Genomic DNA, 72,089 nt, shown 5'->3' on the forward strand with positions numbered 1-72,089 from the left:
TTTCATAGCTTATTAGGTTTGGTTAGTTATTAAGAATATCTGGGATTGTAGGTGATTAGCTAGGTGGGATTTGGGAGTTACTTTATAATTTGGATTGGATTTTCAATTTTTTCTAGATTAAGATTTTTATTACTTGAATTAAAGCGCTTGAGATTAAGGAAAAAGTCTATAGCAGATAACATGTTTATTCTTTGAGGAAAAAGCAAATTAATTGTGCTTGTTTTATGTGGATTGCATCTATTTTCTTACTTTACTTGCCAGCAAGTGACTGGGCTAACCAAGGAGTTCTTCATGCACCGAAATTTGGTACAGGATAACAGATCTCAGTGAGCAAAGCCAGCAAGAGTTAGCACAGTTCTGCCTACAGCCCTCCAGACCAACCCCAAAAAAGATAACTGAGTCATAGTAGATGAATGAGAAATACTGTTTGTGTGATCTGATGTGATACATTCTAAACCCTACAAAATGGTTGAAGGATGTTTTTGCCACAATCTTGGGGTGAAAAGGCAGCATAGTCACTAAGTCAAAACTGGAAAAGAAGAAAAATTGTCAGCTGCAATTACATCTGCTAGTCGCTGAAATGTAATATAATTCAATGTCTGTATTCGCATTCAACATTGTTAATTCATGGGCAAGTAATTTAGTTGAATTCTCAATGAGAAATTGAATTTGAGGTGACTCAGCAGGAAAATCAGTGTGTTCTGTAATTGAATGGAAAATAGTTGAGTTATCGCTGGCAGCGAGCTTGATGTAACAAGCCTTTGTATAACATGTGCCATGAATAGACTGAATGGTTTGACAAGGATTACATTTATTTCAGATAATGAAGCACAATAAAGTGTGGAGTAATTAAGTTCTAAAGAAAACTACATGACCCAAATCCAAAGCGAAAAGTCCCAATTTAGGGAGAAGTTAGGAAGTGTCCCTACAAGGAACATTTATGGTAGAGTGTTTCAATTTTGACCCAATCAATTCTGCCTTGTTATGGGAGGTGGCTAGACAGTGTTTCTAGGTCCTTATTAATTTCTTTTTTTCTTTTATTTTTTTCTTTTATTTTTTTCTTTCTTTCTGTGGATTGCAACAGTCACATCAACATCCAGTATGAACTGAGTGGAGGAAGCAACGTGATAAATGTCCTCTGGAAAACAACTCACCTGGAAAAGGGCTGGTAAAGGGGCTGTTCTGCCATGGGGAGCTGCATCACAGCACCTCTGTTCTTACCTCCTGCAGGGTGTGATGCAATAATTTACAATAGGCTGCTCATTTCTGGCTCAAGCTTTCTGCTGAGGGAAAGGTGAGGTTCAGCTTTGTCTCAGCCAAGTTCAGGACAAGTGAACAATCCTTCCAAAGGAACAGGCTCTTAGGGCACTTATTCAGGTTTTACAGTCAGTCTCAAAGCTTAAACATGAAGACTTTTGAAAAGGATTTAATTCAAGACTTGTTCATATCCGTTCACCTTGGAAAAGTTTTTTTTTTACCCCAAATGCAACTTCTGTAATCTGACTGGTCAGGTGACTCACTAAACATAATGATTAAATTTGTGCCATATTCCCAAAGATTGTTTTCCTCTAATATCCACGTTTTTAGACCCATATCCATTATCTGCATTAGTGTTTGTAATGCCAAGCTCTCCTCTGTGAAATGTGAAATTGTGGAAAATATACTTAACTCCAATCACAGCAAGCAGATCATGTGTGACAGCTCATCACAGCTCTCGCAAAGGTGTGCTAAGGAACAGATGAGTATAAATAGCATTACAAGAACTCTTTTGAATGTACAGGTGTCTGCGTTTTTAGTTTGTCAAATGCTTAAAAAAGACTGCTAAAACCTGATTTAAACATAAAAGCAGATGCATTCTTTTGAACAGGGATTAGAAAGCAAATAATTAATCATGCATACCTGAGGATTTATGTAAGCAGCTGCTTAAATAAGAATCATAAACCTACAAATGCAGTCTCCCCACCTACTTTGCAATCCCTTGAATTAAAAAACAACAACAAAAAAGTGTGGATTTGTTTGGTAGATAGTACTTGACATCAAAAGGAAAATGTTAACATATTCTCCTGGTACTGTATAGAAATGAAAATATTCCTAACAAACATCCTGTGCTGTTTTTAACTAGGTGGTAAATACTTTACAAATGCTGGAGCTTGTCAGCTGTAGTGCTGATTAGGAAAATTAGGACTGGGGTAACCGGAGGCTGTGTAGGCCTTCTACACAATGGAAGTTTGTTTTCCATTCCAGTAAAAACATGGAAATTTGCATGAGGGTCACGAAGAAAAAGCTGTCTGGTGTGAACAGGCTTCTAAGTATTACGGGAAGCGTATGAAACTGACTGGTTTTGACTTGAAGTCAGGTGAAACCAAGTTGATTTCACAGTTATGTTTTCGAACACGCACATCAAACCAAAATCAAAAGGTCTGGATGTGAGGGAAGTGAAAGAGAAAAACAATTTTTTGCATGAACAGCTACAGGATGAGATCACCAGGAGTCACAGCTTTAGTGTTTGGTGCCAGTCTCCACCACACACCGTAAGAAAGGTCTGGACTCTGTTCTGCTGAGTGACTCGCTAGAAGTTCATCGCTTGCAGTGAATCCTGTGGGATAACAGAGTTTTTATGAATAGGATATGTAATTCTGGCAACACTTCTGGGATTTGAGGGACCGATACTTTACATATCAGTTTATTGAATTTGGACTGAGGTCCCAGAGCTGTGATAATAATAAGTTTAAGATTATGGCAATAAAACTACCTGCAGTAATATATTTAGGCACAAGGGCCCAAACTCCTGCAAAGAAAAAGTGACTCATTTTTATTCAAAATTCAGCTCTCATTGGATTTTTGTCCCTGTTACTTCTCTTGACATACTTCACAAAGCCACAAATCTTTTACTGTCCTTGCACTCCACTTCTCTGGCAGTTAAGCACTCAAGATGTGGAATTAAACTTTATTGTAAAGATGGAGGAAAAAAGGGAAGCAGGAGAGAGACGGGGTGACTTGCCAGCCACTCTGAGAGCTCCTAGATGTGCATGGTCTCTGGAGCTCTCTCTCAATTCCACTGGGAATTACCCTCTTCCTTTTCTGAGCAGCATTTTAATCTTGTTGCTGCCTTGTCACCGTGTTCATGTATTGCAGCCTTGCTTTTATTGCACTGAGCTTGTTTTCATGGGTTCCTTCTTCAACATATCTACTGATGAAATTGAACACTTGGGGGTTTGAATCTGACAGCTGGAAGATGAGAGAGGGTGTCTCTGATCCCGCTTCCACAGAATTCCCACAGTGCCCCCTGCACTGAAAGACTTTAAATGTATCTCTCCTTTGAACATCTGATGCTGCTAACAGTAATGCTTCTGTAGTGTCTACAACTCACTTCATCTTGTTCCGAGAACTGACACTGTCCCTAGAATACTTTTAAAAGGAGACTTCTTGGGTAAATTCTTTCACTGGCGCATTTTTTTTCCCCTCTTTTTCCAAACTGCATCTGATGAATATATTCCTTGAACAGCACATTTCAACAACTGTTACCTTATAAACTTTTAACACTGTCCCTTGATGTAGTGGCCCCTTTCAGGCACACAGGACTGTGGAGGACAGACACTCTACACTAACTAAAGATAAAAAACACTACAGCAGAGTATGACAGGGCTCTTTTAAAGGCAGGGCTGTGAATTTCTGCTTAAAAAAATCAATGGTGTTCAAGTAGCACAGGGTCCGTGTCCTGTGGATCCACATGGATTTTTAGTTGACTTATAATCTCCTTGGTTTCCCCCAGAGCTGTGAATTTTCATGCCTCCTCCTCAGATGCTAAGCAAGTCAAGGGTTCATCCTTCCATCAAAGTTGAAAGATTTAGAGGGAAGAGATTTGCATTGAAACATTTACAGCGATCGCTCGTGGCTCACCGCAGTCTATCGAGCCCCTTTTTAAACTTCACAGTTGTAAACCCATTTTTAAGCTTGTCGTTTGGAAACAACTCTACATGAGAAGGTGAAAGAAGCATTCTCCACAGCGGTCTGGAGTGTAGCAGCCAGTGAGAAGAGCAGAATGGGAGAGCTGCTGTGAAAGGCTTCAATAAGTGGCTGTTTTGCAGCAACCATTGAGCCTTGCATCTCGAAAGCTGCCATGTGAACAGCAACTCCCACTATTGCTCTGAACCTCACTGAGGAACAGCAATCTGTCTGGCAGCATTTAAACCTTCACACACACTGGAAAACCCGTGTGAGTGCCCTGACTTAGGGTGCTTTCCCCACCTTTGGAATTTTAGCGTTTAGCTACGGAAGAACAACAAAAGAAAATGGGGCGTGTGTTGACCCTCTCTGTGCTGGAGGGTATTCATAAACCAACTGCATCCTGAAAGGGTGAAACCAAATATGTGAGAATCAAATTCGGCACTGAAACAGAAATTATGGGATTTTTTAATAGGAGTGAACAGGTGGTGCTTTTAATCCGACCAAAATTAACCCATGTTCAATAATTTATGCACTCAAATCAACTCTAACAAATGCTGCTTAATTATGCATTCTTGGAAACATGCTTTATGTTTGGTTTCAAATTGGAATTTACATCCAGCTATGGTTATCTTCCCACAGCAGTTTCAGTATGTAATGAAGTAGGGAATTCAGGATATAAAGAATATTCAAAGTAACTTTGCTCTGAATCCAGCTGCAGTTGTCTACATAGTGTAATTGTCACATTTTCCAACAATGAAAATTAAAAAAATAAAACCCTATCTTTTAAAAAAAGCTGTTCAAAGAATGTTCTCACAAAAAGGAAATAAAAATAGAGCAGCTCATTAGATCTGTAGCTTGACTCAGGAAAACATAAATACAGAAGTCAGTCTGTGTTTGAAGTAGAAAAAAGGAGGACAAATACACAGGTTGTCAGTAATCTTTAATGTCTTTCCTTTGTCTCACTCTGAAGTAAAATCAACTGAAATTTTTGAAAGATAGGTTTATCTAATTCATGCCAACGGACTGTCTCTTTCTTCCCTCCGATTAGAACTTGGAATAATCTTTCTCTATTGATGTGGTGCACACTTTTTGTGTGTGCATATCTTGTTATTTTCTTCAGAAGAAAGATGCAAAATGATCAAATATAACTTTACTATGCAGTTTGGGGGAAAGTCTGAAAATTATTTTCTTCTGCTCTTAGTGTTGACATAAAGAACTATTGAATGTATTTTTCTTATAACAAGAACTGGAATAATACTGCAGGAGTGAATTAGCATTAGTTCTAATCTTGCCTGGGAAAAAAAATCAATCATGCTTTCAGCTTTTCATATGTTAGGCATCAATGAGGTTGTTCACATGAATAAAAACAATTTTTAATTTTTACAAGACTGAGCAGATTCCAGCACAGAGTGCTGGACAAGGTAGTAGTGCTTGTACAATTTTTAGTGTTCAGCTGATCAATTTTCAGGGAAATTGAAATTTTCCCTTTCGGCCTATCTTGTAATTTGTTCACTGCTGCCACATGGGATGCCACTGACTCTGAATTTACATTGCTAAAAGTAGTTGTATTTATTTTTACTTGTATTGAATTGAGGAAAGGCTGCAGTGGAGAAAAATCAAAGTTTTTGCTGAAAATCCTGGTCTCTACTCAGTTGGGAGTGTCCAGCTGGAGTGTCCAGGGTTCAAGCAGGTTTGGTATCACCCTTGTGAAGTTTTTATCTCAAATTGCAGGGAGCTTGTTGGTAAAAGTAGAAACTTCAGCCTGAGGAGCAAGGAAAGCTCCCCCTGAGGCTGACTTGAGGGAGAAACCTGAACTGAGTGAAAGGTCTTGGACAGCACAGAAACCTGAGGCACATTTGGGAAACTGAGGCAAATACTGAACTCAGACATAAAAGTTCCAACTTTCTCTTCATCTTCAGCACAGGGAAAAATTTTATTCCAGTTCAAATACTGAAACACAGTGAAACATTGCTGTTGTGAAGAAGCAGTCACCGAAGGCCTTTCACAAAAGGTCATGTGCTGTTAGCATGAGGAACAGCGCCCAGCCAGAAGCCTTTGCTTGTCGTATCTTGTTACATTTTTCTTAGCGTGTTTCTGTACAGAAAGGTGGGCAAAAGCTCTCTTCTGTCTAGGGATGTTTGTAGGCAATGAAAAAATAAAGTCCTGGGTGACATCTAGGGGATGCGGTGGGTAGATAGCCAAGGCTGATGTGGAAAATTAGGGAAAAGACTCCACAAACCTGTAGTAACCTGTGTTTACTTCTATTTGCAGCTTTTGTGTTTGTATGTACTTACATACATGGATAATGATGTGTATGAGAAATACTCAGGGGACAGTTTGGTTTGCAGTCCCAGGAAAGCTGAGGCCGAGCAGAGCATAGAAAGCAGCAACACCATGTGCACACCCCAAGCTGCAACAAAAACAACAAAAAAGAGCTAAACACTAGTTTTGCTTTCACAAGTAGTGAACTAGAATTCTGTCTCTCTATTTGTCTGCAGTGTTTGAAATAATACCACAGTAAATAACTTTATTATATAATAATTACTAAATAGACTTAGCAGTTATAGTGAACCCCCAAAGTTTGATGCTTACATTGTTTTCTGTGTGGATCAAGGGAGGAAATTCTGCCCCTCCAGTCCACTCCCATGAGATTCCCACCTGCAGTACTGCTTCCAGCTCTGGGAGGAAGGGAGGATAAGACCCTAAGGACATGGAACTGCTGGAGTGAGTCCAGAGGGGCACAGAGATGATCAAAGGGCTGGAGTCAGGCAGGGAGAGCTGGGAGAAGAGAAAGCTCTGGGGATTCCTCAAAGCACCTTCCAGTGTCTAAAGGGGCTCCAGGAGAGCTGGGGAATGACCTGGGACAAGAGCCTGGAGTGACAAGATAAGAGGGAGGGCTTTAAATGGAAGGAGGTCAGATTTGGGAAAGATGTTAGGAAGAAGTTCTCCCTGGTGAGGGTGGTGAGGCACAGGTTGCCCAGATCAGCTGTGGCTGCCCCGTCCCTGGAAGTGTTCAGCCTGGTCTGGTGGGAATTGTCCCTGCCTGTGGCAGGGGTGGAATGAGGTGAGCTTTAGGGTCTCTTCCAACACAAACCATTTTATGGTATTCGTAGGAACTGTAAAAATTGGATTGCTAGGGCAAAACGAAAGTTTCTGGGAGTTGAGACCGATCACAGCTCCCTCCTGTTCTTCCTGCGACCAGCAAACAGTAAATCCAAGCCAAACCCCCTTGTCCCTGTAGTACCCTCCAGTTCACAGTGCAGAAGTTCAATTTTCAGAGCTCTCATGCATTGTTCAGTACATGCTGTTAATTATCAGCCAGTGTGAATCACCAAAGTCATAACCTGACTCCTAAATGAGTTTCCCATAAATCTGGTCTATTCATTAGAGGTCAAGTTGATAACTGCTGAGAAGGAATATCAATGCTGCATATCAGTTTATAAGGGTATAATTGTAACTAAAATATCCTCAATCTCCCTCTCCTTGTGCTCTAGATAATTTAAATGTGGAACTCAAAGCCCCCAAGTAACTGTTATTTCTTAACAAGATGCTGTGGAAGAGGAGAAGAAGTGAAAAAACCTTGCAAAGTTAGTATGGACATTTCTGAATATCTTGTCTAGCTATGGGATAGAAATGGGATGGTCTGAGCATTTGTTTTGAAAATCTTAGAGTTTTGACTAAACCCTTTCCTAAATTATCCATTAGAGAGGATAATTATCCATAGGAAATATTATCCATTAGGAGATACAGGAAATATCACTTTTTATAAGATACAGTTATAGACAAGCTTCATTCTTGGAAGGTGGCAATAGGAAGAATTAATATCAATATTCAGATAGTTTATGAAGATCTATATTTTAACTTAATATTTAAAAAACCCTCAAATTTTCCTCTAATTTTTAATGGTTGGTTGATTAGGGAAAAAATAAAGGCAGTTGAAACTTACTTAGAGCATTTTAAATTAGAACATTTCTACTGTGTACACTGTAAGGTCACATCAATTTGAGAAAAGCTGCTGAAAAATATCAAATTATGAGCTAGAAATGTAATATAAACATACTCTGAAACTAAATCCTGTACCTCATATATACCATATTTTGAGGAAGTTACATTTGTGAGCTTTCAATGAGGAATGGAATGCGGTAGAACTTTTGGGAACCGTTTTAATTTATTATCACTTGCAATATGTGTTTAACAAAAACATGCAAGTTGTCTTTGGAAAATCATTGATTCAGTCAGATTTTATTGTCTGGGCATCAAACGTAATAAACCAATAAGCAAAAACGTATTTTTTGTTAATAGGCAGGTCCTTTTTGGGTACCTAATTGTTATGTGATGTATGGCCCCTGAATGAACTTCTACTGAATTTAAATAGCGTGACAAAAACTAAGTTGGTCAGAAGAAATATTTCCTTTTTATGGACTACAGTGCTTTAATTCCTGATAGATTTGCATTGGTACAATTTTGTACCAATGTGAGGGGTTTTTCGAAATATCTGGAGACAACTGCTGGCTAAATTCCATGTATCTGAGCAGAGCTGCATGGTATTTCTGCTGCTGCTGTGGAATGGAAAAACAGAAATATGTACAATTTTCATGACATATGAATGGTGAAACTTTGAAAGAGATATTGACAGAGGAGTTTATTTTTTTGAGTAGGATTGCAGAATGGAGAGGTGAGGCAATGAAACAAAAGCAAGGAAGTTTGAGATGAAGGAAAACCTGACAACCGAGGTCTACAAATTATTAATAAGATTATAGTTGGTTTAATGGAACCAATTAAATATAATTGACCTAATTTTATCAGCAAAAATTGTTCTGTTCAATTAGCATAAAATCAGGACAGCATCTCCATGAAAAGCTCAATATTAATGCTTTTCTAATATAAAGCGTCTTGCCGAGGGTACAAGTCTCCCTCTGTACAAGATTGTCTCTATTTGGATTGGTTTAGGATTTTTTTATTAAAGGACTTATTTGGTTTGAGCCACAGGAATGAATTGTTAAGGTCTCATTTTACTGACAGGTGTGACAGTAACTGTATAAATTGTTTATTGTACCATGTTCGTGCGTCCTGCTCTAAAACTCATCAAATTAACTGGAAACTCATCAGTTGACTTCAAACAGGCTTTTAAATAATGCCCACAGATAAATGTGCATACTTTGTACTGTAGGTCTTCTCAATTTTAAATTTTAATCTTTTACTGCTGTCATGGACTGAATGTGCAGTTCTGAGATTTCAGAGCTTCTTCAGCAGACGCTTCTCTTGAAGATTTTAAATTAGTTTAATCCTCCAACACGAAAGGATCAGAGGCTCTCCCTCAAATTTGAACTGTGCCATTTGGGAGAAGAGGAATAACTTGTAATTTTTGATTCCATTCCTGAGTTTGGTGGGAGACGAATGAGGCATTTTGAGATGCTGCCTCTTCCTCATTAAAAAGGAAAAAAAGAGGTTGTGAGAGATGCATAAACGTCATATGTTGGCTTTAATCAGTTAACTGTGAATGCTGTTAAGGATTCAGTCAAATAATAAAATTTCTTAATCAACATAAAGTCTGTTATTTTTTAAGGATAACTGCTGTTCACCGATACCTGGCTTGTATTTTTTCTCAGTTCCAATTACAAGTTCTTACTCTTGTTGTTTTCTTTAGTAATTCTTTGTCTATACAGAAAATTACAGCAATTTTAACAAAGTCCTAGTTCAAAGAAAGTTATTTGTGTGACCAGATCTTACTCTAAGGTTTATGGTTCTTTGTGCCTGGATTTGAGAGAGGCACTTAACCTGCCTCCCACCTTCAGAATGCTTAAAACACATCTGCAATAACTTTGTGTGCTTCTCTTTACACAGATGAAACCCGCCTATATCTGGAATCCTTTCTTCCCTAGGTTGGTTTTATGACAACATTTCGCTCTTCTGCCACAATTCACTTCAAATTTGTCCTCAGTTTCTGTTGAAGATTACAGTGACCCAGCTCCAATCTTAGAAAATCCTTTCCAGCTAAATTCTCACACCCTGAGGAAAATGTCTCTGTACTTTGCTTTAGGCATTTTTAGCCATCAATGGCAGGCCTGTTACAAAAGATGCTCCAAGGCCATCTTTAACCTCTTTGTCCTTTCACTCTCTGGGTGCTGCACAGCAGGTAAGGGGTTTTTAAGTACATGCCAGTATGTGTGGAAAAATAATTCCTGACAAGTCTCTGTCTTTATGTGTTCCATTTCTGTTCACAAAAGGGGCTTGCAGCATTTTTCATACATTTTAGAGTCAATGATTATCGGTTGGAAGTGCATTTTTTGAAACTGATTTGGGAATATTAGACTAGATTGGTTATCTATGTTGCATGTTTTATTTTTATTCCAATTAGAAGTAGGATAATAGCATGAAGATTTCTCAAAAAAGCAACTCCGTATTTATAGTTAGAATATTTTCTAGCACGTCCAAAAATATTCCTTCCATATCTGTGCCCTAAAGTTTTTCTAACAAATGAATACTGGAGCCAGGAACACAAATGAAGAGAATCTTTAAAATTTTACGAGCATTTTACATTATCTCTTCTGATCTACCTCTATAGCAACTTCTGTAACACAAAGCAAACAGCATTTCTCAGAGGAAAAGAAAATGAAGGAATGTGGTGTAGATTTGTTATAGGAGTTAGGGTAGAAATACATGTTTACTACTAAAGGCTCCCAGCTCTTGTCTTGCAATAATTGGTGATGTTCCTGCGGGTTTACCTTCAGGAGTCATTTAATGCCTATAAATCACAGCTTCCTTTCCAGGTAAATATCTGGCTGTCAAGGCTGCAGAAACAAGCATGAACCCAAGCACACCCTGAAGTTAAAAACCCAACTAAACAAACCCTTAAAAACAGGTGAAGCAGAAAGATAAAAGATCAAAAGAAAGTGAATTTCCATAGTTTCAAAAACACGGCTTTTTTCAGGTTCTACTTGTTTTCGGAGCACTGGGTTTATTAATGCTGTTTTTATTTGTATGCTGATGACCACAGCAGTTTTTAACTCTTTGAAAAGACGTCCTCTGAATTCCTATGGGATGCTATGGATCCCACTGCTGGCAAGGGATCTTGATTTGGAATTGTTATAGATTGGACATTGAAAGGGATTAAAGGGCTTGGACCTCTCGATGTTCACATAAACTAAACTTGACTAACTGCAGTTGTTCTGCTGCACAACTTCTTTGTTTAAAGTTTCTTTTAAGATGTATTTTGTTCAGCAATAAACATCTCTTGTTGTCCTTCAGAGAAACTGTTTTCTCCTTTGTCAGCATCTTGTTCCTTAGGTGCTTGAAAAATATCCTTAAACCTCAGTCGTTTAATTCTGTCTTTCTGCCTTGCTGTGTTTAAAATCCTGTGACTTACCTGTTCCTCAAGGACTGTGGTATTTTTGTACCTTTCAAGTCTTCTGTTCTTCCCTTCACATTTTCATCATCACTTCCCCAAAGTGCTTGCTCTGGACAAAGGTACAGGCTGAGAACACACACAGCCCCGAAGGGCGTTGTGTAGAAATACATCCCTGGACTAACACAGCACAAAACAGCGGGATAAACATGGAAAAAGCACTGTTTTCACATAACACTGAGCAGGGGAAAAGGTTAAAGCAAAGGCTAAAATAAACAGTTCTGCCCAATGCCCTTCTTGTCACCTAAACAGAAAGATGGGAGGCTGAGCTCTGGTGCCCTATGAGGAACTGGATCATTCCAGTGGGACTTTGGTGTTGTCATCTAAAGGTCATGGGCGGGACAAGAGGAAATATTCTCTGTTGGAACATCTGATGTAGTTAGAAAAATCAGGTGTGGGAGCAGAGACCCTTGTTCAGGTCATCGTAGAGGATTTTTGTATTTTTAAGGCTCGCTTTGTCAATAGTCAGTGTCTAACTTGGGAGATCCCTGAGGGAGGTGTGGCACTGCTCTTGAAAGGCTTTTCCTTGATATCAGGATTCCAGGCTGCTGTGTTGGCTTTGACTGTCACTGCTCCCTGGGTTTTCCAAACCCAGACCATGAACCTGTGCCCAGGCTGTAAATTTGTCTCTCAGGCTCTACACTGCTGCTGGATTATTTCCACTTTTCCTGATCAGCTAAATCCCTGAGATGAACCTGAACATGGCAGAGCCAATATGAAACTTCTCAAACTGGCAACCTGCAAGTGTTCTCACCTGAGAACCACCCCAAAAACATCGTGTCTTGGGGACACCAGACCACAATCTGGGGCTGAGAGTGTGGCCAAATCCTGATGAGGCCAGACTGTCCAGAATGTGCCAGCTCTGGCCAGTGTGGACATTTCCAGAGTGCATCTGGACAGCATCTCCCTAGAGAAACCAAAACGTTGAAAGGTTTGCTGAGAGCATAAAGCACATTGCTTAGCTGCACACTAACAACAAAAACAACAACAACAACAACAACAACAACAGCAACAAAATCAGGGCACAGAGAAGTCTCAGAAGCACCATGTGCTGAATAAATATCCACAATATATATTTTATAATGTATATAAATCGAAAGATCAATCTAGATTTACATTCAGTTGCTTTATTTTGTTGTGAAAATAAGAGAAGTCTTTAGAGCTGCTCTGCATGCAAATTAATTCTATTTTAAGAGTCCTGGGTAGCTGGATCAGCACAGTATATATAGAGGGAAAAAACCTGGGTTTTACATGTGTACATACAGAAATGAGGGTTTGACACCCTATGATTCACTTCAATAAAGTCAGTTATTTTCAGACTTCTGTTCAGAGCAATAAAATGTAGGGAAACATTAAGAAAGGAAGCAAGGAGTGCATTAATGTCAGAACAGTTGTGAAATTATTGTGACCCTAAATAATAACCCTTTAGGCAGTGCTGTTCATACAGTAGTGACCAGGGGCATTGCCGAGAGCTAAATTTGAATTGCACATTGTGTTACAAAACCTGTGTTCAGCAGTTCAGGTGAAGTTAAGTTTCCTTTTTTCCAGAAGTACATAAAAGCAGAAACCCAAATCAGAACATACCCACTCACTCCCATGGAGCACAAATAAACTGTGGGTAACAAACCCAAATTTTTTGTGCATATAAAACAAATATTTGTGTATGTTCTGGGGGAAAAAAAATCTACATCAGTTTCCAGTAGTATCAGCAGTATCTGTAATGCAGTGGCAATTGTTTAACAGTTAGGGAATTCCCAAAATGTAGATAACAAATGTAATTTTAGTAATGGGAATTGAATTGCAGATTTTGCTTATTTGTTTGCATTTTTTTTAAACCAGTAATTTCAATAGGTGGATAAATTTGTTAGTTAAAATGCCCTGTGAAATTCATGTTCATCAATTAAGCAATACTAATTTATTGCAGAATTATAGCTAAATAAAATACCAAATATCTTCTGATAGACATCTTTTTAGGCAGTGGGGCAACAGGGAAGTGAATCTTAGTGTGTGACAAAGTGTAAAGAGAATTCTGGACTTTATTCTTCCCACATGAATAAAATTTTCCTTGCAATTCTTGGCTTAGCCAGACTTTTAGGCACGTGCCCAGGCTCTGTCAGCTGCAGGTGGGTGTGGGAAGAGCTGGTTTACACTGGGAGCATTTGAAGGGTCTGAAGAGCAGCTCTCCAGCTGAAGAGATTGTAGCTGGAACAGAGGTATCGGTACAGCAAAGCCTCTTTAAAAACAACTCAATAAAAAGCTCTTTTCTGCTGCTTAGGAAGGAAAATAAGAAGTAGAGTGTGATTTTGTGATGCTGGCTTAAAGAACCTCGCCTGCTGCTGTGACCTGCATTTTGCTGGATCTCATTAAATGGCCAAACTTCCTCCTTATTTGTTCGCATAGTAATTTGAATACTGAGGTTTGAAATATTTTGGTTGAGAAATGTTTCCATACTGCCTCATGGAACTTGAAAATCGTTTTTAAAAGAACCCATTGAATTTGTGAAAGGGCAGCAAAGCTGATAAAGACATTAAAAACCCCACTCTTGCTCAGCGTTCCTTCTGTCAGACTTAGGAAAATTCTTTCATTCAAGGACCAAATTCAGGAGCAGGGATGAAAAGCTGCAGCTTTGCTCATTTCTCCTCCCTTTGTGGAAAGAAACACACAAGTCTGTTTTTCGTACTCTTAGCAAGGAGAGACAGAAGTTGTGCTTTAGCCCACACTCTACACTTAATTTGTAGTTTCATTAGACAGATCAGTGAGCAGCCTCTTCTACCTCCTTGTAAATTCTCCTTCAGTAGCTTCCCAATAGCTACTTGTTTCTTTTACTTTTGTGCTCCTTAACTATAGAAGGATGATGAAATTTTGAGGGAACAGTATTTGCAATATTGCAAAAATGCCCTTTGTACTTTTCAAGCTACTTGTCTGAAGCGTGACTTGTAAAAAAACAAATGTGGGAATGCCTTCAGATCCTGAAAGTTGAGATGTTTTAAAGGAAAACTCTCTCTGGATGTGTCTGTTTAATAACCAAACTAAGGAAAATATGCCAGTCCCTTAATATCTCCATTTTTGAGGTTGACAATTGTGGGCAGGCTTTTAAGACGTGGGTGTGTTCTCCCCTGCTTCTGAGAAGGATTGTTTCATCAGGGAGGTTATTAATTAAGGTTTTCCACTGAAACCATGGTGAATGACTTTGAGCAGTGAAAAGAAAAAGACGCTTCTGAGGTATAGGGATGCTGTGAGAAAGAAATAAAAGCCACCAAAGCAATTTCCCTGCTGATAGAGTTCTGTTAGTGTTTTGCATTATTTAGGACATACAAGAGCTAAATTGCTGTGAGAGATAAAGGGAGTGTTGAAGGCCAAAAGATGGTTGAAATATTTGACAGGCTTTTCATTATTACCTTTAAGGTTGCAGTGTCTGAAAAGCAAGCAGACATTATGTCATCCTGCAGCAGGAATATGTTCCTCATTGGACTGTGGTAACAGTCAAATCACATTTATAATAACCTATCTACATGTGTGTGTATACACCTTAAAGGTTTGATAATTGGGGATGTAACTACAAAGTTGTCAATGGCTTTTGAAATGTCTTACATTTTAAAGAGACTGGAAAAAATATAATATAGATATTTCTCCAGCTGAAATAGTAAGCAAAAACTGCAGAGAGACTTAGTGCAGCAATTCAAGACAGAAACCCAAAAAACCTACCTTTATTTTTGCCTGTTTGTAACACTGTTGCATGCACAAACCACACATCCTAAGAATTATTATCAGTTTCCTGCCTTCACGAATAAACAGCATTTCAGGAAAGAATATGAGCCAAGCTTTAGAGATGCAGTCATCTATGCAAGAAATATTGGATAAGAAACCTTAAGTCTTTCTCTAGACAATTTCGTTGTATGTTTTAAATACTCTCTAGGAGAAAGGCTCAATGTACAAAAGCTTTGAGCAGCTGAAGGCTTATCTGAAACATTTCTAAAGAGTTGGTAAGAGCACAGAAGGGGAGCATGAAAATCTCCTCCTACATGCCAGGGAAAATCCTTCACAATGGAGTTTGACCAAACACTGTCAAATTATGGACTTCATATTTCTATGTTAGGTGTTTTCTGTGCATCAGATTTGTTTCCTCTATCCTGCTTTTAAAACGTTCAGCTTGGAAAACTTAGTTCTGCCAGTTTTATCTCAGTCTCTTGCTTTTACAATTTCCCCTGTTTTTACTTAGGGAAGGGGGAAGTATGGAATTGTTATAGCAAAATGGACCGAATTCCCAAATTTTAGAAGTGAGTTTTTCCTTCTCAGATTTTGCTCTGAATACAAAGAATTCCAGTTTTGTTTCACTGTCGCTAAAATTGTTGATATTGGTCTCCTCAAGCTCAGCTGCATGGCAGGGTAATGCGATGAAGTTTATGTTACATCAGGGCTGTGGCTTTTAATAGCTTGAAAATAAATTTCAGCTTTCACCCAAAAGCAATCCAACTCCCCAGGGTGTTCTGAGGGAGCTGTTGGTTGGTCTGCTGGGCTCTCCCATCCCATTTTGCTGGGAATATCCTGCCACCCCACAAAGCTGCCTTCTCCAGCAGCTCCTGGCCAGGAGCAGTTTCACCTCAGCCCTAATGAGCAGCAGATGAAAACCTGCAAATCCCATTGACTGTCTCAAGCCACCCAATTCTCACCCCAACTCTGCACGTGTTAACATGTTGATAATGACATTTTCTCTGGGTTCAAGTGCTTCATTATCAAGATTAACCTTCATTTTATTCTTCATTCTAATATATATCTTCAATGTTAAGTCTTCTTCAGGGATCTCTTATCATTTCCTGAACCCTCAATTTAGTAAATCCTGCTTATTCATGACCTTTTATTCTATTCATTTCTTCTAAGGGTATCTGTTCCTACCTAGAATTGTCAAGGAAACCACCATCTTTGGCTTGAACAACATCCCCAGAGCTTGAAAGAGCAGTGTTATTAGATGGAGGAGTGAAATTATATTTTCATTTGCTTCCTAAATTACATTAAATTATGTATGATCTCTCTTTGGCTTAGTGCATCCTTCAGATTTGAAAGTTTAAGTAGAAAAAGACTGTTTTCCATTACTAATTCCCCGATAATTAAGTATATCCTGAGTTTGTTTCAAAAACTGTTGAAGGTTTGAAGTAGAGCCCTGGATCACCAGATCTTGTAACAAAGCATGAGAATACCTCCCATCCTGTATCAATTATTGTTTTAGTTATTATTTTATCATAAAATGCTACTTCAGTCCTGCTTCACTATTCATTTTGTAGGCAGGACAATGATAGAACTTGACAAGAAAATAATATTTATTTGGGAGTTCCTCCTTCCTTTCCTCTATAAAGAAAATTTTCCCCTTCTTGACCCCCAGGTGAAAAACACCATCTCTCCTTCGAATTAAAAAAAATAAAAATATCGAGTTAATGCTTTTGGAAATCCAGAGAATAGATATCAAACACAATAAATACCATAAATGTAATTTAAAACAGTGGGTGAGTAGAAATATGGTGTATAAATAATTATAATGTTATCAAGTGTCTTCCAGGCATATCTCATCTTGCTCATTATCAGAGTTATTTAAAATGTGCTACACAGGGAGCCTCCAGCCGGGTGTCAGCCCTTCCTCTCCCTGCACTCCCACTTGGCTTTTAGGGAGCAGGGCTGTCACAAAGGGAGGATGATGGAATGAGCAGGGCAAGGGGACCAAGGGACACAAAGGGAAAGCACAGGAGATTAAAGGATCAGGATAATTGCAGCAACTTGGTGGGGAGCTGTCCACAGCAGGAGTATTTGTGATTTCTTAGGAAGGGGAAAACTTCCCTCTCCAGGATGAAGTGTAAATCACAACCTTTTAATCTGACCCCAGAGGAGGGGTCGAAATGCACAGCAGATCCTTGTGTGTTCAGGAATTTATCTTCTAATCCAGCTTCTCTCCTAAAGCAGGCCTTGGCTGCCTCCTGTTGCTTCATCTGCCTCACTTCCAAACGACAAACTCCCAAATTCTCTTCCTGGAGCCTGCTCTGGCAAAGCTTTGGGAACACAAAATGAGTGAATTTTACATTACACCAAATATAGATATTGAAGTTTTAAAATTCTCTTGAACCCATTTATTTGTTTGCTTGTGGTTTTTGTTTTTTTGGTGGTGGTGTTATTGCATTGGGGTTTTTTTTTTTATTATTGTTCTCCTTGCTTAGTGAAAGAGATTAAGAATGAAGATTTTTCACTCATTTTTCCACTATTTTGGTTTCATTAAATCCAAATGCTCTTGGTCCTTAGCAAACATCAATTCTCCAAATGTTTTGTAGAGAGGAAAAGTGCATTTATGTCTTTGTAGCAACATTAAACAAGGCAAGAAAAGTGAAAAACATCCCATCAGGATGTATAATTATTGCCTATCACTGCTGCAATGTCTTCAGCTATGTATTTATCTTCTGTACTTCTTTTTCCAATCCTCCACTGGAGTGAATAAGATCATCTACACCTACACCTGAAGAGGGAACAGAGTGAAATTATAGACATTCTCTTTCAAATTTAATGAGGAGTAACATGTGTGCTCCAGAGATGGAGCCTGGATCTTGTTACCTATAAACATGAGAAACATCTTAAGCTGAAGACAAGACTATTTTTCACATCCTGATCCCAGCTACAGCCCACTTGGATGAATCACAGAACTGCTTAATAGGATCGAGAAATGACAGGAGTGACAAGTAATTGTAGCAGTTTATTTCATTTTCCTTTGCTGATAATGCAGTAGCTGAGGGCTCCATGAAACTACTCTAGCTGTCCAGGAAAGAAAAATAAAGTGTGAGCACGGGGTAGTGGAGGAAGACTTAGGCAGTTACATTGCACTGTTTACTTTTCTTCCATTTCTGGTGAAACATCTTGATCCTAAAATAATATTTCCTGTTCCATTGGCTTTATAGTGCTTGACTCTTGGACAAGTGGAGGGGAAAAAGGTGAAATTCAAACTACCAAACAAAAAAGAATGCTCCAATATCCAGACATTTTTAATACTTGCCCTGGCAGGATTACAAATTAAACTGCTGCTGCACTGCTGTTCTGAGCTGCCTTAATTCAAAACCAGCAATTTCCCTGATCAGAAACAAAATTTATAGATTTCCTCTAAAATTATTGTAAAATTTTAATTGTGATACTAATAGGGCCAAAGAGTTTTGTACATTTTGCTCTCTTCTGTATTGTTGTCTTTACCCCTCCTTTTTCCCTCCCCAATCTGTTTTGTCTGTTATTCAAAGACACGAGTGGTAGTCCTCAGCACAGAAATTGGCATTATTATGTCACAGTCACTTGTTCAAAAGCTCTCCTGCTTTTTATGTGTATATGGAGGCAAATTTAGTGTTTTATCTCTGCCCTTCGGCTTTCCCAGTGCTCAGGCTAACCTATTAAATAGTCTTTTAAACATAACAAGTATTTGGTATATCAATATTTCCCCTTGGTCTTCCTTGTATCAGATATTCTCAAAAGCAATATCCCATCCTTTCAGATCACAATTCTCCCTTTGTACCTCCATTTCCTTTATCACCGCTATCTTAAGGATCTTTTGTATCTCCTACTTGAAGATATTTTTTTTTTCTGTATTTATCAGATTCCCTTGTTCTCCTAAGAAAGGATTTGGTGGTTTTCCATTTTCATTTATTATTTGGTGCCTTTATTTCTGGTTTTTGTGCTGCCTTAATGCTAAAGATAACAATTAAATCAAATAAGAGACGATTTCTTGGGCCAATATCAATTTGTGGTATTGGTAAATGGTGGTATTTCCATGTTAATCTATAGCCTGCAGCGATCTCAGAAAATGGATTCTTTGTTTTGCTGTAGTGTTCCCTTCTAGAATTCGCTGTGCATTTTTTCACAAATTTCAAGTTTTTAAAAGTCAAGGATATTTCTCTAAAATTCTTAGGAATGAGTAGTTTACTGTGATTTTCACGGTGGGTGTTGACGTGGGTGTTGAGATTTTTAAAATAAAATAAGGAGAACATTAGCAGAAACTTTTGTATAACAAATGCAACATCCATTGTTCAAGGGCATGCTGTGTGCCTGGATATTTTTCTTTATTGGGATATATTTCTCCACTGAAGGCAGGCAGAAAACTCTCAGAGCCAGTGGGTGGAGGTCAGAACAACATCTGCTCTACCCATGAAGTACAATCTCTGCTGTTGCTTGGAGAATCAATTGAGCCTGTAATAAGGAGAGCTCCAATATAGACAAGATGCACAGAACATATTGATCAGAGCCTAAGTAAACCCAGCACGGAGCCTGTGCTGGGCCTGGCTGTACCTCGGGCAATTTACTGCCCATGGAACAGGCATTAGCAGCAGCTTTCCTGCCATGTTCAGGGATAAAAACATCCCAGAATGCAAAGCCTTTGTTAACAAATGATGTTATTTTTCTCAGTTTTATCCAGGATCCTGATAGTTGTAACTATCGAGCTGTAAGGGAATTATTAAAATATCACCGTATATAAGGTTTCCTGGTACAGAGGAATTGCCAAATTGAAAATTCAAGCTTCTAAAGTTTTACTAAAATAGAAAATTCCAGCATCTAAAGATTTGTTAAAAAAGTGATTTTTGGAAAGAGAGCTTGTAAACTGACAAAATTAGGAAGCCGGTATTAAAAAGCAAACACTTCAAAACCGGCCAGTTCTGGTAGAACTGTCTGGATCTTGAAAGAGAATTCCTAGTGTGATTTTTTAGGAATATTAAAACTTCAGAAACTTTAAATGAATACTTAATATTTATCAAGGACATTGCTTTTGACATCAATCACCCAAAATATCTTCAAACACTAGTTTGTGCTGCTGATATATTTTAAACACAATTTTCATGGCTGCGGGTGGAGGGGTTCTTTTGGTTGTATTTCTGTTTTGCTGGGGTTTGCCGTTTTTTTTGTTTGTTTGTTTTGTTTGTTTTGTTTGTTTGTTTGGGGTTTTGGGTTGTTGGTTTGTTTTTGTTTTTTTTATCCTGCCTTGCAGTCTAGAGAAGAATTTCTCCATCTTAAGGGAGAGACGTTGTGGAACAGCCTCAGAGCTGTGTGTGCTCTGCAAGGCAGCAGAGATAAGCCCTTGCTTGTCACTGTCAGTGGAGCCAGACAAGTCAGTCTGAGAGGTTTTTGTTGCTTACTGAAAGGAAAATACCAACTTCCACATCATGCACGGGTTGCTCTTCATCTTCCTGCTGCCAAAATGGCAAAGCGTGTTGGCTTAGGCTGCAAAGATGAATTTATGGGAGATCAATTTCGAAGCAGTTGTTCTGGGCAAGCAGCGTCTAATTCAAACCCACTTAATTAGGAGCAGTTTTGCTTTCATTTTTAAGCCCTGTGACTGCAGGTGGAAATGGCAGAAGGTAAATGCAACGCTGATCCCTGTTTGTGCTCCTCTAGAGAGAGGAATGAAAGCAGCTGATGGAGGCTGTGCGCAGCACACCCAACTCCAGAATGATTTTTTTTTTACTTTCTATTTTTCTTCGTGGCCATAAGAGGCTCTTGTTACTTAAAATTAAAATATCATCTTGCCAAATATGTATAACTCTCACTAAAGCCAAAAATGTGTAACTGAAAAATGTGTTCTCCTCGATGACTACAATAAGCGTTATGTGTTTTGTTGTTAAAATATCTGTGCATTTGACACTGTCTAATATTCTTCCTCCTCTGAATACACACTGGTGTGAATCTGTTTCTCAGAATTTCTTGTTCTCTATCATACCAAATACTTTTATGAAAAGGAAGAAAGATTAACTGTATTTATGTAAAAAAACTGGAATATTGAAACATGATTCAATTAGTCCATTTTAGAGGCTGTCAATTACAGAATGAATTTTTTTAAAATTCTTTGCGGCAGTGCTTAATTTGGCTGAAGGGCTTTTAATGAAATTTGAAAGCAATAGGAGATAATGTATTGGAATTCAAAGAAAGTCACCAGTGTCTAGTGTACATTATAAGCTTTTATTTTGGATGGCTGCTGAGCCTCTTCCGGCACTGACCCTAATTCCACGCAAAGAGGTCTACCTATCCAAAAAAGTCAGGAGACACAGTGTGAGAGGATCTAGTGCCTGTCTCTGGTCCAGCGCAGGTGAAATGAGAGCTCAGACTGTGGTGTCTCACAAACTGAACACGCTCACTGACCATCACCTCCGTGTGTTTCAGGTCTCTGTGTGCACAAGAGCGTTAATAGCGCAGCTGCAAACTAAATATCCGAGGGCACCAGAACATAACCAGATGTGATGTGCACTTCACAGCTACACATAAGCAGAAAACCAAAAAATTTAAGCCATAGCGTATAATCAAGTTGTCAGGCTGCTCCCTTCTACTTCACAATTTTGGGATATGATGCAAACGAGCTTTTAAAATCGATTTGGATTTGTCAACACTGTTAATGAAAATGTTAATGCCTTGTTAGCTGCCGACTAATGATAGTGGAGGTTCTCATTCCTCACTTAATGGTGGCATGGAATGTAAGAAATCCTGATTTATGGGCTGCAAATGGGATCCCCGGGTGAGCTCTCCTGCTGCCAGCGCTCCCCTCCCGCCCGAGCCGCGCTGCGCGCGGTGGGATATTGGCGAATGGCTTTATGACTCGTTTGGGGAGATCTATGGAGGCAGCTACTTCACAAGGTGCCATTTTATCCCAGTTGTGTTCGACCCTCTGCAGCTGACTCATTGATTGCAGTCAGTCGGGGGAAGCAAAAGGCACGGACTTACGGAATGCTGGGGAAAGTGCTGATATTTGTATCTTTTTTTTTTTCTTTCTTTTTTTTTTTTTCCCAAGCACTTGACTTTTGACAATGTTCCAAAGATTGCTTTATGGATGCCTAATTATTCTGTCATTACATGAGGCTTTGTAATTCTGTTCAGAGTGGCAAAGTCAGAGTTTAATATCAGCAGATGCTGTTTTGCGTTTTTGGTGGTGTTTTTCCTCCTTCTTTGGCAGTGTTTTTTGGATTTTTGATTGAAGAAATTGAACTTTGAATCCATATGCATTCATGCATCATTTAATTTGTAGACCTCTGTGCAATTACAATGCAGAGCAGAGATGGAGAAAGTTCTGTGTGAGAACTCCTGTCCTGAAGAAATAATACAGATTTAAATGTTGATTTGTGGATGTGGTTTAACATTATTGGCAAGATGAGCAATTAATACTAAGTGTTCTGTTTGCTTTCAGAACCTCACTTCATTACAAAAATTTCCAAATTTTATGCTGAAAAACTTTGAAGTTTAATATACCAAAATATTATTTTGGTCAGTGTATGTTTTCACACTGTCAGTGATAGGTATTTATCATTCTGTAAGTATAGTTGGAACCCTCTTCTCAGCTCTGTAGGGCTCCTGAACATAATTTTGCCTTTGATTTGAAAGATTAAAATGTTTGGTTTCGTTATTTGCTTGTGTTGTTTGTGTTGGGTTGAGTTCCTGGGTTTTGCAAGAGAAACTTTCATTCAGGAAATGAATTAAAATTTGCTGGATGTATTTTATTCACTAACTCCTGACTTAATGTACTTTTCATTGCTGCTATAAATGAACTAAATCTGAAGGGTTTTTTCCTCAGTTTTTAAAATTAAATATTTAACATAAGGAATGTCAGAATTTACTCCAGTTTGATCAGACTGGTGCTCACTTCAGTGGTGTTTGAGGGGTTAAAAAAGTAATTGTGTCCAGGGTGCATATCCAGAACTTTCCAGTGGAATCTTTATTCAAAACTAAATCTGCTCATGTTTATGTTTCTCAGAAATAATACATTTAAAAACATATTAGTAAAGATGTGAATTTTGTCCTTCTTCACTCATCCTTCTAAACTCAAGAGGTACCGGAGTGCTGAAAAAGCAAGAGAAGAACATTTCTGCTCATAGTGAATTGATATTGAAAACATTTGATAAAAGAACTGATTTGTCCTTCTCCCTGCTGGGTTTAGATTTCAGTTAACAAAAAGCTGTGCAGATGTAGCTGGTCACATATCAAAGAGTTTAGATCTAATGGGTCTTTGAACAGATAGTGTAAACATCTGGGAATAGAGGTTGAAAGCAGAGATGTTCTTTTATAACAAGAGATGCCTTTTTAATCCTGGTCAGTGTTATAAAAATGCTGTCAATAAGCAGAAACTTGCTGTAGTTGGTGACTTTAGTAAGGAGCAGATTTGATGCCCATTTTACTTTGTATTATTATCCAAGATGCTCTTGAAATACACTCCAAAATAGACATGGACTCCTAAATGGGCACTGGAAAAGTCCTGATTTTTTTATTTAACTTTGTTTCTACAGCCAATTGTACTAATGTAAAACAATTCTTCCATATGGGGATGTTTTGTTTGTTTGTTTTTCCTGTTCCCAGTTAGGAAAGACTTTGGAAGCAGCAAAACTTCTGAAGTATGAGTATGAAGTACTTGCTGTTTGTAACATTGTTTTAAATTATAAACTTACTTGCCCTGTGCATTGGGTTTTCTTATTAATATTATTTTTATTCTATTGTGGCTTTATTTCCCAGGTACTTTTTGTTACTGTGACTAAGAGAATTGTTTTTGTGTGAAAAATCCAATCTGCAGTTTGTAGAACTCAAGGTTGTTTTTATTCTAGACAACTGATTAACCTTTGGTTACTTTGATTCTTCTGGAGAAAGTCAGGGCAACTGTCCCTGTGCCTAACTCACCTTGTTATACTCAAGTTAGGCTAAATTCTTCAGATGGTTTTTAGGGGGTTTTGGTGTGGTTTTTTTTTTTTTTTTTTTTTTTTTTTTTGTTGTTGTTGTTTGTTTGTTTTGGCTTTTTTTTTTTTTTAATAAGTAAATATTATGGTTCCTCAGTGCTTTGAGAAGAGTTTTATTGAGCTTGAGCTCCTAAAGAGAGGACAATTTAACTTATAAGGAACACATCAGATCAGTGTAACAGCAAATTGCAGCTCTCAGAGGGAACAGCAAGTGTATTTACTCATTTCTAGCAATGCCTCAAATGTGCTCTCTGTACTTTGGTTTATTATGAAATCCTTTTTCTCAGTACTGTGACCTTAACTTTCATTATTCTCTTAAAGAATCCAATTTAATCACTTTAATATAATACTTTGATCAAGAACACATATACTTTCCCAAACTGGATGCTTTGCCATTTCACCCACTTCCTGCAGTGCACTGCAGTAAAGTCTTCTTGCTCATCTGGTGAAAGTTGTCCAAAAGAGGTGCTACAGGTGACCTAAGACCACTGGTTTGTTTTGAGTGTGTTGTCTTCTGCACAGACGTGGCCTGATTTGTATTTGGGGTTAGAATAATGTTCAGATCATCAGATGTATGCTGGGCATCCCTGGAAGGTTACCTGGACTCCAGGTATTCCCACCCATTTTAGAGCTGCACTCTCGTCTCTTGTACTTTGGAGACAGCGGATTTCTGTCTCCTCTGTGTTTTGGCTCCTCACATCTTCGCTTCTATTTTTGTCTCTTACCCCGTTGTGAGCCTGGGAGAGATGAAAAGAGAGAGAGGCGGAGGAAATTTGCTTTAGATCGTACAACACCCCGTGTTGGAGAGCCACAGTTTGAGCATGAAAATAATCTCAAGAGAGGGCAGCTGAGCCATTTGAAAAAGAACCTAATTTTGATGCAATCCAAGCAATAATTGGGCTACTCAGGAACAGCAGAGCACCAGGTGTTTGACAGTGTTCCTGCTGAATCAGGGAATGCAGGAGGGGCTAAGGAAGTCAAAGACTTAACAAATGAGTTCTGCTGCTTTAGGGGAGATGTGTCGATGGAAAAAACAACCAAGGAATTAAGGCAGGCAGATGTAAACATAAATACTTTTCTGTTATGTTTCAGAGCGCTTCCCTTTTAAAGGCCTATGTTTCTAACACTTTATTGGTTATTGATTAGAGGAGCAGAAATCAAGGATTCTAACACAATAGATTCTTGTGGAACAAAACTTTTCAGTTAATCAGCTAATCAAGGCAGGCTGGAGATCATTTGAATGCACACGTTTCTCTTAAATTCTAATAAAATGTGTTGTATATAAGCAGCAAGGAATCTGGGGCTGTGCCTTGTCCAGCAGAGTGTACAAAATCAACTTTTCTAAGGCCACCATGAGGTGTTTCCCCCGTTTAGAAAAGAACCTGTAATTGTTGTAATTGTGTTTTCCATCTGCTTTGCCTCTCCTTTGACTGTTACATTGTGCATTCAAAAAAAAAAAAAATACACTGTAGACTGCTAATATTTTGAAAATAGGCTTTTATGAAATCAGAGACAGTCAGCTGATATCTTGTAAAAACAGCATATTTGGAGCTGATTGTGTTGGGTACCTTCAGTTTTAAAACGTATGGCAAGTAAATAGGAGCATAAAACTGACGAACCACAAAATAAAAAGGGTTCACGTGCTTTATTTTGTTAGTCAGCACGGCAGTAAAATACCTAAGGATGTTGAGATGTTGTCTCCTGATATAAAGCTAAAAACGCATCACTCATCATGATATCACAACAAGGCAGAGAGGTTTGTCCTGTGCTCTGTGTTCACCTTTCACTGCTGACTTGACAGCATACAATTATTTCACTTTGGCTGGGGACAAATATTAAAATCCCTTCTTTTCTTCAGAGGTTTGGGCACTTAAAACAATCTGTTCTCAGCATGTAGCAGGTTCTAAAATACTCCCTGTACCTGAGGTGCTGTGGCTCACCACAACTGACACGTTGGATGTGTAGCTTTGAATGCAAAGGTCTGATGAGGTGACACAGTACAAATCACAACCAATGTTTTGGGAAGAAAGGCTTTCAGGTGTTGTTTTCCTGCGCTTATGAGTTTTATTTCCAAAAACTTCCACTGTGGCTGGTTTTAGGGAGGGGGTTGGCAGCGTAAAGATGTCACTTGGCCTACTCTAAGCTTTAATTGGCAGTTAGACGGGTTGTGCACCACAAATAAGTAAATAACATAAATACTTACATGCATTGTTCAGTTTTCACCCCTGAAATTCCACCTTCACAAGCAGATTATTTTCTCTAAGCACTACAGAGACATCTTTTCATTCTGCTGCTTAGGGTGAAATTTAAGCCTGCAAGGTTGAACTCCCAACCACTTAAACCAGCGAAATCATAGTGCCAATAAATTAACCGTGGTGCTGAATTCACAGAACTCTGCCACTCCGACCTTTTCCCCCGAGCTCAAGGACAGAAGAGGGAGACCAGGCAGCATCAGATGTCAGGGAAGCAGCTTTGGAGCGTCCATGGATATATGAGGGGCTGTGAGTGTGGGAATGTTCTGCAAGCAGGGTGATGGATAGATGGCTCAATACGATCCACCTGCTATCATAGCTGGACAAAATTAATTGAGGCAGGAGAAAGGGTTGGTTTTTTTTGTGTTTTTTTTTTTTTTTTCCCCCCTTGCCACGATGTGTAGTTTATAGGCACAAGAAAAAGATACATTTGAATGTGTGTAAGTGGGTGTTATGAATGCTCCTGGCCTTAAACACTGGGGAGTTATTGCTGTGTGCAAACATCCTTTACTGGAGGCAATGTTTGCTTCAAAATAAAGCCTCCCACTCTGTCTTGTGAGCAGTCCAAGACTGTCTTCTGCAGTGAGAGTGGTGATCTGAGGAATCTATGTATAGCCACAAGCTCGGTGGTGTTTGGAATTGTTGGTATTAAAAGGCTGTAGATACAAACCCCGTATTATTTTCTGACTGAAGTGATGTTTTCCTGATTTAATGAATTGTTTAATTGGGAGAATCCTCATTGTTAAGGAGTCCAGTAACAATGAAATTTTTGACAGGCTTTTTGTAATTCTACTTAAAAGGGACATGCTTTTTTTTTTTTTTTTTTTTTTTTTTTTTTTTTTTTTTTTTTTTTTTTTTTTTTTTAAGAAGTAAAACAAAAGAAAAAAAATGTGGGTTTTTTTCTTCATATTTCCAGTCACCTGCTTTGCATTTACATCTCTAATTTAGGAAAGGTTTCTAGATTTTGCTAAAATGCCTTATGCTGACGTGCTCCTCTCTGAGAGAACATCTTTCATCTTTGGAAGAACAGCACCAACTGGGACTGATGTTTGTTTTCTTCAAATATTATTTAATGGGAATTTAAATCAGCAGGTGGATAAATGCAGAAATTATGGCAGTTTGACCAGTTGCAGGAATAACTTAAGATTTGCCCCTAAGTTTGTTCTGGCATAATTCCTAATTCATTTGCCAGCTGGTCAGCCATAGCCTTGACTTCTGTTTCTGAGGGTGCCAACTCCCTCCCCGCTGCTGGTATCTCTATTTATTTCCTGTTTAAGTGTTCAGTTGCTTTAAACCTTTTTCTCCTAGGATGTGGTGCTCATTTTGCAAAGGTGATTAGAGAGAGCAACAGAGCCTGATACAGAGCCCATGGAGTCCATGGGAAGGTGAATGCTTTGCTCAAAATATAGATCTCTTATGATTCTTCTGGTCTTCCTGGTTAGACTAATGTTAATCTCCCAGGAAGGTTTATAAGGTTATTTTTCATGTTTGATTTTCCTTCTGCTGCCCTCTTTAAAAGGAGAGGAAAAAAAATACCCCCAAATTATTTTATCTACTTTATTCCAGCTTTAACAATTTTATACAGTGGAACTCCAGAGTATCTCAAGTTGCTCATATTTGAAATGAAAACCCCTGCAATTTGTAAACTGTCAAACTTAATACAACATCTTAGTGTTAATAGGATTTTATTGACTTCTACCATCAGCAGAGGAAGAGGTTGATAAAGTGCCACAAAGGAAATGAAGATACAATACTCATTTTACTTGCATCTCCAGAGCTGTGTAAATTTGATTGCTGAATTTATGGTAATCCAGCTCATTGGCCATTGCTCTTCTGGGGAAGTGGGGACACGAGAGGATTTCTGGAAATGAGAGTCACTTTACAGAGCTGCAAAACCGGACTTTGTGGAGATTTTGTGAGAACAGATTAAAGTCCTGGTGTCCGGTTGCTGTGAGAGAACACAAGGCTGCACTGTGTTATTTATTTCATATGCTCTTGCTGATATTCTGCCTGCTTTCCTTTTCTCTGCTCCCACAGGCGGCTTCATTTGCACAGCTATTTTTGAGTGTTGATGATAGAATTAGTGCTGTAGAATGAACAAGACTAAGAATATTAAGAAAATGAAGCAAAGTGACAATGTGAACCTTGTGACACTTGCAAATTAAGCTGGCTTTTTTCCCTTCTCTGTGTTCAGCCAAATATCCACAGGCTTTAAATTGTGGGGGGAGGTTGTAAGTTAAATATTGGAAATGAGGAAAAAAACCCCGTGAGGTGACAAGTACTAACCATAACACCAGTCAGTTCTGTTTGGCAGAGACAAAAACATGGTCCTTTGCCTTTTTAAAGAGGTGGTGTATTTGAAGTGACTGTTACAGCTCTTTGATGTTATAACCATTCTGTAAATGTGGAATTGAAGTAGCTTGGTTTTTTTTGATAGTAAATTTTGCTTAACTAAAGGTAATAGCAAATTTTACTATTTTTTTAACTAATTTGTTTGTTTTCTTGAGTATTTAAATGTCAAAGATTTTTAAATTATAAAGTCTGAAATATTTCAAGTTAGTGGAAATCTACTAATGAAATATCAGAATACATTGATGTGAGTATGTATTCTCTGTTGATAACAATAACATTTTATAGACACAGGAAAGTATTTCTCTAGATATGAGAATGATTCATAGCCCTGAGCTTGTCTTTGAGATTTGTTTTGAGAGCTCTGATGGTACCTGCAGGTGAGACATTGTCACATCCAGCAAAGCCACGGTGCTGCTGCTGCTGGTGCTAAGAGCCAGGGCTGGGGGCTGTTGTGGGTGAGGAACCGTGAACTTCCCTGTTTGGCTGACTATAAAACTTGTATGTGGTCTTTATGCTTCCCAAACAGAACAAACTTAAGCGATAAAATCCAAATTTTCTGACAGACACAAAAGGTTTTCTAAAACCTGAAAAGGGTTGCTTGAATTTCAAGAAACTGTGCTGGAAAAAGATGCTGTGCTTGCCAGGACATAGTGATTCTTGCTTGAAATGCCAACATTAAATAATCACTTCTCTGTGTCCTCAGGCATTGCCAACTGCCTGGAACCCTGCAAGGTTAACCTCACGGCCAGGGGGGTGTTCTAACTATATGGAAAATATGCAGGGGAAATTCAGGGATGTGCATTAAAAAATGTTTCCTGATTGGCAGCAGAGCATCTAAAATGGAAAGGAATGTGTTTTGTGCCTTGCATGTGACTTTTCAGCTGATTTTAGCACAGGATTCTCTTGTGTTATTAATGGTGAAGCCGTGTAAACACTGTGGTCTCTTAGGAAAGTTCAGCACTGGTGTTACAGAAATCAGTACAGCACCATCTCATTACTGGCTACATCTGATTTATTTTTTGTAGTTGCAAAATGCCTTCTGTGGCTCATTCACAAGTTTGTCTCCTTTCATCTCAGAAAATTAGCCCACTTTAATCAGACAAAATCATGTATTTCATAAACAACAGGGTATTACTTAGCAGATGGGCTTTTATTCCTTTAATTCAGAAGCAAAAATGCCTAATGAGATGTGGTTCAAGATTTTCATATAACCTAGTTACAATCTATTTTCACACATTTTATCCACCTGGAGCGTCCTTTTACTCTGGCTGCCCCTAGTTGCCCTTTTCTTTGCTGGAGCAGTTGATCCCTGGGAAGAACAAAGTTTTCTACAATAATGTCTATAATTAGACTGTAATATTGCTATAATTATTCTGAGATATGATTTGGGGTTAAACTTCATCCTATAAAGTTTTTGCTGCGACCTTAGTTTCAGCACATTTAAGATGAAGCAACAAGCCATAAGGGAAAGAGAACAATGCAGATCAAGCAAAGGCATAAATTTCCATTTCAGTCTTTCATATGCAATAGCAAAAAGTGTATTTCTTGTTGTTTCAGGAATAAACATGTCACCTCCAGGAAAGGGAAGAGTGAGTCGTGAACCTGGGAAAATGAAGACTGTAAGCAAATGATTAAAGGTTAAGCACATGCTCTGAAGTTACACAGGCAGTTCTCCCCTGGAGCTGCTTTGACAGATTTTAGGTCGGCCAAGAACTTTTCATCAAAAGAGTTGGTTCTTTCCCACTAATAGAAAATGAGTTCTTGTTTCTCTCAGCTTCCTGGGTTTGGTGGCTTGATGAGATCTTCTGGCATGATCTGAAGTAATCTCTGTGATGGATTCTAATTGCCAGCATCCCTAGGTTTTGTGATCACTACAAGTTTTAGTGATCCCACATGGTCAGGAATGCCTTTTCTATACTGTAATTCCTTTAAAAGGTCTTTCTCCTCCCTGTAATGCAGTTCAAGAAACAAGCTCCCTGTTTTTAAACTCAGAAGCATTAAGAGAAGTGAAGAAAAGTTTCCTAGCTTCTTAAACCACGAATGTATAACTTTCATTTATAGATTTGAAATCTCAAGTAATATTTATGGCCCATACCTCAGGTTTACATGAAATTCCATTGGAATGCCCAGCCGTTTTTCTGGGATTGTTTTTTGTTGTTTTCATCTGATGTGGGAAATCCTGAAGTCAAACCCTTGAAATGCAGGATTGGAAAGTCAGGGGCATGAACTCTGTGAAACAATGACCTGTGTCAGGAGAGGACTGCTGCAGTCCCTGATGGTTGGGTTTGGGTGAACTCTATTATCATGGACATTTGTCTCCACGTAGAGAACGTCTGAGAGGGAGGGCTGTGAGATTTTTGTGTCAGACACGAAGCCTACAGCGAGGATCTGCCAAGTTACTCGAGCGCACATGTATCCAGTGTCTACAGCTTATGTCACTTTTATGCAGAAAAGACAAGAAATTTAGTAATCCCCAAGTTATGTTGCATTTGTTGTGGTGTTTCAATTTGTTTCATTTCTCTGAGCAAGCCTTTGAAAACAGAGTGTGCATATATATGTGTGTATATATGCATACATTGACCATTCTCCTATATAAACAAGATTTTGCTCAAAAATTGAAAAAAGGAGTGAATCAATGTTTGGAACACACAGCTTGAATCTGAAATAATCTGTGGGTGACAGGGTTTTTGTAAAGCATTCTGCAACATTTCCATCTGAAGCCACTTGTCTGAGAGGAAGCGTTTCTGTGTCTGTGTAATCAGTACCCAGAAAAGAGACTTTGAAAGTGCTGCAATGAGACTCAAATCGTCTCTACCCTGTTCAGACAGTCCTGTAGCCTCAGTTAAATAACCAGCTTGGGAAATTTCACTATAAATAACAATTCCTATGTGATTGTAACATGAAATGAGTTTTCATTCTTCTATTGGCCAGAGCAATTTTGCAGGGCACTGCTGGAACTCTGATCCCTGAGATCTTCAGCAGGACCTGTGCCTTGGTCTCTTGGTTGTTTGGTTTTGGGCTATTGGGTGTAAAGCTGGTAGCAGTGGAATTCAAAACTTGCTGGAATCAGACTTAAACTCCTTCTCTTGGAACCCTTTACCAAGTTCACAGCGTTTGCTTCCTTGATTTCAAGCAGCAAAGCTGTTCAAGTAGTTTGAGGGAATTAGTTCAAGGTGAACTATTAAACATGTGAGAGCTTGTTTATGATCCAGAACAAATTGCAGCAAATTTGGTTGAGATATGTCAAGTAGTCAGAAGAAAATACTCTTAAAGAAAAGCCATTTTCTCATGTTTGGTGCTTTGGATTTTCCTCCCTCCCTTTTCCCCTGTTTCACAAAAGCAGAGTTCACTGTTTGTTTGTAACCCCAACTCATCCTCATCCCCCATCATCCCCAAAAATACACTCGAGAAAGTTTTAGATAAGTAACTTTTTTCCCATTGCAGTTATTCTTGTGGAAGTTTAAAGCTGAACTTTGTACTAAAATGGTAGTTTTGTTGAATCAATAAGCTTCTATCCATTTTCATCTCTAGTTCTAGAGGAAGCTTGTTTGCACTGTTTGGTTTACTTTGAATGTTAAATATCAAATCAGCTTGACATACAAGGTAAAACTTGGGCAACACCTCCATGTTTCTCAAAAATGAGTTTTAAATTGTTTTCTTTAAGCTGAGATTAAATATGCATTGCTTTAGGTTCATTGTTCTTTATCCTAGATACCTTTTTTCCTTGCCTCAACTCTGAGGAAATGGATTAGAAAATTTACAAAACAAATGACAGAGTTTCAAAATGATTTGCATCTTGGGTCTTGCTCCACAAAGCACAAGTTGATTTTTACATATATAAACACATATATAAACACCTGATGAGTGTGTTTGATTGAAAATACAGTAGTCCTCAATACTTTAATTGTTATTTTTCATGAGACTATTCCTTGTTTTGATTGTTTGGTTTTTTGTGGCTTTACGTGTCATTTTCACATAACATCATAAACTGCAGGATAACATACAGGACACAATATGTCCCAACAGTAATGCCTAGAAAAATGTTTATTGAGGTTATAATGTTTTACAAGCGTGGGAAGCATTTATTTTCTATTAATATAAGACATTGCTAACAGTTCCTCTGATGTTCAGAAATTTTTAAATAAAAGACAGGAGTTTCATGGTAATAGAAGCAAACCCTGGGGTGTTTCCGCAGTTATAACTATTTAGGTCCTTCTAGGTCATGCTCCCAGCCTGAAAGATCTTTCCCCAACACATTCAGGAGACTGAAATTCGCTGTCTTATTTCCACTGAAGTGCCTTTTTTTTTTTTTTTTTTTTTTTTTTTTGGTAAAATGAAAATTAAATCAGGTAATTTAGGTGCCTAATCCTTAGCACTCGTGGAGCAAATCTTCTGTGTCTTAGTGGAACAAATTATCCTGCCTGTTTCGGGTATCGCTTTCTGCTCATTGAGCTCAGATGAAAAATAAATGTTGCTGATGGATGGGGAAGCGTCCCTGCGGGCACAGGGGTGAGGCCAGCTCTGCTCCAGCTACCCAGACGTGGCTGCTTCCCTGGCATCCTGTCTTGGCAGCAAGGCTGGAGTTTTCTGCTGAAGAGGGGCTCTTTTCATCTCTCTGGTGTTTCATTTGATGCATATTTTAGGAGCTCATGTCACTTACAATACTGAAGATGGATTTCTTAGGCTCTTCCTCTCTCCCCAAAGTGGTGAGTTGCACCAGCCCTGTATTAGACATTTCCCTGCCCTCCATGAACTTCAGTAGATGTTCCCAGCCCTGATTGTTCTGCTCCATATTGTAATGCTAATATTTATTGGATTATTTATTGTAACATCCTAGCACTAAATTCTCTATCAGATATTACTATACCTTGCAAAATAATTTATGGGCTCCTTGCATGTTTTTCTTCTCTGAATTCTTCTGTTTCTTCTGTGCTAGCTAGGTGTATATCTCTTTGGTTTATCACTGTAACTGAGCAATATAATAAAGCATTCCCTCGTTTCACTCTGTTTTCTCCTTTGAATTATACATTTTTCCATTTTCCTATTCCCTTTCTAATGTTTTCACTCTGGATTCCACCCGGTCCTGATTCACAGTTCTTTTTCTGTCCACTCCTCGCAGTTCCTCCTGGAGTATCTTTTGTATTCTGACCCTGTGGACTTTTTTTTGATTCTTTCACTGAACTGAGATTTCAGATGGGTCTGGCATTGGCCCTGGGGTTGGGGCAGGCAGGATCTTGGCTCTGGGAGCCCTGGGCCAGCAAAACTTTGTCAGCAGAACTGACTGAATGCACACAGGGAAGAGATCTGTTGAGTAAGACGTTGCCGTGCTGAGTGTGACTCGTCTGAATGATGTGTTAAGGTTTTTAAAGAACAAGTAAATCAGCCAGCATGAAACTGCAGAGCACAGCTCCAGTTAATTTCATAATTTCAGTCTTTATTCTGAGCATGTGCAATAAAGCTGATTTCATGTCGGTGAATCCCAGTGCCAAGTGTCGCTGTTGGGAGCTTTACCAGAACATCTCAGGCTCACTGAGTTTACCAGTGCAGTAAAAGAGATGAGGAGTAGCTCACGTAGTGCACCAAATATTTGCTGCGATCTCCTGCTCAACACGGAATGGCACTGGAGAGAAATCTGAAAAAAATGGGTCCAGTTTTGCCTCCCAGTTTTGTTCCGCATATGGAGACATTTACCCATCCCACTAGAAGGTAAACACAAGTATGGATCTCATTTTTTGTTTTATCACCCCTCCTTGGACAGCAGCAGAAGGAATATTAGTCCAGAAGCCAATGCCACTGTTTATGGCAGCAGAGAACTTCTGTCAGTTCTGCAACGATAATTAATGCTAATATAGTGCTTAAGCAATGAAGCTATGTGAAAAATACGTGTGCAATTTTTGAATTGCACCAAATAAAAGTTTACTTCTTTCCTCAAATTTGTCAGACTGAGGTTAGAAATAATTTCATCAAAGAGAAGATGGCGCACTGAGTCCTCTTACACAATTCACCTGGAAAATTCACCTGGAAAACAGCAAACACTGCAGAAAGGATGTGAGATTTTCAGATGCAGTTTAAATTCTGCCACTTCTGGTTTGCTCCCCCAAAAGTGAGAGGGTGTGGGGTGGTTACAAAGAGTGTAGCTCATCAGCTCTGAGCACTGGCACAGGAGCTTCAGGAGCGGTAAATAGGCTTTATACAAGTATATATTGTTTTCTTCAGTAAATAAAGGAAAACATTCTGTTGACTCTGGAGATTATCACTGTTTATCCTCAAGCTACTTACACACCAAAATTAATATTTCTCATCAGGTTTCTCCTTTTGAATGCCTCTCAGTTGTAATTCCTTCAATGTACAAGAAGCAAATTAATGGGGAATTTAGAGATTGATTTCTTTTGACATCTATACTTATCTTCTGAGTAACCTGACAGTCAGCTGTCTCATGGAGCTCATGTTTTGTTTCCTTTCTTCCTGGTGACAGAAATGAAGAGTGTTAAAGAGCACTCCTGATGTGTCTGCATTCACTTAATATTGCTGTTCTGGTCTTCAATGGTTTAATCCAATACCATCTTTAAAATTTGGCCAAGTATTCCTATGCAGAATTTCCTTTAAATGTCAAGAAAGCACAAAATTGATGCAAAGCCCCCGGTTTTTCTGGTAATGGCTGAATCTAATTGCAGCTTGAATAACTTTTCAAAGTCAAGATGCTTTTCTTCCAAAGTTCAGAGGAAGAAAACAAATCAGAACTCCTTCCCTGCGGAAGCACATTCCTTGCATAAAAACTGTAGGATTTTTGGGAGCACTTCTGGCAGTGTGGAGCCACTTGGTGTTCTCCCTGTGTTTAGTTTAACCCCGAATGCATAAAATGTAAATTTATGCACCATGTAATGGTTCCTTGAGTAGTTTTCTTAATTCCTCCCTAAGGATTTCTTAAGAACCAGTAAAAGCTGTCACCTTAAATATGCTGAGACAGGAAGGAGGTGTCTTAGCATGTATTCATATAATTTTTCCTCTTTTATTTCTTTAAAAGTGCATTTTGCTTTTAAGTGTTGGTTGACTTCGTAAAGTCATTTGACAACAAAGGCCTGAAATTCATTGCTTATCCTATGGATAAGAAAACAGCTGCACTTTTTCTGTGTGTCTAACAGTGCCAGAGGTAAGGGATTCACTGAGTCAGACTTCTGAAGACATTTAACATGTCTGGCTTTTGATATACCCATTCATAAAGTGGAGATAAGGAATCTAGCACTGGCTTCAAAAGTAGCAGGAATACAGGATGCATTACAGCTATTTCTATAATGCTCTGTAGTCTCAGGGGGCTGCTAGGAGGGAACACGGCTCTTTTGTGAGGGTGGGGATCTACCAGCCTCAAAGAGCGCAGTGGGAGCTGAGAGCTTTTGTAGTGCACCAGTCCCACTGGAATGCAGCAAGATCCCTTTCCAAGAGAACTTAACCACGGAATTGCCGCTGCTTTTGAAAGTAGTACCTCAGGAAATGTAAAAGCAAACCGTGAAGAGAGAACTTGGTGGTTCAGAAGTGGAGCAGCAGGTGATGGATGCATGGCAGGCAACTTCTTCCCCTGAGGTAAAACACAATCAACTTCCAGGCAATGCTAAACGCGAATGCAGGATTTTAATGAGAAAAATCAGTTATTCCCAGAAGAAAACTGTAAGACTCAACACCTCTGTCCATCTTGGATAGATTTTCTCTTTTTATGTATTTGATGTATGTATAACTCTTTACTATTTTTGTATTTTTGCATGCACAACACTTGTAGCCTACTCGTAGTCTGAATCCTGTGCTGCTGCTCAAGGAAAATGGAGCTGATTTCGTTCGGATTCTTACTAATATGTCACTGAGATGGGCTTTAGTAGCTGTCAGGCATTTCAGAACACCTTACAAAGCTTTGATTTTAATTTAATGATAATAAGGTCATGTCAGTCTACAAACCTGAACATTTTGGATGATGCAGGCAAAATATCTTTGGTCACACGGTTAAATTCACCTGGGCAGTACTTCTGCATGAAATTAGGAACATATTTCTGTTGGAATAACTGCTGTGGGTGAGTTATTGGGCTTGACTGTGATTCCAAAAGAGCTGGAAAATTGAAGATGATTTTGCTGGATTTTCTCCTCCGCTTTCTTCTGGAAAATCTGATTAAACCTCTGTCTAACCATTCCTCCCTAGAGGTCTCATTTACTACTACAAAATTTTAATGCTGCTTTTGAACTGCAAAAAAATTGCAACACAAGCAACATTTTAATGATTACCTGGTTATATTTAACATCCATAAAAATTCTCTTGTTTAGGGAGCTCAAAATAATTGAAAATATATTGGTTTTAAATTATGTATGGACTGTTGAAGCGGAGCACAATCAGAAGAAAGATATTTCTTGTAGAACATCTTTGGCTGAAATAAGCCTCCTGTCCACCTCAATTATGGTGGGCAGTTTTTTTGAATGTTGCATTGAGCTTGGAGCGTTGTGCACAAGAGGTTCCTCATCAAATGCAGTTGAACCTTCTGTAGTTAAAGGTAGGATTCTCCATCCCCAAAATCCAGCCACTCAAGGGACTAACGCTGTTCAAGTGAGCAGTTAAGGGGAGAGGACAATTTTTTTGGCTGCTAATGAGTGTGACCAGAGCAGTAGCACCGAGAGAACTACTCCCAGTGCTGGTGGTGTGGGATGAGCAGCTGGAATTCTTCCCATCCCTACTGCTCCCATGCGTGCACAATTCACTTCAAACTCCCTTTAGTCTGGTATTTAGCAAGCTGTAATGCAATCTAGGCCAAAGGAATGGAGCTTTCCTAAAGTCATTTATCCCCAACACTGGGTTTTGGTCACTGTTTCTTGCCTTTCTTGCACCCAGTAAAACACTGACATGTTAACAGGTGATATTAACACAGTCTGAGGGCAACTGTTAGCTCTGATGCCTGTTTTGTTCTGAGAAGCTGTTAGCAGCAAACATTCTTCAGTGAATATATTCTCTTTTAGGACCTGGAGGGCCTGAGAGGCTGCACAGTTTGAATTTGTGGAGCAGTTTGTTCCACATCCCAGTGTTCTGGCCCAGGGACCTGTGGAAGGACAGAGTTCATGGTGGTGCCTTTCTGGCCTTGCTTGTGATTTCCATGTTTTGTGCCAGGGTGGCAGTGCACCTGTCACAGCAGATGCGATGACAGAAGTGTTTGTGCAGGGAAACCAGAGCTTTTGTGCTGGGTCTGAACTCTGTTCTGCTCTGGGGTGGGAGATGAGAGCCAGACAGAGGAGAGAAGTCCCAGTGGCAGAGCACTGAGCAGGGACATGGGTGGCTGCTGGGACAGTGAATTCCAGCATGGACACAGACACAGCAGATATTTTAACTCAGGTCTCCCATGTCTGATGTGTGTTAACACCGGGGAGTCTTTCAGTCTCAATGAAAGCTTGAGTAAAGGGAGTGAAGAGTGGCAAGTGTTTGGGGTTTGTTGTCTCTCCCTTAAACTTAGAGATTCGCAGAGTGGGCAAGAGTGGAGGGAACCACAGTGGGCTCTCTGGTTGAGCAGGGCCATCTCAGAGCACAGTATTGTGTCCAGACAGCTCAGGAACATCTCCAATGAGGGGACATTCCATGCCCTTGCCGGGCTGTCTGTTCTGGGCCATGGTCACCCATGCGTTTTGGAATGTACTCCTGTTCTTTAAGGCATTTTGCATTCATTTATTAGTTTGTGGAGGTACATACAGATTGAAATATCTTGGGTTAATCCTGCATTATTTTAAGGAGACAGTGTCCAGATGGATTTTTTTTCTACTTGTATTTCTCAACATTTGCAAGTATGTATTTTAAACTTTAGAGACAAGTTCCTTTCTTGTTAAGACAAATCCTTTTTATCTATCGAAACAGTCTGTAAATGCAAGACAGCACTTGCATTTGACATTTTTGTAAGAGGAAGCATCATCCTAGAACTAAAATAACACATTGTGATGGTAACACGTTGCATGGTGAATAACACATTGTGGTGTTGTAACATCAACACGAGCATTCCCCCACTCACCCACACACCCTGCTCTGCAAGTCCAGCCCCAAAAGCTCTCTTCTTTTGATGGATTGTGAGTCTTGGAAAGCCAGTGTACTCAAAGATGTCTTGGTAAATCCCAGTTATCTGTTTTTATTATCTTTTGTGCGTGTTAATTTTATTTTTTTAACCAAGTACTTTATAAAGGGTACTTGAAACAATTCAGTGAGAAATGCCTTTCATCAGAGAGATCTGGATCCCTTTTATCATCCACTTCTGTGATGAAAGTTTCCATGGCTTGAATTGAATCACAATAAGACAGCATTAAGTCAGTGCTTTTTATGTTCAATGGACTATATAAAGGTCTGGCTCAAGATTTTTTTTCATATTCACAATGTTACAAAGTCTTGGCATACAAGAAAAGCTTCTGGAGTTGTTACAAATTATGTTCTGAAAAACCTTTCACAGCCATCGCTGCATTTCTGTAGAAATTTTTAGTCTTGACAAATTACTTAAAACATCCAAAAAACAGCCACCAAAAAAATTTCCGTTCTTTAGATGCTTCTCTCTGGCCTTCAGCTGGAATGGGTGAGGGGAAAAAATGATCCTATTTTTTCATGGATCCAGGGTTTCGCTGCGTAGCCTTGGAAATGCTTCAGGTGAGAGAGTTCTCCTTCTGTTTTCCAGCTAAGTTGGGCACTGCCATTGCTATGGTTTAAAAGAAGAAGTTTCTGTTGCTGATGTTAAGGAGCCTTCAAGAACTCTTCAGGCAGAGTCTAATGCACACAGATGAAGTCGAGACAAAGTGACAAAGACAGCTTGTTCCTGAGGAAAGTTAAATATTTTTTTTTCTGGCTAATTTATGTGACACCCAAAGGAAAAATGCAGAATGAAACATTCTGTAACACTGGGTCTGCCTACAACCACTGCTAATAGAAAGGGACAGTGACTTGTATACTGTCTGATGCAATTTATGATTTTATTCTGCACTATTCAGATACAAATATGGTTTCTCATTTGTATTTTGTTTTCCTTGTGCAGTGAAACAGCACTGACAACTGAGTGGCATCTTTGAATTCTTTTTTATTTTTTTATGGCAAGTATCAATAGCAAAGCGTGTGTTGAAAGACTTGATGTCAATTCATACTTTAGAGTCAAATTCTGAAGTGTTTTATCAATTCTCCCAGTAAATGATGTCTGCACAGATCTCTGCTGAGCAGAACTGCTGTTCCTTGTTTTCAGTGCAGACACTGTCTGTGCTTCTGCCACCATCAAAAAGGCAAAGGGCTGACTCAAGCCAAGAGGAGTGGGAAAAGAGAGGTTAAAATAACCTTTGGAACTCTAAAAGGATGTATTCACTAAAAATGCATGGAATCACCCTGTCTCTCCGCCCCATCCCTTTTGGACTAGAGTTAACTGTGTTGCCATTTTGCAGGATACGAGATGAATTGCAATATTCTGTGCTCTGAATATCGAACACAATCAGACACTTCAGTATTGACCAGTCAATACCTTTCCCCATCTGCAGGGGCTGTATTCCCAGGGGAGGAACCTTTTAGAAATAATTGAGGCGTGGCTTGTGGCTTGTAGAGCCACTGCAAAGCCGCCCTGGAGCTTTATCTGGAGCCTTGGCACAACGGGAGTGCAGCTGACTGACTGGAGACCTCCCCGTGGCTTCAACCTCCCAGAGCAGCTGTAAATTCAGCAGCAAGAGGAGGTTTAAACAATTTGGGCTGAGCTTGTGCTGCTAGGTGAAAAAAACTGCTTTATCCTGATGCTTCTATTCCTCCCCTTCTGGAGAGGCTCCAGCAGGACTGTGGAGAAAAGCCACGCACCTTCCCTGACATCACACCTGTGCTGGGGGGCTTAATGCTCCCATTTTGTGTCTAAAATGCTTCCTGCGTTCATCAAAATCTAAAAATCAGAACTAAATCATAGCTTGCTTGTTAACTAATTGCCCTAAAACATCTTCAAGGGTTTTTGAACTGGGAGAAAATACATTTCAGCAACTGGGTAATAGGTGCATTTTGTACCTATTTTTCCTTTTACATTTAAATAGAATAAGTTGTGTTACAGTGCTGTATATCTGGGCACAGAATGCTTATTACCAACAGGAAGCTTGTGAATTTTATCCTTTTTAATGTATCTTGGAAGTGGGTTATCAGAATGATTTTTCATTGGTATTTCTTTAAGGCAGCACAATAAGGAATCAAAATTTTTCTTACTTGATTACTCCAAGCATTTCTAATTGTGTGTTTGTTGGCATCCTTTCAGTGCACTTTTGCTAAACCTGAGAGTAAAGAACTGGAACTTGCTAGTGAAAAACACCCATGGCAGAATTCTCCCTAAATGATTGCCTCGAGTGCAACCACTCAACCTGTATTCATTCATCTAAATGCAGATTTTAAGAACGTCGCCCCGTTTTGAATAATGTCATGGCTTCTGACACAATGCAGGAGCTGTTGACAATCAGGTTCTAGGAAGTCTGTGAAAACACAGCGTTGGTCCTGCCCTTTGTGGGATTAACTCCTGCTGAAACATTGCAGTGCCTTTGTGGTGTTTGTGCTCACGTAGATTTTACTGTTTTCACTCCCCAGCCCAACGGCTCCTGCAGCTCATGCAGCTGCACACTGCTGAACACACGAGCACCTAAGTGAAGAGGATGGAAACAAACCAGTTTTATTTTGCCTCCCAAATCGCCAGCAGCTCTGTAGGTGACCTAAGCCATTTTAGTTGCTGAAAAAGATCTTCAGGGAGGGAGCAGACCCTGAGCATCTGAATGTTATAAATAAGATCGACCAAATTCAAAGTATCAAAATTTAGAATTTTATTTTGAGACAAAATATCAGTCTCGGAAAGCCACAATTTAAAAGGACAGCGCCGAGCCCGGGGTCGGTGCCGGGTGAACGCGGATAACAAGCTCTGTCAGCCTGGTATCCCCCCCAAGTTCACAATTTCTGGTCTCCGGCTGTCCCTTTTTATACACAAGATCGCGGAGTGAAGTCCGAAATTCTGACGTTATCCTCTCCGAGGCGTCTTCATTAATTATTCAAGTCCTGGTATCGGAGGTCTGAATAGACCGGTAGGGTGGAACAATGCTGTTGATGATCGGGTCCGGGTGTGTCGTGTATATGTTAATTTCAGCGGAGACGAGTAGAGATATCCATCTGAAGTGATTATCTTGGTCTCCGGACTTGTATCTTCTTCTTCCGTGGTTCTTTGTTTCCTTTCAGGGATTCCCGGCAGCAATAGTTTCAAGGCCCCCTCTCTGGTAATTCCAATCATACTTTCCTCGTGTCCCTCCTGTGCTTCCCAAGCCAGGAAATTTCTAATTTTTAGTTTCTACATTTTACCTTTACTTTATGTACATTTGAACACATTTCTAACATTCATATTTTATACAGTTCAACATTTACCTTGTATAATTTGATAACACGAATTAACTTTAGCACATTTATCACAATCCCCCCTCTTCCAAATTCACCAATTTAATTCGTGTTCTGGTTATAGTCTTTTTTCTCTGTCAAGATAAAAAAGCCTCTTAACCATTATTCTGTTAACCTTTCCCCTGTCGTTTTGTTCCAATATGTTCTCTCTATGTTTCCTCCCTGTATCTGGGCTTCAAATTTTTCTAACACTTGAGCCGCAGTACTTCTTTCCTCGGTTAAATTCATAATTTTTGAGGTGGCTTTTTCTTTGGCTAATCCTCCTGAAGCTAATTCCGGATCCATAGGAAGGGCTGCTATTTGCATTCCCTGGACCACAGTGTGAATTAGTCTTATTAGGCAAGGTATTAAACAAGGCAAGAACACTAACCCAGCCACTGAGCACAGGATAAAGAACCCCACCTTCTTCCACCAATCTCCCGTTCCAAATATTTGATCCCACCATGATGCTTTTAGGATCGAATTCCATTTCTGCACTGGGACGTGCGCCACCTTTTTAATTTCTGCAGCCAAATCTCTAATAGTTTCTCCATAGTCATTGATTTCGATACAGCATTCTGAGTCATTAAATTTTCCGCACACACCCCCTTCCTCTGCTAGTAAATAGTCCAGAGCTATTCGATTTTGGTATACGAAAGCTCTCATTTGTGAGTGTTGTTTGGCTAACAATTCCAGGGCGTCTGAAGTGTGGTTAGACACTATTTCTACTACAGCCTGTAGCCTGATTAGCCGGTTCAACAAGTATACTGGGGTCCTGTAACCCCAACTTCCATCCTGTGCCCAGGTGGCTGGACCATAGTATTCTATGATGCGCTCTGCAGGCCATTCTTCCTCTCCCCATTTCTGATTCCCTCCCACTTGTGGGAGTCCTTTCTTTACCTCTCGCTTTCTCCTGCTGAGGGTTTCATACAAAGGGGCCCCTAGCAAATTGCTACCAGTCCTGGGGAGTGTAAAGAAAGAGGGTCTAATCATACCTAGGGTACAGGACCCTTTCCATTTCCGGGGCAATTCACTGTAAGCTCTTTTCCCACAGATCCAATAAATCCCGCTGGGAGCTTTCCATTTAATGTCTATATTTTCCGGTTTGTCCCAAAATTCCACCAGTTCAGTTAAGGAGTAATATGGGTTAGCGTTAGTGAGTTCATGCCAACAGAGTTCAATTTCCTCTACCCAATTACACTTTCCTTGCTTCTCTTTTCCCCAGTACCCGTTTGGGGGTTCTGGTTGCCACATTTTGGATCTGTTGTTGGAATTTACAGCCAGAGTGGATAGACAAGGGGTGTATCCCACTACATCACTGTACACATTCCCTTCCCTACTAATACAGATTGTCCCTATTACTCGTTCATCCAGTGTCCACCCTCCTGGCCGGGTTAAAGTGTTTAAGATTTTATTATCCCATTTTAGTAACTGCTCAGGAGTTAAACTCTCACCTTTCCATGGCCATCTTTCGGCGGATTTTAGTCCTCCGCAGATCCAACAATTAGTTAGCCCTAACTCGGTAGCAATCTCCTGTACCAAATCCAGGAAAAGATTTTTGCTGGAAGTAGCCAGACTCCAATCATTAGACTGTTTTTCCAATTGATCATATTGTTCACTTAATGTCCTCATTCTTTCCTGCTCCATTCTCTTTTTCTTAGCTGCCAATTCTTGTCGTTTAAATTCCAGGGCTACCTTTTGTATCTTGTTCTCAGGGTCTAACCCTTCCTCGTCCTTGGAAAAGCAGAAAACTTTATCCATTCTTAAACAAACCCTTTCATCATTCTCCCCCAACATATCGAGTAATATAGGTCCATTCGCTAAAGTAGCTGTTTGCAATTTCTCATTTTGTCCCACCCAATATGTTTTCCCGTTCAAGGCACACATCTTCAGTTTCCTCTTATCATAACATAAAGGGTTAACTTGGAGATATCCCACAAAGGTACTCTCCTTTTTCCCTCCAATCCACACAGTTTTGTTACATTCTTTGCATGTTGTGATCAAAGGAAGACTGCTTACCTCCCTCCTTTTCCTAGCCGTTGCCATCGGGTGATTGGATTTGTTCAATTTAACCCCTCCATTCCACTGACGATTCTCCCCCCTTTTTGGTGTAAACCAGTCTACTCGTACCCTGGATTCCAAAACTCTGTTCCGGGTAAGGTTTGGAGGGACCGTGGGGAGATTAGTTTCCATCCCCATCCCCTCTTGGGGTTCGTGGAGGCCATTCGTGGGGCACATGGCTTGACTCAGGATCACCAGGGTTACCCATAGGCCTATCCCTCTGCTCCACCCTTCGCCCGTTGGGTTGCCACCAGCGGCGGGGTAATCCATCTTCTTGGCAGCAGGGATATTCTTCCGGGTCCCTGCCGGTGCTTCTCTGAGCATATCGCCTCTTGTACTGCTCCCACCTCGTTCTCCTTATTTGATCTCCTCTACAGGGTACTTTCAACGTTCTCCTGCACTCAATTACGAGTGGATCCGCCCTTTTATTCAATCCTCCCCTTAACCCTTTAGTGTAATAGTGGAACCACTCAGGAGAATCCAATTCGAACAATCCCGATTCTGTGGCAACGTATAGGAATAGATTGGTAAGCCTGACCTCCTCCTCGTAACAAGGTACACACAAATTCCAAGGTCTAGCCCCCCGGACACAATGAGTTACCCAAACTTGTTCACAATACCCGCATTTAAAATGAACAAAAGGATAGCAGGGACATCCTGCTTGAGTGCAACTTATCCGATAAGCGCTGGTCATTGGGTGTCCCGGTGAATTCTCAGCTTTAAATCCCCAGGTGCAGAGGTGATTTTCCACTGCGGAGAGCTGCTGTGTTGTTCCACCTTTTTCACTCGGGAGCAATGGGTCCAGCCTTTCTCCGCTGTTCTCACGGCAGTATCTGTTGTGAGGAGGACGAGGAAAGGTCCCTCCCAATGCGATGACAGCGGTGCTTCCTTCCACGCTCTGATCAATACTTGATCACCCGGCTGGATCTTGTGGATAGCAAACCCCAGCGGGGTGCTTTGTGCTATTAACCCACGCTTCCGGAGTTCCTGCAAATTTTTGTTAATCACAATGATATAAGACTGGATCTGACAATCCTCCACCCGGGGATGTCCAACTGGCATTCCATGCTCATAAGGCATTCCGTACAACATCTCGAATGGAGATAATCCCGAACCGGAATGAGGTTGTGTTCTGATGTTTAGGAGGGCTAGAGGGAGGCATTTTATCCAAGTCATTCTAGTTTCTAGCATAAGTTTTGACAATTGTGCCTTCAGAGTTTGATTCATTCTCTCTACTTGACCTGAGCTCTGAGGATGCCATGGGGTATGATATTCCCATCTGATTCCCAGAGCCTCTGCTAAGCTTTTTATGACCTTGGATGTAAAATGAGTTCCCTGATCTGAATCAATGGAATCAGGGATTCCATATCTGGGAATTACTTCCTCTAATAATCTCCGTGCTACTGTTTGAGCTGTAGCCCTAGGGCTAGGGAATGCCTCCACCCAATGTGTTAATTGGTCTACTATCACTAGCAGATATCTATATCTACCTATTTTTGGTAACTCTGTAAAATCCACTTGTATTCTCCCAAAGGGGCGATATGCTAAAGGACGTCCCCCTAATGCATTGTGTTTGACCTTTGATTTATTAATTTTCTGGCAGACCAAGCAACTCTGAACCTCCTGCTTGGCTAACTCGAAGATACCCTTACATCCAAAAAATTTCAAAAATTGTTCTGCTAAAGCTTGAGTTCCCCAATGAGTTTGTGCATGTAATCTTTTTAATATGATCCTTGCATAAGCCTTTGGGATCAATTCTCGACCGTCAGTCAATTTCCATTTCCCATCTATTAAATTTCCCCCCATTTTCTTGAAATCCTCAATCTCCTTTTCTGTGGGATGAGGAGAACCTTCTCCAAAATTTTCTGTCCTGCTTTCCAGGGTATCCAGGGTTAGGAGAGCTGCTTTCCTGGCTTCCTGATCAGCCAAATTATTCCCACGTATTCTGAACTGTAGTCCAGCCTGGTGACTCTTTACATATACCACTGCAATAGCTTTTGGTTCCCTTACTGCCTTGAGAATTTGCCTTATTAGATCCTCATGTATTAACCCTTTTCCTCTAGTGTTCACCAGTCCTCTTTCCTCCCAGATTTTCCCAAAGGTATGCACTACCCCAAACGCATACTTTGAGTCAGTGAAAATAGTTCCTATTTTTCCTTTAAGTCCTTTGAGTGCTTGCAACACAGCATACAATTCACATGCCTGAGCTGACCATGAAGTGCCCAAGGGGCCTGACTTTATCACTCCCCCAGTTTTCCCATCTATAATTGCATATCCTGATTTTCTTTTCCCTTCTATAACCCTGGCTGACCCATCTACAAACCATTTTTCCCCTTCTTCGAGCTCCTCGTCCTCCAGATCTTCCCTAATTTTTGTTTGTAATTCTACTAGGTCTATACAGTTGTGTATAGGCTCTGATGAAGCTTCCCCAAACAGGAACCCAGCAGGATTACTTGCTTGTGTTGTCCTTAATTCTAATTCTGGAGCATGAAGGAGAATGGCCTCATACTTCAACAATCTGGCATCTGTGAGCCATTTTTCAGCTTTTTGTTGTAAAATAGTTCTTACATTATGTGGAGTGTAAACTGTGATGGGAGCCCCAAAAGTAATCTTTTTGGCTTCTTCTATCAATAAGGCGACTGCTACTATCGCCTGTAAACATGTAGGCCATCCCCTGCTTACAGGGTCCAACAATTTTGAAAGGTAACCTACAGGCTTCCTATCCCCAGCCCATTCTTGTGTCAATACCCCATGTGCTGTGTGGTTTTCTACATTCACAAATAATTGGAATTTCTTATTGATATCTGGGAGGTTCAATACTGGGGCAGTCACCAAAGCACCCTTTAATCGCTCTAATTCCTTATCATCCTGTTCTGTCCATTTTATCCTCTCTGCAGTTAATTTTTCATACAAAAATTTTGCTTTTTCACTATATCCTTCTATCCACTGCCTACAATAACCTAACAGCCCCAATAGCTGACGTACTTGTCTTTTGGTTCTAGGGGGGGGCAGTTCTATGATTCCAGCTACCCTTGCAGGGTCCAATTTCTTTTTCCCTTTTACTAACCAATGCCCTAAGTATTTCACCCCAGATTCTGTGAACTGTAACTTTTGTTTTGCTACCTTTAATCCCTTTTCCCCTAAAAAGTTTAACAAATCAATAGTGCATTCTCTTACACCTTCCTCTGTTTCACCAGCCACCAGTAGATCATCTACATATTGTAAAATCTTGGTCCCTTTCCTAGGGGAGAACTGACTTAGCAACTTTTCCAATGCTTGTCCAAATAAATTTGGGGAGTCCACGAATCCTTGGGGAAGTGAGGCCCACCTTAACTGTTGTTTCCGGTTAGTGTCTGGATCCTCCCATTGGAATGCAAAAAAATCCCTGCTGCCTTCAGCTAAAGGGCAGGTCCAAAATGCATCCTTTAGGTCTATAACACTGTACCAAGTATCTCTCGGGGAGATCCTATTCAGAAGGGTGTAGGGGTTAGCCACTACAGGGAACCGAGTTCTTGTTCTTTCATTTATGGCTCTTAAATCTTGCACTAACCTATAATTCCCATCTCCCTTTTTAACGGCCAGTATTGGGGTATTGTGTCTGGACATACACGGCTCCAATATGCCTTTTTTGATCAAATCCTCTATTATAGGTTTCAGCCCCCGCCTCCCTTCTAGAGGGATTGGGTACTGCCTGATCCTTATGGGATCCTCAGGCTTTTCAATCTCAATTGATATAGGTTCCATAGCCAATTTCCCCGCTTCCTTCCCTGTGTGCCATACCTTGGGATTAATTTTGTCCTCATCTTCACAGGTTAGTTTATATATACTAACCGTAATCTGTGAATTCCTTATGATGAGGTTGATCCCCAGTGCAACCATCAAATCCCTACCCAGCAGGTTGTAATCAGCCTCTTCTACTAGCAACATATCTCCCAAACAAATTTTATTCTCTGATTCTATTTCCACATTCTTAACTATAGGTACCTTGAATGGCTCCCCTTTAGCTCCTATAACTACCATAGAATCCTTACTTACTCGGCATCCTGGGGGCAGCTGCTTGAATGTACTTCTCTCAGCCCCTGAATCTACCAAAAAATCCATTTTTGTTCCCTGGGGTCCTATTTTCAATGTTATCAAGGGCTCTCCTGATGTTATGGACCCCAAAAGATAGAGCCCCTGACTTCCCTAGTCCTCCCGGAACATCTTCTCATCTCTCATCTTCTTTGGACAATCTTTTTCATATGTCCCTTCTTTTTACAATAGAAACATTCCATTCCCTCTATCCATTTTCCTGAAGTCCCCTTTTGCGGGCGTGTGGCTCCCCTCGGAGGTGCTTTCCTTAAGGGTTTCTCCGAAGCTTGTGGGCGTTCCTGTTTCTGGGCTTCCCTTACTGCAGCTACTAACACCCTAGCCTGTATTTTCTGTTTTTCCTCGTCCCTTCTCATGTAGACTTTCTGGGCTTCCCGCAGTAATTCCTGCAATCCCTTCTCCTGCCACCCCTCAATCTTTTCCAGCTTTTTCCTGATGTCCTCCCATGATTTTGCTACAAATTGGGTTTTTAAAAGTACCTCCCCCACGGGAGAATCAGGGTCTGTCCCAGAGTATATCTGGAGGCTTTTTCTTAACCTTTCCAACCATTCTGTGGGGGTCTCATCTTTCCCTTGACATTCCCCAAAGACCTTACTCAGATTTTGTCCCCGGGGCACGGCCTCCCTTATTCCCTGTATGATGATGTTCCTCATATCAATCATGCTTCTCCTACCCTCCTCAGTTTGAGCATTCCATCGGGGATCTTGGCTTGGCCATTTCTGATCTCCAGGAGTGCTCTGAGGGTTCCTCCGTTCCCATTCCCGTATCCCCGCTTGTCTGATCATTTCCCTTTCCTCCGTATTGAACAAAGATCTGAGAATAGCTGTAAGATCTTCATACGAATAGATGCTAGTTCCTAAGAATTCATCTAGTCTTTCGGAGACCCCTAAAGGGTCATCCATAAGTTTTCCCATCTCCTTCTTAAAGGCTCTCACGTCACTGGTATTAATCGGGACGTTTACGTACCCGATAATTCCGGGAGCAGTGGGAATTTCCCTTAAGGGGAAAAGATTTGCTCTTTCACCTTCCCCTTCACTCTCCGTCTCATTCATCCTCTTTAGTTGTCTCCTAGTCCTCCTAGCGGGAGGTGAGTGTTTTGCTTCTGCCCAACCCTGCTGTGTGTTTTCAGGAGAATTAAAGAAAGCCGCCAGATCTAGATCAGGCAACAGGTCATCTCGGGCTGGCGCAGGGGTGTCTGTACTTTGTGTACCTTTTCCCAGTGACTGAGTGGCTTGTACAGGTTCTAGCGGGGGAGGGAGCCCGACCGGTGGGACCGGGGCCACTGTTCGTGACTCCAACGGAGGGGCAGAGGGGAGAGACGGGGATATAGGAATCCTCCGTCCCAGAGGGGGTCCCAATCTCCCCGGGTTCTGTGGATTGTTCTGCTCAGGGAGGGGAGGGGGTGAGGGTACTATGTAAGGTGGAGGCAAGTTGTCTAAAGGTTCCCACTTATCCCCGGAAACATCGGCAGGGTCCTTTATCCTTATGGGTAGTAATTTTGCATCAATTCTACCCCAGACCCCCGCATATTCCCGTTCTTCCACAGTTCCCTTTTCTCCGACATAACGTACCAGTGCCTTACATATCCATTCTTCAAATGTTCCAAACACGGGCCAAATTACGTGATCCCGTATTTCTACCCCACCCCATACTTCTATGCAAAAATGCACCATCCGTTTCTTGGATTTTCCCTCCCTTATGGGGCATTCTTCCCAATGTTCTAACATCCATCCCAGAGGGCTCTCAACTGGGATTTCAGGGATTCCTTTACCGGTTCCCCGCTTTGGTTTCCTAAGATTCCTTTTGCTAGCTTTGCTTTTTGTCTGTCCCATGGTGTGAGTTTACCAGATACTAGCCCTTTGTGGGTGATCGCTCCCCCCCCGGGTTTCTTCTGGTGTATGCGAGCTCTCTTCTCCTTACTTCCTTCCCGGACCGTCCCTGGTCCAAGGCTGGAAGGTTTACCAGTCCCCGGAACTCTTGTAAGGACGTAACCTTCCCTCCCAGCCTTCCTGTGACCGACCCCCCTTTCCGAAAACTCCCCGAGTTTTCAGGGCTTAACGTGTGAGGTGCGTTTTACCCCCGAAACTTTCGCTTCCCCCGCAACCGACCACGCCCCTCGCGGGACTATGGAACTGCGATTTTGGGGTCCCACTCGCTTCGTGATAAAATCACGTCTCACTCACACGCTCGGTCACTCCCCACTCAACCACGCAATACTTACGATCCTTTTCCTGCGTGGATTCTTCGTGCACGTAGATTTTTATGAGTAGATTTCTTCACCGCGGCTCCGGAGGTTCTGCTTCCAAAGAAAAAACCTCCCCGAGTTCCCCGAGAGCTCTGACCTCGCCTATCTCCCTTTTAAATGTGGCTTTCGCTGTTTCGTTCGTCGTGTGGTTGATCGGTTCCTCCCGGATACCCCAGTTCCGCCAGGCCGCTGAATTCAGCGGTGCGCCTCCTGGTCAGAGACGGGGGTCCCTCGGGGGTCCCGGTATCACTCCAATCACGTCGGGGTCACCAGAATTGTTATAAATAAGATCGACCAAATTCAAAGTATCAAAATTTAGAATTTTATTTTGAGACAAAATATCAGTCTCGGAAAGCCACAATTTAAAAGGACAGCGCCGAGCCCGGGGTCGGTGCCGGGTGAACGCGGATAACAAGCTCTGTCAGCCTGGTATCCCCCCCAAGTTCACAATTTCTGGTCTCCGGCTGTCCCTTTTTATACACAAGATCGCGGAGTGAAGTCCGAAATTCTGACGTTATCCTCTCCGAGGCGTCTTCATTAATTATTCAAGTCCTGGTATCGGAGGTCTGAATAGACCGGTAGGGTGGAACAATGCTGTTGATGATCGGGTCCGGGTGTGTCGTGTATATGTTAATTTCAGCGGAGACGAGTAGAGATATCCATCTGAAGTGATTATCTTGGTCTCCGGACTTGTATCTTCTTCTTCCGTGGTTCTTTGTTTCCTTTCAGGGATTCCCGGCAGCAATAGTTTCAAGGCCCCCTCTCTGGTAATTCCAATCATACTTTCCTCGTGTCCCTCCTGTGCTTCCCAAGCCAGGAAATTTCTAATTTTTAGTTTCTACATTTTACCTTTACTTTATGTACATTTGAACACATTTCTAACATTCATATTTTATACAGTTCAACATTTACCTTGTATAATTTGATAACACGAATTAACTTTAGCACATTTATCACATGAATTATCAAACCTGATGGATAAGAGCGTATTTGACTGTGTGCTTCTACATTTCGGTGCCCCCTTGACCGCATGCATATGGAGCACGAGGAGGATGTCACAGGCTTTCCTACAGCTTTGCACTTCATAGCTGTGCACAAATGTGCCTCATTTTCATGAGTTGAGACACTTCAAGCCTTGGTGCTCCTGAGCTGCTTCTTGTGGCACCAAAGTGTAAAATTTCTCCTCATGCAAACTTTTTGCGGCCCCTTCTGAGCTGTGGCCTGGCCTGAAGGAAGGAGAACCATGGGAGTGGGATGTGTATGATGCAGCACAAAACTGCTACATCGGATTTTTCTAATGATATAAGTCAGCGGGCTTTTGATTATATTTGCTTGGGGTGGTTTTATTAATATATATATTTTTATGAAGAAAAACCCTCATTCCCTATTGTTTTGTTTTTTATACAATCAAATCTTGGGGGTCCTTCCCCTTTAAACTTCATGGATTTAATTTTCCCATTCACTTCTACCTTGGCCATCATTGCTTTAAGTCTCATTTTTCGGGAAGTTGTCCACTACCAATGTCTTATTTTGAAAGGAAGAAAAGATTTTTGCAAGCATCTGCAGTCAAAACATTTCAAGTACTCTCTTTGACTCTCTGCTCTCTATTTCTCCAACATTCCCTGACAAAAATCATGTGAGTACAACAAACACAGGGATGTGATTTATACCTTTTAATTTTTTATTTTTTTCATGTTCTCTTAAATTAAATCTAAGCAGATGACAAGGGGCAAACATCTTCTCTAAAGAATTTGAATTAGGGTCATTTCCATTATGAGACCTGAAATGAAAATTTAATTCATATCACGAGACACAATCATGTTCAGATTCCTCTCTGGACTCAGCACTGTGATTGAGTGGGAAAAAATATTTAAGTGGCTTGAAAATAATTTATTTTTTAAGGGTTTTTTTGTTTGTTTGTTTGGGGTTTTTTGTTTGTTTGTTTGTTTTTAGGTATGATTTTTGGTTTGCCTTCCCCTCAGTTGCAACTTTCATCTTAATCTCTCTCTACACTCAGAAGTCTGAGGTGTGCAGAGGGGGATTATTTGTTTTTTGTTTCCAAATCTATCCAAGGGAAGGAACAAAGGGAATTAAAATGTGCAGGTGTGTTAGAAAAACATTCAAATAAAGTGCTTCCATCTCAGATTTACAAGCTGGAAGTTGGAGGAGCTGAGCAGATGGGAGGTATCTGGCTCAGATGATCACCTATCATTGACTGAATTGTTAAATGATGACTGCCAGAGAATATTTGTAATAGAAATCTGCAGAGAGAAACTGGTGAAAACAAAACTTGCTGTACTTGTTACCTCATCAGGAGGAAAAAAAACCCCATAAAATTGTTAGGGGAACTAGTACAGTAATTTACCTGGACACATAAACCACTGTTGATTTCAAAAACACTTTTTCCAGACAACAGATCCTGCCACGGATTGTTCAGTGCTATCAGGGATTTCTTTTCTCCTCTGTACATTCAAGAACATTTTAATTATTTCTATTGTTGCAGAAAACAATACTTTTACCTCAAAAAAAGAACAAGAAAGGGAAAATGAGACCAGACCAAGCCAAGGTGCATTCCCACCTGAGCTCGGAGAGTGAGAGTGAAAATTTTGCTGTGGAAGAGGAAGCACAGGGAGATTTTTCCTTTCTTGATGCTGCCAATAGTTTTGGTATTTGGTGATTTTTTGTTGTTTGTTTGGTTTGGTTTAAAATCTTTGTTTATTGAGACTAACTCCTCATTTTTGTGGCATTTCCAAATCAGTGTAGGTCCTGCCTTCCTGGCCTAGAAATGGCTTTTCCCTCTGCAGAATAAGAGCAGCCAAGGCCAAAGCTGCATTCAGTGCCCTGGGCTGGCTCTGAGCGGGGCAGGGCAGTGCTGGGCACCAGCAAAATGAAGTTTTGTGTGTCAGAGATGGAAGCTCACGAGGGGGAAAAGGCACATGGTGTTCACAGGACCAGTAGCTTTTAATGCTCCAGTTCATGGGGTCATGGAATTGTATAGGAAATTAAACTCTAATTAATAAATAATATGATATTCGTGACAGAGGGAGCTTGAAGTGTGCAGTAACACTTTGTATTTCCTTTACTCCCTCTCCCATTTTTATCCCACTGTTATTCTCAAGCTTTTAAGTTTTAATTCTTCTTGGGGATTTTGTTTGTTGGCTTTCTTGTTGTAATGATGGCATTTTGGTTTTTTTTTGTTTTGTAGATTTGGATTGGTTTTGGGTTTTTTAAGCCATATTTGTCTCTTTTACACAAGGCTTAAAGAGGGAAGAAACTAGAAAATTATTTCGTAAGGGAAGTTTTTAAACAGTTTTTGTACCTTCAAAGGCAATAATATTTGGCTCCTATCAAGTTTTGGAGGCAGATTCACTCATCCCTAAAGAGATATAAAGAGGAGGATGGTGGAGTTTTAGCAAAAAATTCAGTTGAAAATGGTCTGGTTAATGCTGCTCTGAAATGTAACTATTCAATTAAAAGGAAAAATAATGATGCTTTTATTTAACAAAAGAACACCAGCAGAGAGTATTACTAAAGCCCAAGGACAAGTGTAACTCTTCTACCAACAATAATGCAGATTTTTTTGCATATATTATGGATTCTATTCTCTTTTCAATGCATATGCATTAGCATTAATGGGCAAAAAGAAGATAGATCCATTTGCACTTCTGCCCAGTATTAGCAGCAAAATTCATTACATTCACACACTCTCTGACTCTTCTGATTCCTTTTGAAATAATTCCAAATATTCATCATTCAAGGACTTCAGGGAATAAATTATTTTCCCTTTCTAGAATGTCCACCAAAAAAGATCAAAATTATTTCATTTGGTATTATAATTTACTCCACAAACTTTGCAGTTCATTTTCCTCTAATTCCGTGTGTTGTGGAAAGGGTTTGCTGTAAAGTTGGCTCTGCTTGGGAAGGACTCATTTTGTAACCCTGTTTATTCTCCCTGTTTAATTATCCAGTGCAAGGATAAGAGGAATGATTTTATCACGTGATGCTGCTCTCAGTGAGGCATCTGATAATAACTTTTTGAGTTGGAATTCCTTCTCTCCTTTGCAGCCAGAACAACGGGAGTTCAGTGTCCAAAATCTGTTTCTGGTATTGCTTGTGAATCTCTGCAATTTTCTGTGACCTTCAGGGCTAATGGTGAAAAAAAAATTTGCCGCCTCTTCCCCGTGAAAAACGTGGCTTTGGTTTTGTTGGTTTTGTTGGTTTTGTTAGTTCTTAGTGGAACACCAGAGGAAGGTTTCCTTCCCTCAGACCAGGCGGGTGCAATCACAGGGATTTCCGTGTGTGGAGCTGTGGGTTTTCTCAGGATGCTTTTATCAGCAGCCTAAAATTTTGCAGTTTTCCATAGGAATGTGGGAATCAGTGGGAATTGGCACATTACAGATGCACTTTAAATCTTTCCAGGTTTGAAGTCAGTGGGTGTCTTTCTACAGTTTGGGATCCATCTGTTACTATATCAAATAAAGTCTGGGGGAGAGAATTTATTGGTATGGGTTTGGTTAGCAAGGAAAGGCTTTGAGGATGGAATATTGGAGCTGCAGAGATGAAAGCACCTGCAACAAAAGAAAATATAATGGAAGTTTTGCTTTTGGGCTAAGTAATGTTAAAATGCTCAAAATTATCTGGAGATAATATTGCAGATGTTCTTAAAATGAGAGACTGGACTGGATTGGAAGGGCAAGTATGAAGAGACACTGGGAATGTAGAGGGAACAGTTTTGGGGTTTTGGATTTTTGGTTCTTTTTTTTTTTTTTTTTTTTTTTAATTTTTGCACAATTAACAGGTTTCCTCCTCGTTTAAAAATCTCCACTGGCAGAAGGATGGAGAATTCCCTAACTGGAGATGGTGTATGCATATGTACATGTACAATCTAAGAAAAAATAAAGTATTTCCAAAAGCAGCAACTGGAAAAAATGTGAATATTCTGTAAAATTTAATTGCTTTATCAAGGTTTCCATTTCTTTCCCAGCAAAGATATGTAATTTTAAAGTGATATAGGCCTCAGGCAATGAACGCTTACTGTCAACAAATTATGCAAGATTCATATATCATATTTTTTGAAGATTTTGCCATTCAATACAAATCTTTTTGTTCCTATGGCAACCTTGATGCGATCTGAAATGTACACAGTATTAGACACAAAGCATTGAATCCTGGCCTGGTATCTCTCCTGGAATGAAAGCACCCTCTTATGCAATGAGATTATCCCAAAGCAAAGGGAACAACCAGTGAAATAAAATCAACCCACTCAATTTTCGGCATGTTTTTCACAGCAGCACTCGGATTGGAGCAGGAAGGAGGGGCCACGCACCAAGGCTGACCTTTCTTTGTGCCTCAGATGAAGAGTCAGTGTTGTGCTGGTCACACGGAAGTGATGAGGGTGTCCTGAAAGCTGGGAAGTGGCTCTGTGTTCTCAGATCTCTCCAGACCTGTTGCACATCACCACGTGCAGGCTGTGTTCTTTCGTGGCTCATCAAAAATGTAAAACTGCTGAATGCCTTGTTGTGAGCTCAGGGGCAAGTCCAGGACCAGACTATAGGATTGCCTGCTCTGCCCCTTTCTGTACATCACAAGTTTTTAATTAGTGGATGCATTACTGTCATTACCGTGTCTAAATACCAGAGACAATGTTTTCTCCTGCAGAGGAGGAACAAGAGCAAGGTTTAGCGCTAAGTTTGTGCCTCCCTCTAATACAGATACTAAATGATTCATGTTCCAGATTTGCTGTTAGGAGAGGGAACATCATAACCTCCTTAAGTTCTTATTAACTGGTTTTACTTTCTTTAAAACGTATTTTGTTAAGCAAGTGAAACATAAAAACTTCACCTGCTCCGTGATTGATGACCTTTCTCACGGAGTCTGTGAACAGGAACAACAGAAGGATATTGGCATAATTAAGAAGTTTTTGCAGGGGCTGTACACTGATCAAAATGACTCAGACAGGCATTCAGCTGGATCATTGCCCCTCATGCCTCACCTACTGTCAAATCAGCTCCAACAGCCCCCACGAAGACTATTTTAGGCACGTCAGCAAAATGCCACCATGAACTTTGAGCAGCAATTATAGGCATGAAATATATTGGCCTTGCAGTGATTTAAGATGAACTCCTCAACAGCATCTGTCCAGACACTAATCTCTTACCATGTATTACTTTTCCTCACCTTACAGGTATTAGCTGTTAAGGAGGCATTCGCATTTTCCCAGACAAAACCCAGACTTCAAAACGTAAAAGCCAAACTAATTGTAGCGGCAAGAGAGCACTTGTGTGGAATGCCTCCCTTTGAAATGCCAGTTACTAATGCAAGAAGTTCAGTGGAATGGAAAGAGATTTAGACCAGATGGCAGTGCAAGGAATATCTATTGGATATTAATGTCTGCTGTTCTGGAATTGTTTTTCAAACAGCTTTTGTTTAGGACTACAAGAAAGAAAGACAATTTCAATGGGCGTTGAGTCAGGCTCTTCTTCTGTTGGTGGCGTTGTCTCCTGAAGTCCCTTTCTTGTATTTGTTGTAGTTTCTTGAGGCAGTGAGGTCTTTATCCTGATTATAGAGCTATTCAAAAATCTTTGGTTTTAATACTTACAAACCTTAAAATAAAATCCTAAAATAGCTGATTGGAATGAGCCTCTGGAGGTCACCTGGCTGAGAACCCGCTTGGAGCAGGGCCAGCCTAGATCAGGCTGCTCAGGGCCCTGACCATCAAGTTTTGAGTATCTGCTGGGCTTATTATTCTTTCAAGTCAAATCTCAGCATGTCAATGCCAAAAATGACCTCTAGCTTGAACAGATCATGGTCTTCAGTCATGGACAGCCACTTGACTTCAGATGATACCTAAATTCTCTGAAAGTTAAATTTTCTGTGTATCAGATGCTCGAGTTTTGTCCCTGATCCCATGGTAACTCCTTATACTTTGTGGGGATGCATGACTTCAGCCCCAGAACAGAAGGACTAAGTCTGCAATAAACATAGAACTTTGGTTTTTTCTTCTTGTTTGTTTGATTGTTTCTCTGAAGTTTTTGAGTTTGTTTCATTTTGTTTCTGGTACAAAAGCTTTTTAGTGGACAGGCAAGGTAAGATGCCTTCCAGTTTTCATAAATTCCTTTGTGCTTCCATACTCTATAAATGGAGATTTCAAGAAAATTTTTTGAGAGTACAGAGTGCTTCAGCCTAAAAAAGAAGTCAGTGGTATGCATTAAGTATAAAAGAGTTTCCAAAAAGTTGGATGCCATGAAGTGGATGCCAGTAATGTATTTTTAAATTTGTCTGGGCTTTCTTTTCCTTCTTTTTGTCCATTTGTAACACTCTTACTTTCTTTTGAAACAATTTCATGGTTTCTCCTAAAACTACATAAATTGATGCATTATATTTGAGTGGTTTTTAAAACAGGCAAAATGACCAATCTGCTTTTCATAAAGAAAAACAGGACTTTCTGTTTCCTTGTGGCCTTTAAATCCTTTTTCCCCCGCTGAGGTCTATTGCAGTTTATGAAAAGATATTCTCTGAGTGTAGATGAAAGCCTGAAGTGGCAGAAAGGAAAATAAATTCTCGGCTACAGAAAGCAAAGTCCAGGGAGATCTTGGCTGGTGAAATTAGAGCAGATTGAGGAGGTGATCATGGGTCTCCTTGTTTCTCCAACCACACAGGAAAACCAGAAGGAAGAGGGGCAGTTTTGCAGAGAGAACAGCAAGTGCCAATTTGAGTAGGTGCTCCCTGAAGTTGAGGAATGAGCAGTGCCAGGGTGAAACGTGGCACTTGGGCAACTCTGCCCTGATATTGGCAATTTTGCACATTTCTGTGCAATCCCTGCATTCTCCCTACTCCAAATTTTCCCTTTCCTCTTTCCTTTCCTTTTCCCTTTCCCAGTTCTTTTTCTACAGAGCCAAACCCACAGCTCTGACTCCTCAGTAGCTCTCTCTGGGCTGAAGGTGAAACATCTTTATCTACTAAATTAGGGAGCTTGCTTTCCACCAGACAAGGGCTCCTTCTTTGCTGAATGCATACAATATAAATCAAAGCATGTGCCATTATTAATAAATAAGGTATTGGGTAGGCTTTGTCTGGAAGTCTGGTTGAAAGCACTGATTATGATCCAATAACTTCTGAAAAATGCATCGTTGCCTTTGGGATATTGAAGCATGGAATAATTAAACTGCAAGTTTGCAAAAGCAGGGCTGTAAGCACAGAGAGGGATATTTTCAGCAACTGATTCACTTGTAGGGTTAGATATATTTTTTTCCTGATTTACTGATAAATATCCCACTTACACATTTCAGAATACTAAATGAATTATTGAATATTTTCAATAGATACTATTTCAATAGATTTCAAAACTGTGCTAGTAATCAAAAATCAATGGTGATTGAACCTGCACTTGGGGTTTGTGGTGCTGCTATTTAGGATTTTAGGACTATTATGGGCCAAATAGAAAATTACTTGACTGCTATTGAAAGGAAATTTTGTGCAGCAATGCTAAATTCAGATGCAACATCTACTGTTTTATTGGAATTAAACATCTCTCAATTCTCTTGAATTTTAATCGTTGCATGTAAAATGTAATTGTGCTATAGCTGATTACAAACAGGAAAGTTATTTCTTTTGGCTACTTAGTCTGGTTATCACTGGGATAGACTGGAGAAAATGTGCTTTTCTGTCTATGAAACCTTCAGATCCTGCTTGGATGCTTCCTCTGTCACCAGAGAAAAGGAATCTGGTCCCTGATCCTCTGTCTATTGTAGGATCAACCCCGCGTAGCAGTGGAAGTTACAGGAGAGGAAGTCTGATGTTTTACCCAAATTCTTTTCCAATTCCATATTTCAGTCACATCTGTGTACTTCTCTTTATATACAGAACATTTCCCGGGGACTGTGTGGGCTGAGGATAAGGGTTTCCAAAGGTGTCACTAGAACAATCTGCAAAATCTACAGGGAGAAGCACTGCCCAGTCCCTCTGTGCTGTGATTAATCATCCCAGTGCATCTTAATTCATCACAACTTGATGAGAGTGTGCATTACAGTTAATGCTGCTGTAGGACACGGGAGGGTTTGACACTCAGCAGGAGTGATAAGAGGAAAAACAGTATAAAAGCACAGAATAAAACAGTTTTCTGTCACAGCATTAAGCTGGATGTACTTTCTGGTCTTGAAGTTTAATAGAAATCTTTAATTAAGGACATTGGCGCTGAAATCTTTAGGTTCGATAGCCTGGACTCTGACTTACAGCACGCTGCACCCTTTCCTTTAGTTTGCAGATTCTCAAACTGAAAACCTTTCAGCAACATGTACCTGTTCTTCAAATCTCATCTCAGAGGGATGAACGCTGCAATTAACAATTCAGAACCCTTTATCTTTTAGTAACCACACAGAAAAATTAACTCAAGCAAATGTAATTTAGAATAATAATAACATGTTTTCCAAATGTTTCCTACATTAAATCGTGGTGAAGATGGTTACTATAGTACCACTGCTGGATTTTATTGAAAATAAAGTAATTCAGGGTGGTACATGTTCTCTTGAGAGCTTTTCTGTGTGTTTAAAAGAAGTGAAGGATGCGAGTATGAGACTGCAAGAGAGCCTTCTGTTTTTTGTTGAGTGATTTCAGTGCTTAGCTACATTTTGATACAAAAGCAATAGAGCAGTGTTTATTTTCAGGGAAAGGTTCTGAACTTTGCTATTTGTCAATGGATATTTCTAAAATTTCCGCAACATATGAGAGGCAAAAAGAATAAAGGATGTGTACCAAGTTTTCCACCAAAATAAATATTAGACCCAAGATAAATAGTTCACCCAGGTTATTAACTGTGTGGTAAATAAATCCATTGAAGTTTGCTTGCTGCTGTTTACCCAAGGTATTTTGCTGACATGAGGTTGAATGTGCCACCCAGCCTTCTAATTAAATGTCACTGAGGAGCCTGTAAAAAGGTTTGGCTCCAAAAAAACACACACAGGAGTCACAGGCCAGGTTTTTTGTTAAACTTGGTTGTAAATTGTTTGCAAATTTCCCAAACTGAGTTCTAGAACGGTTCATGCACACAAGTCTTTAAGGATGTGTAAAGGCTTAAGCAAAGAGGCTCTCCCCATTAAATGGGTGCTTCTAGGTAAGAAAACCTCACTCACTGAGCTGCTTGAGTGAGGGAAATATTCATGATGTGGATTTGATGTCCTAGATTCTCATAGTCCAGAGGGAGTCTAATCCAGTGCATCTTGGTTTTTGCACTTTTCTGGTGGTTTGTTCGTGCTTCCTCACGCTCTGGGAATGTGCCCTCACCCTGTTTTCCTGCTGGTTGTGGATTTGATGCACCACTTTTCCTGCGCTGGGCCACCACTTACTTGGACCTGACATTCACATTACTGCTGAGTAAAGTTGGAGTTGTTACACCAGGACTACCATCAACATTTGCTCACAGTCAGATTGTAAATAGGTCACCATCAGTGAATTAGAGCCAGAGCCATTTGCCAGTGTGTGGTCACGGGAAGTTTTATGGGAAAAAAACCCTCAAAGACTGGTTAATCTCTGGCCTGGCACATGCTGGAACTGAGTCAACAGAGAGACACAAGAACTTGTCCTGTCTCTGTGGGCTCCTAGTGGAGCTCAGGAGAGGCTGGGAGCTGCTGGGAGAGGCAAACAGGGAGCTTTCTTGTGCAAGGAAAGGTTTGAGGAATTGTGCAAAACCAGCTCTCAGCCAGCGGATGGGACGTGATGAGGGAGAGGGGAAGAGCCTTGGGAAGGGTGATGGCGTGGCTGCCAGCCAGGACAAAAATAGTCCTGATGGTGGGATGGGTTTGTTTTTAGCACCAGACCAGCTGGATAGAAGACTTTCCTCCTTCCAGTGGGTTGGCTTCTGCATATGCTGCAAGGCTGCAATTTCTATATAAACTGTTTTATAAAATTTGCAGATTTGGCACAGAGGCAAAGGATGAAGTTAACCTTACTTCCAGGTTAGAAAGCCTTATTAGGTTTTGGTTGAGACCCTTGAAATGCTAAAATTCACCCTATTTGTTAGGGAGGAGATACAAAAGCCTTTGTTTTCTTTCCCACTGCTTGCAGCATTCAGTAGGGTGAGGCAGGAGAAGGCAAAAGGAACTCGAGTGGCCTTTTTGGCACCCGGGTTGCACATGAAAAAGAAGTGCTAAATCATATCTCACATCTCAGTCTTAATTGCTTACTTTGCTACACATTAACACATTAAATGTGTAGCACAAATATGTTTCTCTTTAGCTGCTATGGATGATGTAGTTTGCCAAGTTTTTCTTGTTGTGTAAAGTAAATTATCTTTTTGTGGCCATATTTTATTTAAAGTTATGCACCAGGTGCTTCCAGTGGGCGTGTGAGTCTTGAACTGAGCCTTTAGTGCTTATTTAACTTCAATATGTGAAGAACACGTGTCACAAAACCCACGTGAATGGATGTCTTAGGGTCAGGTGGAATCTTCTGACTCAGGAAAAATATATCTCAGTGTGGAAATTTCTGGAAGATTTAGGAGGATGCTGGGGAAATCCTGCTTCAGACTGGTGCTGGAACTGATCGTCAGATCCAGGCTTGAGTGGCTGTGGGCATCTCATTACAGAGATGCATTCATATAAAGCAGCCCTGTACCTGTAAGGTTTTGTTCCATAGTTTTGCCTTGTTTTCATCATGTTTATTTTTTTTCTTCTGGCCACAATCAGAGCTGCATCTTTTCTTTGAAACTTTTTATTTTTTTCAAGTCCTGCAATCCACATCTGTATGAAATATCTCTTAAGGCTCATGTCACACAGAAGTAGTCGTAGATAACAGATAAAATGGACAGATTGCAAAATAGCACCCAGAAGAAAAGTAATTTTCTGAAATTCCTAAATAAATTGTTCTCTAATTCACAAATAATGCAGTACATATTTAAGTTGTTAGAAAGAATGATTACTGAATGCAGAGCTCAGAATTCATAAGAGAGCAAAAGCATATATAGAATTGAGAAAAAATGAACTATAAAAATACAGAACTTCTAATATTTAACTGATTTCCTTCATAAATCACTTGCTGCTAAATGTAAAACAGTCAGGTATCAAAAGCAAAATCATTTCTTTAAGGAAAATAACTTTCAAAAGCTGTTGTGTCTATCATAAATTCTACTTCAAATAGTGTAAATAATGTCCCCGGTTTGCATATTAGAGAACACCTCAGACTTTGCCTTTTGCTCTTGTCAATCAGAAACAAGAATCAAAAAAAATCAATAGACTGAATTTAAACTGTTGGTCCCATTTTGATGTAGCTTAACATAATGATAAATGGCACATTAGAATACTGTGCTTTCACCCCCAAAATATAGCACAGAAAAAGAGGAAACAGTGCTAAACTCAGGGTCCGTTGGAATATGCAGAGGAGCAGAATCAGGGCATCCAAACACAAAATACTAAGGCAAAAGTTTTGTTTCATGCTTTTTTTTTTTCCTCCCCTGAGATTGAATTCCAGATTAAAACTGGTTTTATTTGAAATTCAGCTGTTCTGAGTTTGAGATATTTGGCCACCCACAAGAATATTTTGACACTTCAAAGTTGTTTGGTTAACAAGAATTATTTCCTAAACTTATCCTTCAGATTTGATAGATACTTTGATTACTGGTGTCCAAAACACTCTGCTTTCACCAGGGAAACATTTTCACCAGATATAACTAAGACAGAATTCCTCTGAAAACTCTCAGGAAGACAGGGTACTTCATCAGGATATGGGGAGCACAAAAGCATGATTTATTTTGATGAATCTGCCGTATTTCCAGGAATCAGCTCATTCAGCAGCTGACGATCTTTGGCACACTGCCATTTTTGGATTTTTTTATGTTACACGTCGTGTCAATGGTGATTTCATTGAAAAGGACCAGAGAACTGAGCTCCACCAGCAGCCCTGGCTTACTGTTGAATATCTGACATTGCTTCATCTAATCAGGTGTTACCAAAGCAGATTTTTCCTGTTTTTTTTTGGTTTTGTTGTTTTTATTTTTCAGTCCCCTTTATTGGACCCTCTGTCTCTGATGTAAGAGCTCGTGTATTTTTGTTACTGGGAGGCAGAAATTTTCGAAGCTCTTTGTGCTCCATCTTGTTATTGCTGCTACAGCAGCTTTTGTGGTGGTCAATATTACTTGGGTGGAGTAACACAGACATTTTCCAGGCTCCATCAAGCGCACAAGGACACAGAGGGAGTGGGAATAATAGCAGTGGCCATCTGTGTTCTTCGTTATTGTCAGCGCAGAGACGCTGAGCCCGCTCACAACTGAGAGCTTCATCTGCACCATGGCAACAGAGAGATGATTACAAGGGATGCAAGTCAAAGGAGATCAGGGATGTATAGAAATGAAAGGAATTCCCTGTTTCTGAACCCAAAAGCCAGCCCTTAAATATCTGTTGGTAGTTATATTTTCAGGACTCTCAATGCTTTGTGTTCTCCTGCCCATTCCATCTCCAGGGATAAAGCCAGGAAAAAGAACTGCCTGTGGAAGCTCAGTGCAGGCTGTGTAAGCAAATTTTAGGGAGAGAAGTGGTTTTGAGAGGCCAGAATAAAGACAGGTTAGAAAAACTAGAAGATGCATGTCCCAATAAGTGAGGTATTCAACAAGATTCAAGTACACAAGCATGGGTTTGGCATAAGGAGAGCTGAATTTTCCATTCTTTATTTCTGGTTGATTCCTATGTTTCTGAAAATTTTAGGGTCAGAAGTAATGGCTAACAAAATGCAGTTTATAGCTCCTAATCCTGGATGATTCCTGATGTAGGAATTTCCAGAAGGGAAAGCAGAGAATTCACATAAATGTCTTTTGAATCCTTTAGTCTTGATTTCTGATTTAGAGGAGCCCGTGTTAAGGTTTTATTTAGGATCAGGATCAGTATGTCTCCCATCCGAATGCCTACAAGAGATTCATTCTGGAAAGTAAATTGAGACCCAGAACTAGGAATTTCAAATTTCTTGGTCTTATTTTTTTGCTCATTTCTCTTGCGGTCAAGAACAGCAAGAGAACCAAAAGAGAACTTTGAAAGCATTTGCTGTATTCCAGGGAGGGGTAACAGAGGCTTGGTGTAACGGGCTTCCGATACTCATTCTTATGAGGGATTTGGAGCAGGTTCTTATAACTTCATGCCCCTCTTGGAGCTCCTCCATATCTCTGGAAGTTCTGCTCTCCGTTGGAAAGCAAATGTGCAGAGTCTTGACAGGTGACAGGTACCAGTTCAGCTGAAATGAGCCTTTTGAATTCAGATAAGTGCTGATTTTCCAGGGCTGTGTTTCTTACAAAAGGCCACTTGGAATTATCTGGCTCTACTTTTCTTCTCTGAAGCAAAAAGTGCCCGTAGGTGTTTCCAAATGTTTTTAATTTTAGTATGAGGCAAGTGTTTTCCCATCAAAAGACCACGTTCTCACAGCTTGGAAAACAGCTTTGGTAACTTCTGCTTCCTAGAAAGTGGAATGAACATTGGGCATGAAATTTCTGTAAGATGAAAAGGGCTTTGAACAAGAAAAGCCTCTTCAAGAATAAACAGTTTACAGTGTTTAATCAAATGAAAAATGTGATTCCTGGGGAAGAGGGACTTTTTAGCTGCCCCTCCACAGAAGGTAGCAAAAACATTAAAAATACATTTGCCACTGATAGGTTGAATTCATTTTAGCTGGCATAAATGGGACAGATGAGCCATTCAAATGTCTGATGAGTACTATATAATAAAATATTTATCACCTTCTCATGGTCACTGCATGAGAAGCCAATAATTTGTTTTCTCTCAGCACTGGTATTTTGTGGTACTTATAATAAATTATACATTGCAAGCTCTCATCCTTCACCTTCTTTCTATTTACCTATCTAGTCTGAGATCTCATTCATCAACGTGTAGCTGGGCTGGGGACAAAAGTGAGGCTATAAATTCGTGTATTCTAAAGAATCATGGAATTTATAATGAATAATGGTAGGGGGCAACACGGCTGGGCTGCGACTACAGGTGACATTTGAAGCTGTAAAGTGGGAATTGAGCAAAATTTTTAGAAATATATAAATACATATATACATATATATATGGGAAAATGTTAGCCTTGGTTGTGTTGGCTGCTGATTTGGATTTTGGATAACAGCTCTAAACAATCAAAGCTGACCAGGTTTTGGCCCATTACCACGCTCAAGCTGATGCCACAGATTTAGTTCTTCCCATGACTGTCAAATTCTCTAAAGCAACTTTCAATGTCAGAGATATAAAATCTTTTATTTGCTTTGCATTGATGCAGAGAAGAAAATATTGGGATGAGAAAATCACTCCCAAATGATAGTCTTTCTAGCATCTCGATACAAAGTCTTCAATGTCAAAGGGGGAGGTTTTATTTCAAAAATTGAAAACTTGACCCTGGGAATGCTTCAAAATATGAAGAAAATTAGCACCTTTAGCTCTCAAACATAATTTTTTTTTTTTTTTTCCAGTGTGGAGGGGAAATAAAATTCTTGCTTTTCATTGACATATTTTAGCCAAGGTCTCCTTCATAATTCTTGAGAATTCCTTCTGGAGACATTCGGATGGAACTGTGCTGCTGTACAAGAGAGTGATCTGGTCTTGTGCTGAGTTCTGATGTGTCAGAAGGCAGAATTTTTTCTTTTATTCTTGCTGCTTCCAATCAGAAATCATTTGACCTTAGCACAGAGATAAGACCACCACTTGCCTCACTTATTCAGGAAACTAAATCAGTCAGTGTTCAGGAGGATGGCAAAGTTCATTATTCACTGCTCAAAAAGTCTTCAGAAATCTATCATTTCTGCGAAGTCCATAAGCCTGTAAATTAATTTCTCATGACAAAATCATTTAAAATGCACAGCTTAAAGGATTTTTAAATGACCTTCAACTTGGATGATACAGGGAAAATAAACCTAGAGTCTTTCTCAATCAATCCAGTTGAAGCCCTGTGTACATTTTGACCATCCAGACCCGGGGTTAGGTACAGTTTGGGAGCGGGGGTTGTATTGCCTGAAGACACCTGCAATTTAAATCACATTTTGTGTTAATGAGAAGCTTTGGCATCAAGATTCCTGTGCTCCTGAACTCGGTGTTTCAGTTTAGTGAAGTCCTCTCTCGGGGATCGAGACTGCAGGTCTTGGAAAGCCACATTTAGAGTTTAAAATTCCTCAAAATTTTAAGGTACAGTAGGGTTACTGATACAAACATTTTTATAAGTTGACAGGACTAACTTTAAGTTCCATATTTTTAATTTTTTTTTTTTTTCTTCCTTGGAACAATTTCCAGCTTTTCCACTGAACAAAGTTTTGGTTCCTTTTTGAAAACACTGCTGTAAACACAATATACCAAAAACCATTCTTCATAGCTATGTAGAAAGATTTTTCTTACTGCCATTTTTGTAGTGTAGAGAAAGAGTTCCACAAAGATTTTTGGAATTAAATCTATTCTTATGAAGAGAGCAAAGCAAAGAAATGACAAAAGTAAAATCTGTTATCAGGATCCCTGTGTACTGAGTAAACACAGAGATAGCATGTGTGTTCTTTGCATATTTTATTAATACATAAATTAGAATGACTCTAATAACTTTTCATGGAGTTAGTGGAATAATTTGTTGCGAAGAAGTCACCCAGTAAAATGCACTTTTTCCTTTAATTGCTTTTGTTTGCATATACATGTGCAGATACATACATATAGGCATAAGTGATAAATTTGTTTGTTATCTTTATAGATAAATTATTCTATCAAGAGAATTTAGCCCTGCTGTGTTTGAAGTTCAGGGAGGGATGGGATTAAAGGGAAAAGAGAAAAGTAGCTCCACTGTCTCTGACTTGCAATGATGATTTGTCCATTCTGATTTCAAAACCATTCCCTTTTTCAATTCTACTATTGCTTTCAAAATCAATTCCTTAGAGCTTGTTGCCTCAATTGCACTTTGGGGGGTTCTTTTATTTTCAGGTGAATAGTAAATTATGAGTGATGGCTAACCAGCTCTTGGAAAATTTATGGAGGTGATGGTGAAAATTTTTGAACTGTCATGTTGAGCTCAACTAAAATGTTAGGTTTACTTCATACAAAAATGTGCTCATGAATGAATTTTACAATTATGCAATTTCATTTTTTATTTCTCTTGTTATACATGGAATAATTAAATTAATGTAATAATACAGTAGTAAATTCTATAAATTAAGATAATGTATCCTAATGCATCTTAAATTAATAACTAAGTTCTGAAACTTCAGTCTCTTAACATACTGCAGAAGTTTAACATGGAATTTAAATCCTGTACGTAGCTGTTTCTTTCCTTAGTCTGGATAACAGAAGTTAGTTTAAAATACAACAAAACACAAGTTGTCAGCTTGGCCTTAGTCCTGACATCAAAAGGTATTAAAATGTTTCCAAGAAACCAAATGAGAACTAAAGCACTATCTTAATCAGTTTAAAATCTTGACAAAAAGTAGGGGATATAAACTGGAATCTGAAAAATAATGCCAGATGTTTGCATATAGAAAGGTATAAATATAAAATAAAGGTATTTACTCCTCCGGTAAGTATAGAAAGAAGTAAGCCTGGAAGGATTACTTGTTATATTATTTTCTATAAAATATTCTGTTACGAATCAAGGTCAATATTTGTAAAACTATTTTTTTTAAAGTTTGTGACTAACTTCTTGATTGAATTTTGATTTCAGTTTCCATACCTACACACCTTTATACTCTTTTTTTTGTTCTTTCACACTATTTAAAATACATATTGCACTATTAAATTCTGCAGTCCCTTCCTGACTGTTTCTTAAGATCAGGTTTGCTGGGAGAGGGAGGCTCTGAGGGAATTCCCTCCTGCAGTTAGGGTCACTCTGTGCAGCCAATGCTTTGATTTATTGGAGTGACCACTAAGTTGCCACTTCCCTTCCTAAGAGCAAATCCTCAGGATTGTGCAGGCCTGACAGATTTCAGTGAGAAATTGCCACAGTGCTCACTCTGCTTCATAAACATCTGTATTTCCAGCGCAGCCCCTCTCTCAGGAACGGGAGCAGCTCTCCTCAAAGGCAGACTTTCCTTTTTCTCTCTGGGTGCAGTGATGGAAGAGCCTTGGAGGGTGTTGTGCAGTTGTGCTGATAAATTATTTAATGGCAGAAAGGAGCTGACTACTTGAACTTTCCTCTTGACCTAAGCTGAAATACCAGCCAGGGTGAATTTGTGTGTAAGGCCGTGTAAACTGAACTTCTTATCTCATATGCAAAGCCAGGATTTCCTAATGCTTGTCACCGTACCAGGGAGGCCTCCTGATCCCTTGCAAATATTTGTGCTTGTTTCTGCTGCTGCAGAAGTTCCAATATCCGTGTGTTCTGCAAATCCAAAGCTCTTGTGGGAGCTGGGGGTGAAGTTGTCAACAGCTTGGCAAATGTGAAATTACTCAGAGGATGCTACAAATAGTAGAGGGCGTGCTGATACCTTCAGCAATAAAGGCTGAGTGCAGGCATGAGCAGACTCATAAAGAGAGGTTATTTTTCAAAATATATTTCTTATTACATGTACATTTTGCATATATAGCTAGGAAGGCTCTTTTGATGATTGGCTTGTGTGTGGTTGTACAGTGTTTATTCCTGCTTCAGGGAGGAGAATGTGCTTCCTCAAAGAAGCAAAAGGAAAGGTGTTCCTGCCTGAATACAGCAAAGGCTGTCTGTTAATGAATTTACATGTAATTTTGGTAATATAAATGCTTAAACACCAACCCTCACTATCCTAAGTGTTTGCGAAACTTCAAAAAGAGCAACAGGAAATCAAAGCACTCATTCATATATCAGGGGAAAGCCAAAACTCTCACTTTCAGGAGTACAGTTGAAGGAGTAAGTAAAATATGAGAGTGTGGCTTTTTGAGATGTCACCTATGTGCTGGTTTAACAATTTTATGCAAAAAGTGTTTTTAATTAAAAATTGTCTTCCTGTTTTCCTGAGAAGATTATTGTTATGGTAGAATTAATATTAAAGTGTTCTTGTAGTAAATTATTACCTCTATTATTATTCTGATGTTTAAAAATTGCCAGACTGTTTTCTATCTTTTTTTTAAATGTCCCTTACCAGCAAGTGTATGTGATTAATGCTAAAATTTACTTAGGGATGAACTCATCCAGCCAGTCATTTCCAGGAGCAGTTATTATCATGTTTTTTGTATTGAAAACATATTAAAACTCTAAGAGTTCAGAAGCATAAAGCAGGCACAAAGCAAAGCCTATTATGGTACTGTTTACCAACAGATTTATAATTACAAAATAAATTAAGCATGAAATGGAACACTTTTCATTTTCTGCCAAAATGGTATGAAATATTTGATGTTGCTTTACAGATTATTCTGGAATAGCTTTGAAAGTGAATAATTCTGAAGGTTGTCATGGTATTTTAGCGGAACCTGAACATATCTCCATTAAAACACCCATGTCCTTTTTTCCTGCAGATAATCAGAACACTCAAGGAAGGGGGAGAGGCTATTCCAGAACTCGGTCTTCCAATCAGGACAATGATGATGCATAAAACAATTCATTTCATAAGAAATACAGAATGACAATATTCTCTCCCTCATAAATATCTTAAATTATAACAGCAAATACAAAATGATGGAATACCTTTTAATTTTTTGAGGTTTTTTTAGTGGGAAAGCCACATCTGAATGCCTTTAGTTCTGTGTGCCTACAATTCTGATTGACTTCTGGATATTGAGAAAAACAGTTTACAAATTGAAAAATGGCCAGTTAATTGGCCATTGAAACTCTGCATAAAAGCCAAACGTTCTGCCTGAGCAGAGTAATTTCTGGATCTCTGCTTCTCAGCATCCTCTTCAGCACCACACCCCGCATTCATTCCTTCCCTTCAACAGTTGCTTTATTTTTATCTTTCACACCTTTGTTTGAGAGGAGCTTTAATAAACATCCTTTCCAAAGCTGATCCTTGGCAGCTGATCCTTAAGAATTCGGTTTGTTGATGAGTGTCGAAAACCCCCAGCACCAGGGATTGGAGGCTTGGAGGGGACCTTTCCCCTCTCTCAGGCTGAAGAACCCCTCCCAAAGCTGCCTCCTCAGGGGTCACAAACACTTCTCCCGTGCCCATGGCTCTTGTCTGAACTGTTCATCCCCAGGATCAGCAGGGATCTCCCCCTGCCTCTTACCCAGAGTGAGGAATGCTCCGTGCATCCATCAGTAACCAGCATCAGCAGCCCCCTGAAATCAGAAGCTTCTCCAAGGTCAAATTCCTGCCTTCCCAAGGGTGGGATGATCCCTGCTCCCATTATAAGCAGCAGGGCTTATTATCTTTGATGTAATTAATGCCTGAGCTGATCTCAAAGAATGGGCTGCAGGAAAGGCGAGGATCCCGGCGTGAGTTCTGTGCGTGTAAACAGTCACCTGTGGGCTGCAATTTCAAGAACTTCTTTCTCCTTATTTTTCAACAAAACTAACACATATGTTTCACACAGAGGAAGTCTGGCTGTTTTCCCCATTTCTGCCATCTCCTGATTTTTCATTTTCCAACACTCATTCCAATTCAGGAAGATAATGAATATTCAAGATTTCATCTCCTGTTAAGCAGTAGGGTTTTAAGAACCCAAATGGTGTTTGGTTGTTGTTGTTGTTTTTTTTTTTTTTTTTTTTTTTTTTTTTTTGTTTTGTTTTGTTTTGTTTTGTTTTGTTTTGTTTTTTTTTTTTTTTTGTTTTTTTTTTTTTTTTTGGTTTTGGTTTTGGTTTTGTTTTGTTTTGTTTTGGTTTTTTTGTGGTTTTTTTTTTTTTTTTTTTTTTCCCAACAGTTCCAAAATGCATTAAATGTCCTCAGTTTTCTTAAGAAGGAATATTTTCTGATACCTGGGCTACACCACCTGAGGATGTTGCTCTGCATTTACTCCTGCTGGCTGCTGGCTGCTGGCAAACGCTTTGCTTGTTCAGGGGCATTTTTCCCTGTGTAAGTGCCTAAGTGTTCACCTCCAGAACTGGTGGAAATTTTCAAATCTGGAGTTTTGAACCCTGGTGGGTGATAGCAGCATTGCCCAGCTCAGTGTCAGGTGTTGGGGCAGCCTGACCCTGCTTGCCAATTCTCCTTGGAAGCCTCTAGGGAGATTGGCACTCCTCTCCTCCTCTGTGCTCCTTCAGACCCTCTGCTGGAAGATATTTAGCACCTAGAAGCGCTTGCTGCAGCCCTTACTAATGCAGTGCTTTGTTTCCTTTTTCCTTGGATTCCAGTGTTCATTTTTATCCCTTTTTCCCTTCGACTGCGAGCTCCTTGGCCTGGGAGTCTTTGCGCTGTGTTTGCCTGACACAAGGGGTCAGGTCCATTCCAGCCTGGTGGTGACGCAGCTGAGGTTCAACCAGACAATGGAACAGCTCTCTGTGCTCGTTCTTGGACTCTCTGGGATTTAGTTATCTCCTCGTTGGGATTATTTAAGCTGGACTGCCCAGTCTTTGGAGTTTAGTGACTTCTTTTGTTAAATGTAGATTTACTGCGAGGATTCACTGCCGTAGCCGTCTCCCACAAGGATAGAACAGAAGGTGGTAAACCAAGCAGATTTTAGTGTAAATTATTCAGAGTTTTTTTCTCTTCATTGTGTCAGATTCCCTGCAGAATATCACGGCCCAATGAGGTACTGCTGATTATTTCTTGAGGTCCAAATCTATG

The sequence above is a fragment of the Hirundo rustica genome, chromosome 16 (genome assembly GCF_015227805.2).
Source record: "Hirundo rustica isolate bHirRus1 chromosome 16, bHirRus1.pri.v3, whole genome shotgun sequence".
Lineage (NCBI taxonomy): Eukaryota > Metazoa > Chordata > Aves > Passeriformes > Hirundinidae > Hirundo > Hirundo rustica.